This window comes from Salvia hispanica, chromosome 4, assembly GCF_023119035.1.
Source record: "Salvia hispanica cultivar TCC Black 2014 chromosome 4, UniMelb_Shisp_WGS_1.0, whole genome shotgun sequence".
Taxonomy (NCBI): Eukaryota; Viridiplantae; Streptophyta; class Magnoliopsida; order Lamiales; family Lamiaceae; genus Salvia; species Salvia hispanica.
Window position 1 is genome coordinate 2,643,298 of NC_062968.1, and position 71,550 is coordinate 2,714,847.

The 71,550-nt window shown below is 35.2% G+C and overlaps 6 protein-coding genes and 1 long non-coding RNA gene across 16 annotated transcripts in view; 2 read left to right on the forward strand and 5 right to left on the reverse strand.

Moving 5' to 3' along the window:
• Positions 1-2,899, reverse strand: part of LOC125223765 (WEB family protein At5g55860) — a 4,421-nt gene extending 1,522 nt beyond the window's left edge. Inside the window, exons 1-5 of one of the 3 annotated variants that reach the window (XM_048127056.1) lie at positions 2,707-2,899; positions 2,506-2,622; positions 2,313-2,375; positions 911-1,105; positions 1-472 (exon numbers count right to left, since the gene is read on the reverse strand). The exon at positions 1-472 is cut by the window's left edge and continues 1,522 nt beyond it. In XM_048127056.1, the coding sequence (XP_047983013.1) occupies positions 1-472; positions 911-1,081 (643 nt within the window). In that variant the 5' untranslated portion in view covers positions 1,082-1,105; positions 2,313-2,375; positions 2,506-2,622; positions 2,707-2,899. Of the gene's footprint in view, positions 473-910; positions 1,106-1,463; positions 1,600-2,312; positions 2,376-2,505 lie in introns of all 3 variants that reach the window. The other 2 variants (XM_048127058.1, XM_048127055.1) reach the window with 2 other exon arrangements.
• Positions 2,900-14,805: 11,906 nt separating this feature from the next.
• Positions 14,806-17,979, forward strand: LOC125222142 (transmembrane emp24 domain-containing protein p24beta2-like). Its single transcript, XM_048124617.1, has 5 exons — positions 14,806-14,959; positions 16,122-16,319; positions 17,110-17,296; positions 17,408-17,515; positions 17,704-17,979. The coding sequence occupies exons 2-5, from the start codon at positions 16,122-16,124 to the stop codon at positions 17,835-17,837; spliced, it is 627 nt and encodes a 208-aa protein (XP_047980574.1). The 5' UTR covers positions 14,806-14,959; the 3' UTR covers positions 17,838-17,979.
• Positions 17,980-18,764: 785 nt separating this feature from the next.
• LOC125222143 (protein NOI4) lies at positions 18,765-21,358 on the reverse strand. The gene is made up of 3 exons (XM_048124618.1): positions 21,245-21,358; positions 19,295-19,480; positions 18,765-19,034 (listed from the first exon to the last, which is right to left on the reverse strand). Exons 1-3 carry the CDS (start codon positions 21,248-21,250, stop codon positions 18,990-18,992), a joined length of 237 nt encoding a protein of 78 aa, XP_047980575.1. The 5' UTR covers positions 21,251-21,358; the 3' UTR covers positions 18,765-18,989.
• Positions 21,359-26,402: 5,044 nt separating this feature from the next.
• Positions 26,403-42,539, reverse strand: LOC125217839 (E3 ubiquitin-protein ligase UPL1). Of its 4 annotated transcripts, none has more exons than XM_048119394.1 (18): positions 42,160-42,536; positions 41,280-41,375; positions 41,002-41,208; positions 32,667-39,351; positions 32,290-32,531; positions 31,441-32,199; positions 31,050-31,364; positions 30,606-30,807; positions 30,227-30,516; positions 29,855-30,138; positions 28,497-29,658; positions 28,254-28,400; positions 28,086-28,166; positions 27,758-27,983; positions 27,530-27,669; positions 26,984-27,090; positions 26,743-26,888; positions 26,403-26,657 (listed from the first exon to the last, which is right to left on the reverse strand). In XM_048119394.1, exons 1-17 carry the CDS (start codon positions 42,190-42,192, stop codon positions 26,786-26,788), a joined length of 11,079 nt encoding a protein of 3,692 aa, XP_047975351.1. In that variant the 5' UTR covers positions 42,193-42,536; the 3' UTR covers positions 26,403-26,657; positions 26,743-26,785. The 4 variants fall into 4 exon arrangements, with proteins under 4 accessions (XP_047975351.1, XP_047975350.1, XP_047975349.1 ...); XM_048119393.1 differs by having other exon boundaries at positions 32,290-32,552; XM_048119392.1 differs by having other exon boundaries at positions 27,863-27,983; positions 32,290-39,351; positions 42,160-42,539.
• Positions 42,540-43,041: 502 nt separating this feature from the next.
• On the reverse strand, positions 43,042-45,319 carry LOC125217840. Of its 4 annotated transcripts, none has more exons than XM_048119398.1 (4): positions 45,131-45,319; positions 44,292-44,359; positions 43,642-44,161; positions 43,042-43,556 (listed from the first exon to the last, which is right to left on the reverse strand). In XM_048119398.1, exons 1-4 carry the CDS (start codon positions 45,225-45,227, stop codon positions 43,510-43,512), a joined length of 732 nt encoding a protein of 243 aa, XP_047975355.1. In that variant the 5' UTR covers positions 45,228-45,319; the 3' UTR covers positions 43,042-43,509. The 4 variants fall into 4 exon arrangements, with proteins under 4 accessions (XP_047975355.1, XP_047975353.1, XP_047975354.1 ...); XM_048119396.1 differs by adding an exon at positions 44,719-44,781 and having other exon boundaries at positions 43,042-44,166; positions 45,131-45,310; XM_048119397.1 differs by adding an exon at positions 44,719-44,781 and having other exon boundaries at positions 43,042-44,161; positions 45,131-45,307.
• Positions 45,320-50,115: 4,796 nt separating this feature from the next.
• LOC125223511 lies at positions 50,116-50,752 on the forward strand. 2 transcript variants are annotated; one of them, XR_007176726.1, is made up of 2 exons: positions 50,116-50,292; positions 50,426-50,752. It is a non-coding gene; the product is annotated as an uncharacterized LOC125223511 (long non-coding RNA). The 2 variants fall into 2 exon arrangements; XR_007176725.1 differs by having other exon boundaries at positions 50,116-50,287.
• Positions 50,753-50,914: 162 nt separating this feature from the next.
• LOC125223510 lies at positions 50,915-60,767 on the reverse strand. Its single transcript, XM_048126686.1, has 10 exons — positions 60,444-60,767; positions 57,480-59,950; positions 56,135-56,734; positions 54,178-55,612; positions 53,322-53,665; positions 53,063-53,236; positions 52,756-52,913; positions 51,745-51,836; positions 51,547-51,668; positions 50,915-51,154 (listed from the first exon to the last, which is right to left on the reverse strand). The coding sequence occupies exons 1-9, from the start codon at positions 60,631-60,633 to the stop codon at positions 51,625-51,627; spliced, it is 5,508 nt and encodes a 1,835-aa protein (XP_047982643.1). The 5' UTR covers positions 60,634-60,767; the 3' UTR covers positions 50,915-51,154; positions 51,547-51,624.
• Positions 60,768-71,550: the final 10,783 nt, after the last annotated feature.

Here is a 71,550-nt window from a genome sequence, read left to right on the forward strand (position 1 = left end):
CGATTTCCGCAGACAGTTCACCAACTCTCTCCATGTTTGCTTTGGCAGCAGTATCAGCTACAGCAGCTTGCTTTGCCGCTCTCTCCTTTTCTTCTAAAGACGCATCATATTCCTGACGAATTTTCCTTAATTCCTGTTTAGCAGCATTAAGTTCAGCAACAGCATTCAAATACTGCGCTTTGTCAGTTTCAACATCACCGTTTGAATGTCCATTTACTCCTTCCAAAACATTGTTGTTGGCTTCAGCAAGTTGGTTTGCCTGACGCTTAGCCGCTTCTGTAGATTTAATTGCTGAATCTTTGGATTCATTAATGACTCTTAGCCTCTGGCTCAAATCCTCAACAGTCTGTTTGGCCTTTTCAAGCTCTGAAAGAGCATCAACTTTAGTAGCCTCGGCATTTTTCAACTGTTCCTTCAACTTATTTAACTCCTTTTGGGCCAGGTGGAGCTGCGTCTCTTTTACAAAAACTCGCTGCAAGAAGAAACACCAGCAAAGGAAGAGGCAGCATCAGTAGTATGCCACATAAAATGGCGAGTGCACACGTCAATACTTCTGCTAATTAAATAACCTAGCCTCCCAACCAAATATATTATCATGACTTCAAGGAAGTTGCCTTTCGTAATTATTTGTGACGTATTGAAACGGTCCCTGTGACAATATGATCTCACATTGCATATATAACAAAGAAATTTCTGAAGTCCTTTGGCACATATGAACAAGAACGAAGACTATTATATCTCCAGATACTGCTAAGAATGCCAAAACAAGAAACCATTTAATAACAATTAAAATCATATTCATCTTGAACTAAACTAGTAATAGCAAAACCAAGCACACAAAGAAGAAACACCAACACAAAGTAACGATTGAGAGTAACAAAGAAGAGATCAGAAATTAGGATAAACATACTTCTGCAGATTGTGCCTTTGGCTTCCTGATGGCAGGCCTTTCGCCTGAAAAAGCACCTTCACCGAATAAGTTGACAGCATCTTTGACGGATTGAAATGGTGCACTGGTGTCTATTTCTCCGACCTCAGCTTTATTTGATCCTTTGCTCTTCTGATAATCTTTCGCCACCATAATGCCTCAATTTTATTTTTAAGTCTGAAGGGCAAAAGAAAGAAAATAATGAGAATCAAAATGACAATGGAACACAATAATGCAGAAATAGAATATATTTTTTCCAAGTAAAAGAGTATGTCAAGAGAAGGTTGCTTCCAGCAAAATACATCAGTGCTTAATGCCAGATTCTTAACATGAGTTAGTCCTATTGCGAATCAAGAAATAGACCTACATGAGGAAGGATCATAATAGGGTTTCAATCCTATTTGAACCAGCTAAAAAGATGAATATATTACATAAGAGAGATGTAAGAGATTCACTACAAGATGTAAAAAAAGAGCTAGATACCAAAAATATCATCTGAAAGTAGTAGTGCAATAAGCACCAAGTTCTAAGTCACCTGTTTTGTAGACAGAAACCATGGGTCCAAGTCGATAATATAGAGACTGCAATACAGAAACCATGGGTCCAAAAGGCTCTACGGTTTCTTAATGGACGCCTTTTTTCCTTAATCAAATCCAAAGCTAGACCACAATCTATTCCATCAAGAGTCATATAATCATGAATCCTCAAGATGGAACCGGTATAAGAAGCAAGCAATTCTATGAAAGATATGTTCTTTTTACAGAAAGGCTATAGGTACAGATAGATTAGGAGAATGCAATTGACTACATATCATAAGGGGTATTCTTGACATTATCAGGAGAATTTCAGCTAAGAGGAAATGAACACATCAGTGTGAGCGAGAGAAATATCATACTATACATACAATCTGTTTAACATGAGACGACATACATTATGTTTTACGAGAGTTCATCAATAACAGAGCACAACAATTTGTAAACAAAAAATTGTCATTAAATCCATAAACTACAAAATTAACAACATAAAATTATTACTACTTGTTCCAGATCTTAACTAGAATTACTTCAAAACTCCAGATGTGCAAGACAACTGACCCCTTTACGACTTCACTAAATTTTAATCGAAGACGAGTTCTATACAACAGGTCAATTCAACAGATTGACGTCCAGAAATTTTCATATGCATAAAAAAACCAAAATAAAAATTCAGATGAAAATCTTCGCATACTACTCGTTAAGATTTTCCGATTATAACAGCCGGGTTGATTTAATTTATAAAACTAGCTTTTGCCATCGAAGAGGGGTTAAGTCTTATGAAAGTCTAGATGATAAAACATTTTCAAGAACGTCAAAATCAAACGAGCAAGAGTCCATTTCAATATTACCTGAATTTAATTGCTTCTGTAACCGAATCCAATCCTCTCAATTTTTCAGAGACTTGCTTCAACCTGCCATAAAATCACCCTTTTCACACTCAAAAACACTATACATGATAAGGTAAAAGGCAGAACACAATAAACAGGAAACAGAGCAAAAAAAAAGGGGTAAAAAAGTACAAAAAGGTCAATGATAACTCACCAAAAACCCTAATCATATGAGAGAAGGAACAAGCTGACAAAAATCCCCAGAAATCATCAAACCACTCAAAATCCCAAAAAGGGCAGTGGAAAATCTTGATGAAACTAAATAGCAATTCTGAAAAAGTCAAACCCTTTTTTCAGAATCTGCAAACCGGAAACAAAGCACCACCAAGAAAATTAAAAAAAAAAAAAAAAAAACCCAAGAAGTGCAACGCAAGAAAATCAGGCCGCCGAATTTTTCGGTGACAAAGAAGACCAAGACTCTGTTTTTCGTTGAAAGGTAAAAGTGACTGTTTATAAAACAAGGAAGCTGGGGACTTTAAAGAATGGATTTTTGTGAGAGAGAGATTTTGAAAAATTCTTGGGTTGTTTTTGTGGGGATTTTGAAAATGAGTGAGTGGGGTTAGCAAATGAGGGGAGTACCAGGTCAGCAAAGCGGAAAAAGGTGAAAACAACAAAATGGATGGAGATGGATTCTTGTTTTGCGTTCTTCCTTTTTCTCTATTTATTTGAATCTCTTCTCCTTTACGATAGGGGTTTATAACGTGATGTGTTTAGCAATTTGCATTGATTTCGTCATAATAAAAGAAAATTAATTAAGGTAGGAGTGATATAAAATAAAACTAGAGATTTATATTACAATTGACGTTAAAAATAGCTTTAACGTCGAAAAAATCACAGTATAGAGAAAACGATAGTAGCTATGTCATCACTCTTCATTGATCACCAAATTATATCATACTAACAATAAATATTAATAACTATATTTTTGATGATTTGAAATCTCATAATATTTGATAATTTGAAAATGTGCAATTATTTAATATTCAAAAAATTGAAAACATTATTTATTTATTAGTAAAATACTAGTAAAGAATTGCAAAGTGAACCAAATTTGCTAAAGTGGTGTCGGTGAGATAGGGTAGGATGGATTAGAAGTTTAGAACTGTGCAAAGTGAGGTAGGAAAAAATTCTGAGTGGAAAATGATTAAATGAGAGAAAAGGCATGATAGTAAATATATGAAGAAGAATTGAAACACTGTATATTTTTGAAATAGACAATATAATTTCAAATTTTCAAAATCCAATTTTACATTGTGCAAATATTTGTTTTATAAAAAATAGGAAACCCATTTATTTATCAAAATAAACAAAATTTTTAAACGAACAATTTTCACAAAAGTGGAGAATTTGCACTCAAGAACCTTTTAAATAGGTTAGCCATAGGCTAGCCTATATTTCTTCTCCTATCATATCATCTTCCTCCTGCCATATTATCGGGACAAACAACTGGACAATCAATAGGCTAGCCACACCATCAGCACTATTAAAAAAACAACTAAATTTACAGAATTAAACACAAAATACATAATTAAATTTACGACACATATACGGAAAAATTCATTAATTTCATTTTTAAAAAAGTACATTAATTAAAAAAAAGTTACATAATTAAAAAAAAAAACGGGCTTCCACACACGAGCCCCCGCCTTACTCTACTCCTCACTAATTTATTAAAAAATACATTAAAAAATGCAATAAAAATGCAATAATTTTATATAAATTAAAAAAAGGTGCATCCTAAAAAAATTACATAATTAAAAAAAATCATAAAAAATACATTAAAAATGCAATAAATAAAAAAAATTCATAAAATAATACATTAAAAAAATACATTAAAAAAAATGCAACTGGCTAGCCGAAATTGAGCCTACTATGGCGGCTAGCGCATCGGCCGACGGATCGGCTAGCGCCCGCGAATCGGCTAGAGCTTGCCGATCGGCTAGCCTAAATTGCCGCAGTGGATGCTAGCGGACCAGCGATCGGCTAGCGTCCGCGATCGGCTAGCCTATCCGCTAGCCTCCATTGTGGATGCTCTAATGCCAAAATCAATGAAATGACCAACTATGCGAGATCCTGATTACATGGTAAATAAACCCACTACTAATGAGTTACTAACAATGCAAAACATAAAAATTCTGACAGCCCTCACCAGTCCAGAAAATACAATGCATTTATTGAATCATATTTTCCCCCAAACAACTAGCATTATTTAATTAAATTAAGTTATTTCTAGTGAAACATAACTACCGAACACGCCATTAGTATTGCGCGTCTAATACTTTTTGGAACGGGTTAAGTATGTAATTGGCCACTTTTAAAAATGACTCGAGAATTACAAATTGGATCACAATCAGTGAATATTTGGCAGTTCAAAAGGTCTCCGGATACATTATTCTGTTCATATTCAAATTTAATCAGGTCACCTAAATTGGGTATTTTATTTATAAATTCTTTTATCTAATCACTTTGACAAAGGTAATAAAATAAAAAGATCATCCTAAGCTGTTAAATTTGGTGAATAAATAGACGTTTATCCAATTACTACTATTTCGTTTGAACATGAATTTATTGCAACCAATCAATCTTTGTCGGAGACTTGCTGCCTTGGTAATTTTAAGTCAATCCCAAACTTTTAAAATTGTTTGAATAAGGTTAAATAATTTTCCTCCACCGTATAAATCGTTTGAAGTTAATTAGCATTAATTTGTAGGAAAAGGGTGATAGAGAATATAGGCAAATAATTTATAGCTGATTCAAATGAAAATTGCTGACCAATTATTAATAGTAGGTCTTAATGGTTGGACCCCACACAATAAATAGCATGTTTAGCTAACCATATTATCAACAATTTAAACCCAATTCATGTATTTATTGGGAGAGATCTTTTGAATTGTGCAAGCAATGATAGTCTTTGATTAAATTATTTTCAACAGAAAAATAATCGTAAATCGTGTTTATAATCATTTTACATTATAGACATACCATATAATTAGTGCTTGAATAGATTATTTTTTGGCGAATTAATATGGCCAATTATAAATTTATAATTCATGGTACAGTGCAAGTTATATTAATCTCCTTGTCTATTAGTACTAAATTCTGTTGCAGCAACATAATTATCCTTTTACATATTTTTTTATTTGGTAATTTCATAAAAAAATCAGTATAGGATTGAAGAATTTGAAAAAAAAAATAAGAAAAACTAAATTATGTAAAACACGACCTAGGAAATGATGGAGGATTGATGTGCCCACAATTACTGTTATTCCTATACAAATAGAGAACTTTTGAATTGTGCGCATTAATAGTCTTTGTATAATTGATTTTCAACAGAAAAATAATCGTAAATTGTGTTTATAATCATTTTACATTTTTTCTATGGTCATATCATAGGCGTTGCATATATAATAAAATGCAATCATCACATAATAAAATAATGTATTTTTCTTTTATTTTTCTTTTTTCTTTTTCTTTTTAAATTGTTGTGTGTGCATAAATAGCAAAGCCCCTCTGCACATCAGGGGATTCTTGCCCGTACAAATGATTCTTTAATGAATTAATATGGCCAATTAAATTCATGGAAGAACGCAAGTTATAATCTCCTTGTAAAATTAATTTTCTAATGGAACAACAGAATTATCTTTTTATATAATTTTTTATTTGATAATTTCATAAAAAATCAATATAAGATGGAAGAAGATTTTGAAAAATAAAAACAAGAATGAGCAAAAATATGTAAACTTGAGAAATGATGGAGGAATGATGTGCCACAATTACTGTTATTCCTATACAAAATAGGATTTCCATATGAAAAATATAATTATTTATTTGGCTAACAAATTAATTGGAAAAAAGTTTACTGTTCAAGACAACTGCATATTTATGTTTGGTTTTATTGTCAAATAAGAGGATATAAATATGCATTTCTATAAAATATCTACTTCCATAAAAAATCGATGATTAATTTATAATATCTAGTTGGAACTTTTTATCAGTATAATTGGATTGGTTATACGATGCAATGTTATGGCATTAGTATATTTGTAAAAAACACTGAATTTTGGGATTGGTTTACCGGAATGCATTTGATAGATTAGCATATTAGGAAAACTGGATTAGGTTCAATTCAGTTGCAACTAATATTAATAAAATTTATTCTTGATTAAAATAAATTTAAGACGAATAAGATTGATGATGTCATATCAATGTAGTCGTGATCAATGATATAGTAGCACATAATTTCTGATATTGCACTTCCGTACCAAAAAAAAAGTTGGTACATTTTTTTTGAGTTATCTCTTAAAATTAGTAATTTAATTTTATTTTTGGTAATAATTTTTTTTCTAATAAGATGAACCTAGAGATGTTGATTAACATGATACTCGTGGATTGGCTTGCATTGCACGACAATTTATAAGATTAGGGTTAAAATTTATTAACACATAACAAAAATTACAATCCAAATAACAACTTGATAAGGTAGGCTCGAAATCAACCCGTGCAAGCAAGCACTATAGATACGATTGACCTAATTTGAGCGAGAGAACTCTCATTATTTAATTTTTATTTTTTATTACTTTTTCAAAATTTTAAAAGTTAGTTATAAGTGTATTTTTTTCAAATGCACATGCAGATATATTTTAATTAATTATTTTAAAAATTATAAGTACTTATTATTTTATTTTTATCTTGCTTTTACACTAGTCATACAAATAATTATCAATAGAACCATAATAGTTAAAAAGATAAAAAAATTTGAGTCTGATTGTCCCGATAGGTTAGCTTGAAACCTAAAAGTTGGGTTAGGATATGTTAAAACTCTCTATATTTTATCCCACATCGACTTGGTAACGATCCTAGCTCACCTATATAAGTGTGGATAACCCTCCCCCTTATGATGCCTTTTAAGGGGTGAGTGGCTCATTTCTAATATGGTATCAGAGCGGGCCCAAGTCGATGATGGATTTATTTCTTTATCTCTTCTCTTGCCTACCCACGTGATGGAAGTCCGATGTGTCATTCTGGTCCACACGTGAGGGGGCGTGTTAAAACTCTCTATATCTTGTCCCACATCGACTTGGTAACGATTCTGTTACCCCAATTTTTCGAACAGGTTGGCCCAATTGACACATGCCTAGATGAGCCTTATTAACCATTAAAAATTATTCAATCTTTTTTAATTTTAATTTCTTTTATTTACTAATGCGACAAAGTCTATGATGTTTCTAATTTTTCTATTTTTGTAAGACTGATGAAGAAGTAAGTAGTATACTGTATTACTTGTGGGCCAAATGAACATTTTGAACTCAATCGCGATCACAATAATACTCAAAAGTTTAAGTAAAACTCAAGAATATGGAGAACCACACTCTATAACACGTTGATTAAAGCCTGATAAATAAAGATTAGAAATAACAAAAAACTGGTAATGAAAGACAGAGTAATGACATTATTTATGGTAAGTAGTAGAGATTTGGCCGTAATCAAATTAACCTTTTAATTTTTTGAGAAAGGGTGTTTAAAATGATTTGGCCGTAATTTGATATTTCTCTCCTAACTTGAAATTTGGCCGCAATATCTTAAACTTATGTAATTAGTAAATTTCACGTGACGTGAAATTCCGGCGAAAATTGAAATAACATTTTAAACTCAATCAACATATACAAAACAATGTGATTTACACCCATTATAAGAGACATTATATCTTATATTGATTAGTTTGCCCACTTACATACCCAACATATCACGTTAAATTTAATTTAAGAAAAATTGAACTCGAGGAGAATCTATTATAAAGCCTAAGTTCATAATATTAGCAATCAAATATAAATTCATGAAAAATACCAAATTTTGACTAAATTTTATAATTTGAAAAACTTTTACCCATTAATAAAATTTAACACTTTTGGTATTAACTTGAGAATTGTATTTTGATGTCATCTTTGTCATTTTATTGATATTAAGGTATCATCTTTTTTCACGAAAGTTACAGACTAAGTCTAGAAAATAAAAGATAGCGAGTTAAAATATTACACTTGTTATTTTATTGATATTAAGACATCATCTTTGTCACTAAAATTGCAGACAAGTCTAGAAAATAAAAGATAATAAGTTAAAATATTACACTTGTCATTTTATTGACTATAGATTTGAAATAAATTATCTGTCTGGAAGCTTTCTTCTTTCCAACACTTCTTGAATGTTCTTCTTTATTATTACTTAACTGGTCATGTTGTGGAATCATCAACAATGCAAAAATAGTTATTTATCAGTATGAAGATTATGAAGATTTTTAGTGTAGTTTACTGAAACTGACCTCTGTTGTAGTATCATGTTCTCCTTTACATCTCCTGCCTCTTTTTGAATCTATTGAACCTGCATTATATTAGACATATTAATTATTTAACTATATGACTAATTGAGATATATGTAAATGTTACTAAAATCTTCATAATTGTTGGTGTCTAACATTGTTGTTGAAGTATGGCTCCCTATGTTACATTGGTGCAAAATCTTCCTAGTGCCATCACAAACTCTGTCATAAAAGTCCATTGTGTTCGTGTCTTTGGAGGTCTTCCTGATGACAATGAAGATATCAATTCAGAAGGTGTTCTTCATGATTCAAAGATATAAATGACTATTATAATATAAATCTTTAGTTATCTTTAATTAAATTACTTTCTATATCTCTATGTTTCTATTAATTAAAGAGTAACACATAGAATCTTCTATATATCATATCACACATACCTGATTCCTTATTTCCTTCATATTCAGGGTACATACATTCAAGCAACATTTCCAAAAAAAAGTGCTATCTGGAACATAAACTTTATGAAGGAGGCATTTATTTTATGAAAAACTTCTTTGTTAGAGATAACAGTCTCAGAAATAAAGCTACTAATCATCTTTACAGACTCATTATGAATTTCAGAACAGAGGTGTATGAGGTCAGAGATCCCAGTTTTTCAGCAAATTTCTTTTCATTTAAACCATTTGGTGAGATAGCAAGCAATGAGAATGAAGAGCAGGGTTCATTTTTTGGTATAACATCTATTATATCTTTTGTTTAATACACTTTAGTTTACAATCTTTTAGTTCATTAATGAAGTGTATAACTTGGCGGATATCATTGGCGTTATCACTGCAGCTGGAATAGTTGTGAAACAAAGTAGATATAGGTTGATTGAAGTGGAAATAACTAATGAATGTTATTTGTATTCCTCTCTTATGCCTTTTTTTAATGAATTCTTCTTTTGGTTTACTTTTTGTGTTCATAATTTGATGTTTTTGTTGGATTTTGCCATGTATCAGATTTATTTAATAAGGAATTTAAATCTTAGAATAGATAACACATAGGGAGTTATAGCTTTGACTAGGGGTGGATAGGTAAGGTATACCTTACCGAAACCACCATACCGTATACCTTACCGTAAATACGGTATGCGAAAAAGTCATACTTTTACCTTACCAAAGTTTTCGGTATACCTTATTTTCAGTATGACGAATTTCCATACCGATACCATACCTCATTTTCGGTATACCGTATCGAAGTTCGGTATACCTTACTTTTGCGAAATACCTGACTTTCAACATCAATTAAAATAGAAAATTATAGTATTTAGAATATTATTTATATTTTATAATTTTTAAAATAAATTAAATATAATTTATTCATAATTATATTTATATTTCACAATAGATTTTATAATTTAAAAATATATAAAATATATTTTATATATAATTGTGTTTATATTTTTGTGGTATATACCTTAGTTTACGGTATATCCCTTAATTTACCGAATTTCGGTATACAGCGGTATACCGCAGTATTTGAAAATTCATACTGTTACCTTACCGGAATCTTTCGGTAAGGTATCATACCGTAACGAAAGTCACGGTATCATGAAAATTCGGTATTTTCGGTATTTTTTCGGTACGATAAGGTCGGTATTTCGGTATTTCAGTATTTTTCCCCAGCTTTGACATTAATTGATGCTATGTGTCTAAGTTCTACAGCTTAAGAATATATACTTGGTTTTTTTTCAACACATAAATTTAGCTTTATGTCTAATTTTTCCTAAGTCTTAAAAGCTATATTTGTAGAATAGTAAAGATACATGCATAGTATATGGTCTAGACAATTTCTGCATTAGACATTTTGAACATATACCTTTTTTTATTACACTTTAAGTATAAAATGGTGTAAAATCTTCTATAAAATAACAGATAGGCATTTAGCCTTATTTTTAATCTTAATTTAAGCTAAGTCTTCAAATATAGTCAGTTTAGTGACTAGATTTAATAGATTGCACGGATTAAAATATCATAGCAGGGAAGACTTGAAATTAGGAAGTTATTTGAAGCTATTCTTGATAAAATTAGACTTATCTCTTCAGGCAAGCAATTCTAGGTTTTGGTCTGTTTCTACAATTTTTTTGGATTGAATGTTTGAATCCTCCGAATTTTTCTATGTTTCTCCGATTCTGAGAATATGTGTTAATAAAAAATGTCAGATTCGTTCCAAATCTTATACCTTATTTTAAAAAAATTGAAATATCTGTAATATACATGTAATTGAAAGCTAAATCCTTCAATTTTTGTACCATCTTCTCGGATTCGTTGAGGTTAGCCGTTTCAATCATTCTGTCGTCGATGAGGTTGTACAAATTTGGTGTTTGTCCACCGAAATTGTCGTCGAATGGGAGAAATCGCGTCGAGAATTGTTGGTGCGTTTCTAGGGTTTCGAATGAAATCGGCGGTAGATTAGCTCCAAATTTTAGGATCATCGTCGGGAAGTGTAAATAGCGTGTCTATTGGCCTGGCAGTGGCGGCGATTTGGTGGTCGTCGCCGGTTTTCCGGCGGGATGGAGTGTAGATATTGGTGCTAGGGTTTTCGTCTCCCAAACGGCGCGTCGGTGGGTTATGATTGAAAAGGCTTTTATATGCCTGTATAATGTATGGTTTATTTCCTAAGACCATGTTTGGTAGAGGTGATAACTCATCTAGGGTTTGTTCATGAATTTTCATCCCTAGATGAGTTATCACCTCTACCAAACATGCCATAAGTGTAGTAATTAATTAGTTAAAGTGTAACTAATTGAATTAATTTGGTACTAATTTAATATCATATGTTTGGGCTGGTTTTTTGGGCCTTTTAATGCTGAATGGGCCAATTGTATAAATTCGTTTGGGCTAGTGATTTTCTATGTTTGGGCATGTTAAATTTTGTTGGCCCTTAGTCTATTGGTCTTTATAATGTCTATGCAATTATGTAATTATTATGTGGTTATAATTAAATTATTTGCATTAATCCTTAATATTTTAGATATATTATATAATTTGGAATGTACGTATTTAGTATTTTTAGTTTTAAATAAGTAAATTTTATATTTTGAAGAAAGTTTTGTTATACCATGTTGGTCCAATTTAATAAATCCGACTGGGCCACTTTTATTCTTTGTTTGGGTATTTGTTTTAATTTATATTGGAGTATTTTTTTTAGTGTATTGATATTTATAATTGTTGTGTAATTTTAATTAAGATTTTTTTGTTTAAGCTATAACATTAATCACATATTAATAGTTCCTCCATGTTAACAAACTTTAGGTAAAATTATGCGCTATTAAGATTATCTAGATATTAAACATTCAACCCAAACCAAACCAAAATCCCCAAATCTGTACAAATATGAACCCAATCTAATTCAATTCCACCATCTCGACTATTTCCAAGGCTTAAACTCTGAATTTGAAGCCGTTTTCGGAAAAGAGCATTTCCTTTCTCCGCTGGCTCTCCTCCCTCTTGTCCTTTTATTACACTATATTTCATGATTGAAGGATCGTCAATAGTAGCAGTATTTTCTTTAAGTAACAGTTTATGATTTATAATTATATAAATCATATTCTAAATATAAAATGGTTCATTTGTTATCTTGATCATTTGTTTTGTAAATCTTTATAATCTTTTGAATACAAAATATAAATAGTTTCTATTCTTGATTTTTAGTAATTTTTACATATTTTCTATATATTCCTTATTTCTAATTTGTTTTAAATATATTTTTTTATTTTTTGAAAATAACTTGGCCCGTGCATAGCACGGGTGGTAAAACTAGTAAGTTAAAATATTACACTTGTCATTTTATTGACTATAGATATGAAATAAATTAACTAACACATGTACATGATCAACACCATTTTACATCAACACTTCTTTTTCACTGCATGATCCACACATCAAGAGTTGGAAGTCTATAAATTTAGAAGTCTATTTTTAATTTTTAGAAATCAAAGGTCTCCTTTAAATGTTAGAAGTTTATAAATTTGAATTTAATTAAACTCAAATGCATATCAAAGTGAGAGAAAAGAGATGGCTTGATCGTGCACGAGTAAATTAATGATATCATGAACCGCTATCTGAATTTAGTCAATCAAAAATTCAGTCTTGACTGCGTTAATGCAAACATTGATTATTGAACCAATTTGTAAAATGTTTAGATGCGGCTCCCAAACTGATCATAACAGACCAATATTTGAGAATGAAAATTGCTACTGAGAATGTCCTTCTACGAGACACCGATGGTGCATGTGGCACAATATAATTAATGTTTAATTCACTTTTTACTTATTTTTAATTCACTATAAGTGAGTTTATTTCGTTATAGACTTGTTTTTGTGTAGCACAAGTGCGAATTTGTTCCTTGCTAGTTCACTGCTTACAAGTGTTTAGTTCACTTCCTAAATGTTTTAGTTTACCTTAAATGAGTTTTGTTTCGTACATAACAAATACTCTCTCCGTCCGCAAGTTGGAGTCCTGTTAATCATTTTAGTCTATCCGCGAATAGGAGTGTCGGTTCACTTTTACCATAAATGGTAATAGAGTCTCACATTCCACTAACTCATTCAACTCACATTTCATTGAAAACTAACATATACAAGTGAGACTTATATTCCGCTAACTTTTTTCCACCCAATTTTCTTAACATTTCTTAAAACCCGTGCGCCAAGAAATGAGACTGCTAATGAACGATGGAAGGAGTATTTTATTACGAAAAAAAGTAGCTAGTAAAAATCATACTCCTTCCGTTCCACAAAACTTATTCCATTTTACCATTTTCTTCTGTCCCACAAAGGTTGTTCCAATTAAAATATTTCCAAAAATAGACATTAAATACACTCCTCAATCACCTCAATGTGAGACCATTACTCCTCTACACACCTCCATCTCCATTTAATACAAAGTCAAACAATTTTTTAGAACCCACGGCGGGTCAAATTGGGACAAACTTTATAGGACGGAGGGAGAATAAAACTTCATATGAACTAAATAGATAAATTTTTTTAACATAATATTAATGTTAGTCATGAATTGACTATTGAATGTAAATGAATCGCGTATGGTTTACAGTGAACTAAATGACACATACTATGAGGTATATCAGTAGTGGTATCATCTTCGCCCTCACATCATCATCTTAGCCTCTGCTTCCACCTCTAGATCTTTCTCTTTGTCTTTCTTTAAGTATATCAGCAGCTTTCGAAAGATTAACAAGTTGTCCTATCATTCAAAGAAATTAAAAAAGGATTCATAATAGAATTATATAAAGCAAAAATAATTCACTGTAAACACAATATAGTTAATTGTAAGCACAATATAATTCACTCAAGTGACAAAACAGTATACTAACATGTCAATACTAGTTCACTATTAAAAAAATATACTCTATCTCCAGCTCCATTTTCCCACGGTCGTCGGATGGAGCAGCTAAGCGATGCAATCATCGTCTTGTTCTCCTTCGTCGCTCTCAACTTCCCAGTTTGAAGCCATTGGTCGGAGGAAATGGTGGTTGGAACGAAGAAAACACGTTACACGACGAGGAATGGAGGACACGATGTCGGAATTTGGTGGAGGAAAGCACGACGATAAACCCTACATGTGCGGCGACGAGGAATAGGGGAAAATGACAGTTGAAATGGAGTACTTGACTTTGAAGGGAGGTGGTCGCGGTGGTGGAACCCTATGTATTAGACGTAGAGAGCAGAGGATTTAGAGAAGAGACTAACAAAAGTGAAATGTTTAAAGAGAAGACCCACCTCATTCTAATTCAGCAAAATGACAAGTATCTATTTCAATTTTCATTAAATATACTCTTGCGGCCCAAAAAATAAGGATGTTTGGGATGACACGATTATTAATGCATAATTGGTAAAGTAAGAGCGATGAGAAGAATGGTCGTTAAAATAGTGTTAGTAATAGTGAAATTCATATTATTATTAGTGTTAATAGGGTCGTACTGATACGAAGTAAGTTGTAAATAAATTGACGTACATGAGTAATAAATTTGAGATAACTTTTTATAATTAGAAAGTTTAAGTCACTCTACAATGGAATTGGAACTTGTATATAGTAATAAAAAGTATTAGTACAGGTGTCGGCTTCTTAGTGGTCATAGTTGGCAAAACCATGTCATAGGCAATCACACGCACCCCTCTTACGCACGATACATACATTATACATACAAGTATAGATTCAGTCTTTCACGGTCCGTCGCCCCAGAGTCTTTGCTCGAAAACCTCGCGTAGATTTCCGATCAAACGATTTTCAAGGTGTGTTTTTCATTCTCGGAAAGTCAATTTCGATCACGTGGAATTTCGTAGTCCTTTCTATTTTCTTATAAATCCACCCGCACCATCAATTTCGATCGCCGTTTATGATGGAAATTGTGGCCAATTATTCATGGTTTTCAAATTTACTCGAACGATATGCCCTGAATGTTTATCGCCACGAGATTTTTGTTGAGTTTGGCTGGAATGGTAATTTGGGAAAGGAGCGATTTTTGGATTGCTCTCTAATTATCCGCTATAACTTTGGGGTTTCTTCGCGGATTGATTTTTGGGAGTCTTGAATTTTGTTTGGATTTAGGGATTTGACACTAAACGACGTAGGTGCATTGTTTTTAGATGTTTATGTTGCTGTAGATGTTGTGAATTGATCGTTAAAGATTTAAATTTTAAGTTAGATATTTGGGAATATAAATTCCAATAAGGAATTACTGCTTTCTGGAGATGATCAATTTGGATGTTATCATGCATAAGCATAATATCTGGAGATGGTTACTCCACTGGTCTAGCTGACCTTGGTTCAAAATGGAACCTTGCACTGCTTGATTATTTTTCGGATAGCTTATTAAAGTAGTTACCTTCTGACCTTTTAGGTTTGTATTTCCTTAGTTACAAATATCTATATCAAACTGTACTTCAGCTTATAATAAATCTCAGCTGTACAGAAAGATGAAGGTGGGGTTTATAAACAAACCGGTCGAGTATTATGATGCATATATTTTCATTTTCACATGATGTGGGTCTAACATCACATTTCAGTAGTTAGCTTAGCTCTAGTCCTCTTGTTTGCAATGACAGCTGACAACGGTAATTGAAAAAACAGGTTTTCCATTACCATGATCAAATACAAACCCTTATGTTTTAAAAGTTACAGGATAAATGTTTTGACTCCCAACATGTAAAAGATAGGAAGAAATTTGAAACATGTAATTATGCATAGCCTGCAAATTTTTCATGCTGCTAAATATGTATCGCTCATATCAAATGAATGTGCTCTCTCCATATGTCAATGTGTCCTTATGTGTGTGACTGTGTGTGTATTTATATTCGTACTGTAAATAAAGTTAACATGCCAAATGTTCATTGTGCCCCATAGAGCTCTATCTCCTTTTATCAAAACTGATAAATTTATGGAATTGGGATACAGATGAGGCTTCCAGTTGCAGCAGTGATTCTGATGGTAATATTAGGAAGTTTTGGTGGGGCTTTTGGTATTAGATTTGTGATAGATAGAGAAGAGTGCTTCTCTCACAAGGTGGAGTACGGGAATACTGTTCATTTCTCATTTGTGGTGATTAAATCCGAGGGGTCATGGCATTACAGTGAAGATGGTGTAGACCTTGTGGTAAACCTCTTGTTTTAACCCTTGGTTCTATTAATTCATTGAAAATCTGGTGTTAGAACAAATTAATTTTAAGTTATTTCTTCCTCTTTAGTTGAAATGAACATTCATGATGTGATCAAGTATGCTTCTGAGGGTATCCATTATTTAATATGTTTCCATTTCTTTATTTTTCATGCCACTTGAAGAGTGTAACTTGGTGTGTGACTGAGAGGGGATGCTAATCAAGATCTCACTTGAGCAAAGTTTTGTACTTTTTTCAGAAGAATTTTCTAACTGTGAATTGATGTATGTAAAACATTTTTTCGATAACATCTTTGGTAATCTGTCCTTCCTTTTCCAACCTACTTTTTTATTTTCCTAATAAAAACGAGGGATAGGTCACACTCGTAATACATTTTCCCGCCAACATACAATATTTTCCTGTAGATCTTAAAACTCAATTGTGCCTATACAGAAATTGGATTTTTACCAATACTTTCATATTATGTGAAAGTGGATCTATACTTGATAAGATTCTATCCCAAAATTGGCTGCAAAGATCTGTCATCAGGTGTATGCTTATAAAAATGTAAATATGCCTCCAACACTACACAGTGTTAATGATTAATAAGATGAACAATTATCCTGTTTAAGAGTAGCAGTAGAATTTGCAGCCAGTTAGGCAAATATTTTGGAACTATACACTCAGTGTTGCTTGAAACTGGGTGCTTCTAAATTTTCTCTTTTCCTATTATTTGATTATGTGCTTCACATTATGAGATTGACCTGACGGATATTGCAAAATCATCAGGTTAAGGGACCAAATGCCGAACAGGTCCATGACATCCGAGACAAGACAAGTGAGAAGCACGAGTTTGTGGCTTTCCAGCAAGGAGTTTACCGGTTCTGTTTCACTAATAAGTCCCCGTATCATGAAACCATAGACTTTGATGTACATGCTGGCCATTTCTTGTACCATGACGAGCATGCTAAAGACGGTGATTATATTTCTCTCTCTCTCTCAATGTCTCTCTCCGTTTCTGTTTTATTGGCATGGACTGTTTAAAATATTTAATAATTCTGGTGCATAAATTTGTTGACATGTGCAGAGCATTTCAAACCTCTTTTTGAGCATATTGGGAAGCTAGAGGAAGCTTTGTACAATATTCAGTTCGAGCAGCATTGGCTAGAGGCTCAAACTGATCGTCAGGCTATAGGTAATTTAGTCACATTGAGGCTATTTTTGGGGAAACGTTTACTATTTATACTGTTTTTCTTGTTCATATGGAATGCCTCTGTTGTTGAGGGATGCAGACGGCTGTTTATATCTACTTCATTTATTCGTTCATATTGGCCATGTATGCAGAGGAAGCCTGTATGACTCTATTGATTTGTTTGGTTTCAGTGAATGAGAAGATGAGCAAAGGAGCGATTCACAAAGCCTTACTCGAATCAGCTGCTCTGGTTTTAGCCAGCGGTTTGCAAGTCTTCATTTTGCAGCGTTTATTTGAGAGAAAGCTTGGAGTATCAAGAGTCTGATCTTGTACTTTTAGTCTTTTACTAGTGTGCAAAATTGTGGAATTTTAAAGCTCATTAACTTATTCTCACAGTATCACATATACTTAGCTACACCCTTTTTCGGAATTAATTATTCTAATGTATTCTAATTTTTGGTGGAACAGTAAAGGCAAGCATTCTCTATGTCTATGAATTTAAATATCTAAATAAATGAAAATTGCTAGTACTCCATAGTAAATATTGATTAGAAATATGCCGATCTTAAATGGCTGCACTTGGGCAATGAAAGTAGGTCCTTCATTAGTTTAATACATCTAAGGTGGCTTCAAATAATCTAATATACTTCTTACACTATTTTATCAATTTTTTTTATTTCATCCACCAAATTAAAATTTCATAAAGGCCTAAGCATCAATTGACTAGAAATACATATTATAAGCGAATAAAAGCAAAATATGGGCAATTAGGTATAGGTATCGGATGCTTTGTTCCTGCTGGTGATTTAATATGTAAGATAGTGGTGACTAGAAGACAAAATAATATTATTCTTAATCATAGTTTTATACCAATAAAATATGTGAGAAATATAAAAAAAGAGAAAATAAATAAAACCTACTAATAGAGTTTGTCTCCCTATAGCTTTGGATTTATGCATTTCTATATATATCTTTTGTTATTATCATATTTTCTAGCTCTATGTATCACAAGTTTGACTTAAAAAATTTGCGGAATTCTAACTCTCTGCATATGAAAAAAAGCCATTTTCATCAGTCACAAACACTACGTCTCGATATCATTGTAAATTAGAGTTATGAGTTCACAATTATGCATCAAATAATTAAAGTTAAAACAGTTGAGAGAGAAAGAGAAGGCTGGCTAGTGGCAAATGAATAAGCGTGTAAATGGTATAGTAATTACCAGAGACTCGCAAATAATTTACACGTCATAAATAGAAAAAACAATAATCATATGATGAAGATGATCCACAACAAACATATAGCAGCAGTATAGGGTTTAAGAAAGTTTCGAAAATGATCGGGCACAACACGAACACGGACACAGTTTTACAACACACAAAATGGAATGTGAGTGCCTAACGTCACCTGCACCTCCCATTCTCTGCGTTCTTTATAGAATATGCACTCTACATGTTTCGTCTACACATAGACATGGTCAAGATGTTGCACTCGGGCTCTGCATGCAGCAAAACCATTTTTTCTGCAAATAAACATGTTTTAGTATCAGTTTTAGATGAACGATATTCATGAATCTTGTTCAATCGCATGTAAACAACCCTCATGATTATAAGGAAATTTCAGAGATACAGCTAAAGCCTGAATAAATTGAGTCGAAATAAAACCCTGACTGCTACAGCCACGTATGTCAAGTGGTTCTTGAAAATCATGCTAGCTTTTAGTTACATGGAGTATCAAACCAATGCGGATATGAGCAAAATGTTAAATTGAAGAACAACTTACACCCTGAGGTTTTATAGGCTCTGCTCCTCCATAATTTGTACTTGTGTCCACCTTTGAAGGAGAGTCTGGTTTCCCACCTGTCTTTTTCTCATCACGGGCCTTGTTAAATATTACAGTAAATCCCTCAGCTGAAGTAGGATCATTAACATCCCACTCACCGAACTTTGGCAATGGACGACCCTTCTCCTGCAACAAAAATAAGTAAAAGAAATCACAAACAATTAGAAGATATGCAAACATGTAATTGCTAGCTAAGATCTCAAGAACAGTTAGTAACTAGATAACTAACTTGAAGCAGAACACTGTTTTCATTTCAGAAGTAAACGACAAAGTTGAAGAATTGAAATTAAGACCAGTATGATGATGGCTGCAATTTGGCTAAGGTGACAGTGACAAGGATATGGTGATATTGAAGCACAAGATCACTTAGATGAGGGAGACATATTGTGGACGATGTGCAAGCACGTTAGAGTAAAATGGTAAGCATTCATTCAAAGAACTGAAAAATCAGCCAGTTTATATACAACAGTACAAAATCAAAAACATTTCAACTTGACACGGTGTGCTGGAATGATAATTAAATGTTGTATTTACCAAATATTTAAGCTTCCTTTGTTATAATCCTGCCATTCAGATACTAACTTTGGAAAACAAAAGTTGCTCTGGGACAAAAAGAGCTAAGCATAAAATTTGAGCGTATATTGCAAACTGAATGGAGAATCCCATTAGATAATTGTAAGCCAATCATTCACCCACAAACACTTCCATTACCAAAAAGTGGGGCACTCCCCACCCCCACCCACCCACATACACACACACACCACATAACGGGGTGGGGGTACCATAGTATGAAATCCATACTCATTCTCCACTCCAATCTAACACCCATACACATGCCCCTTTTCATTCCATTGTAATTTTTAAGCACCCCCAAAAATCTAATTATCACCTGAAATAACTAGTCACCACAAAATGATCACCCCACCATCAGCAACATCATCCTAATCAAACTACATCAAAACACTTATGACAAGTAAGAACATAAATACTGGCATATATGTATATAACAAAGGTTATAATGTGCTTAACAATGAAAACAATTAAAAAAAGAATAACCAATTACACTCCTACAAAAAAAAGGACACACATAGAAACCGCAATGATATGCAATTTGTAGCAATATCGAAATAGAGAATCTGGATAGCTAACACAAACAACAAGAGAAAGCAAAATGCATAGTTCATCCATTTTGAATTGGATGCACTGCACCACTTGTCACGCATTCACTAGTGACTATTATTATAAGTATACGCAACTCATTACGCAGGTAGATTGGCTGATCAGAAATACATAGACAACAACTGATTTCCTGCAAATGAGATTATTCATATGATATCTGATAATTAGAGAAAGTTCAGTTCTTTAAGTGAAAATGTCACAGGATTACCAAAATCTAATAACAAACAGTTCATTGATCAAAGTGAAACTATTTCAGTTCTCAATTAAAAAAACGAGATAAACATAGCAATATTTTTAACAAATAAGCCAAGTGATATTAAAAAAATTTAATCCTCAAAATTCAATTTTAATTATGTTTCCTTTTGAGATAGGGCATAAGCATAAAAGGTTCGTCGATTAACAGAGACGGAGTCCTTTGGTTTACTCGAAGATCTCCACAAGGAAAGTAATTAATAGGCACATAAAACTTCAATAATCGAAAAACTAGCAACCAATCGCGACAGTTAAAAACCAACAATCGAAGAAATAAACAGTCGATTACGCCCAATCCTCTGAAACATACCCCAAAGCCAGGCGATCGATCAAACGAATCAAAATACAACAAAAATGAAGAGTTTTTCCGGTGCAAATAACGGGGGAAAGGACCACAATCGAACTGAAATAAATCAAGAGAGAATCGAATGATGAAAAAATCGAATTTGGATTGCATACCGACATGACTCCTGAGCGAGAGATATTCCAAAGCAGAAAGATGAGTTGAGGAGCGAATTGTAGAGAGAGAAAGGTAGAAAAGGATAGATGGGTTTAGTCGTCACTATAGACTCATATTTATACATACATATTTATACAATACGTATTCAAATAGCATTTGTGATTAATTTAAATATATATTAGTACTACATAAGTAGGAATAGTAGTAGTCTTAATTATAACTAGAAAAAAAAATATCTTTGCTATTAGGATGACACATTTAGTATTCAAATAGCATTCGTGATTAATTTAAATATATATTAGTAGTACATAAATAGGAATAGTAGTATTAATAATTATAACTAGAAAAAAAATATCTTTGCTATTAGGATGACACATTTAGTAACCTGTCTAGTGTTGAAGAAAAGTTTAATAGTAGAAGAAAATAGTATGAACTAAGAGATGGAGATGAAACACAAATGTATGGTATTTTCGTATATTTATTTTCGAGTTGATTGTGATAGGAATATAATGTAGACCTACTCCGTCCACGATTAAGAGTCTCATTTCTAAATGGCGTGGGTTTTAAGAAATGTTAAGAAAAGTGGGTGGAAGAAAGTTAGTGTAATAGGAGTCTCACTTGTATATATTAGTTTTAAATGATATGTGAGTGGAATGAGTTAGTTAAATGTGTAGTTTCTTTACTATTTATGGTAATTATGAACCGGAACTCTTATTTATGAACAGACGAAAATGGAAAAATGGGACTCTTATTCGTAGACGGAGGGAGTATGTTGGTATGAGCGGTGACAAACTGACAATCATATTTTGTGAGCCTAAGAAAGAAAGTTAACAAAAAATGTATACACACTATATTAATCTAATTATATAAGAGCATCTCCAATGGTCGGCTAGCGACCGGCTAGCCGATTCGTCGCGCTGGCCGATCGGCTAGCCGAACCATTGGAGTCGGCCAGCGCTAAATCGGCCAAAATATCGGCGTCCGCTGGCCGATGCGCTGGCCGCCATTGTGGCGTGCCGATCGGCCAGCGCCGATTTTCAATTTTGTTTTTTTTTTTAAAAAAAAAACATATATAAACGCGATTTTTTCTCTCTTTAAATTTCTGTACAAGAACAACATCTAACGATGGACAACAACAACTAGGCCCAATACAAAATTAAGAACTAAAACAAAAACATGTCATACCGTTCGGGTAGCGGCAAACTATAACAGATTCAAGGCATACTAACATTTTTTAATGTATTTTTTTAATAAATTAGTGAGGAGTAGAGTGGGGCGGTGGCTCGTGTGTGGAAGCCCGGATTTTTTTTTATTATGTAATTTTTTTGATTTTTAGTTAATGTACTTTTTTTTATTTAAATAAAATTAACGAATTTTTCCCGTATATATGTCGTAAATTTAATTCCGTATTGTGATTTTAATTCCGTAAATGTAGTATTTTTTGAATTATTTTTATTGCGGTTGGCCTTATGGCTGGCCTAAATCTGATGTGGCAGGTGGATTTTTAGTGCTGCTGACGTGGCAGGGGGAGAAACTGCTGGCCGATTTCTGGCCGAAGTACCATTGGAGATGCTCTAAAGGTTTCGAAGGAAATTCTTTTGTGATAACTTATATTTTACATAATAAGTAAAATATTTAATTACAAGAATGAATAATAAATAAAATATTTACTTGTGAATGGAATAACAATAACGAATTAATATAGAGATATATAATTTATTTTAATCATAGTTAATCTAGAATATATAATGGGAAATAGTTTATGTGACATTGATGAAACACCTCAAGATTCTTGTTAGCGATATAATAGTGAATTCAATTCCGCAAACACACATTCTAGTATACTACTAATAAATTTCATATTTTGTGATGGTACAATGGTCTTATTTTTATGGTGGTGTAAGTGTAATACATTAAATGACAATTTAGTTAAAATAAATAAATAAAATATGATAAGAATGCATATTTTGAGTAAGTTTTATCTATTATCAACTTGCAAATTCATACAATTCGTTATCTTTTAAGATCAATATTCAGTAGTACTTTACTTGATTATACAATGAATTATATGAAAACTTTGGGACTTTGGGTGCGATTTGTTAGTATTACAAGCTTATCTTATAAAAACATTAAAATAAACTATTGTTATTTAAATTTTAGTGAAGTTCACAGGTTGTAATAATAAGAAAGGAAGAAAATAGATATTTTTGTTTAATAAATATACTCCGTGGTGGAAAAAATAGATAGTATTTATGTTCAATGTACAATGGCTTTCACATTTCTATTTTTTTCCCTTAAAAAAGCATCTCTATAATTAACTAAAAACATTATTTAGGGGAAGGTTGTTTAACGTCATAACATCAATGAAGAGATAGACGGACCAACTACCTCTATCATTCATTTTGCTACACAAAGTTGAACTTGTTAATTTTCATACACAAAATTGATTTGAATATTAAGAATAAAAATGAGCATAAAAGATTAAAGAACACAATTTTTGGACTAGAAAAGAGAGAGAGACGGAAATAGCAAAGGTTCCAATTAAATAGTGACGATCAAGCAAAAGATTTTAAGGCTAATAATTACTCTTCCTTTCAACATAAATTATCTCATTTAGTTTTGGCACAAATTTCAAAAATCATAAATATAGGTGGGTTGATGTGTAATTTAGAAGTCATGTTTCAAATGTAATCGATCAATGAGCAAAAATAGTGTCATAGTATTTCAGGGTAGAACCAGAAGAAGGAAAAAGTTGCTTAGTTCAACTAAAACAAAGATTATAAATTATTTTTGAATCATGTGATGATAATTAGAAAGCAAAACAATAGCTAGTACAATCAAATGAAGAATGTTGCTCCTAACAATTTCTTAGAAGATTGTGATATTTCATTGTCTTTTAAATCTGTATCCATAAAGTAGGGACGAAGCATGGATATTTACCACTAGTACTAGGAAACATTGAACATATTTTTTATTTTATTAATTTTTTCATTAAAATTCGTTACATTTTATGAATAAAGGTAGCATGCCTTAGGTGCGATTAACAAGCCATTGTATCAAAACAATACTAAAAAAGTTTATACAATGTGCATGTGTATTTCATATAATAGTTATGTATTTTTTGTCTCTAATATATAAAATGGAGTTAGAAAATAGACTTTTTACACGTGAAGGAGTTTTGTAATAAAAATGTTACTCCCTCCGTCCCAGATAATTTATCCCAGTTTTCCATTTCGATCCGTCCCACATAATTTGTTTCACTTCACTTTTACCATTTTTGGTAGTGGACCCCATATTCCACTAACGCATTATTACTCATATTTTATTATAAAACTAATATATAAAGGTAGGACTCACATTGCACTAACTTTTTCAACCCACTTTTTTATTACAATTCTTAAAATCCGTGCCCGGTCAAAGTGACCCGAATTATCTGGGACGGAGGGAGTAAAAGAGAATATATGGAGCGATGCTGCGATGGCCATAATCTTCATTAGTAACATTAATGATTGAGTTTCAATTAATTTAATATTTATATAACTCCTTTATATGTGAATATAAGTAGTACTAATAATTTTGATTTTCAAATGTAATTACCATGGTACTAAATGGGGGCCCACTCGATGAGAAAAAGGTATGTGAAGTGTGAACGGACAAAAGATTCGAGGATGGCTACAGTTGTATTGGCACGCCATCGTCATTCCATTATTTTCCATTCAAATTCCAATTTTAATTCCACCATTAAATTCATCTTTAAGTTGATTTGAAATACGCACGAATATAGAATAAATGGTCTTTATCTGATCTCATTATTAAAAAAAAAAGTAGTACTAATTATATATTAAAGAAAAATAACAATTGCCCACCGTGAAAAATATTCTCCATGAAAAATTTTCCTAAAGAATTTTCAACCGTTTAAAATGCTAATAACATTTTATATTTCATGCACATAAATTTTATGTTTATTTTATTCCATATCCAGACAGTTCACACCTAATCTTAATTTGCATACCAGCCATCACCTAAATATTGCATTTGACCATTTTTTCCATCTAGGATAGAACAACATTTCTCTAGTAAAGAAACAAAAGCTCTCATAGTAGTCACTCTTTTCCATAAGAGTATGCAGTTTTGATAAAAATAGAAAGAAAAATAATTAAAATATTATTAGTAAATAATAAGTCTCACTTCATTAAAAATAAATGAGCTACCAAAATTTTAAAAAAATGCATACTTTTGTGAGATGAACTAAAAAGGAAAGAGTACATATGTAATGAAAGGAGTATCATAGGGATTATTTCTTTTGTTTTACAAATAATCCATCCATCGTCCCACTAAAAATATTAGTGCTACGTATTTTTCTTTTTCAAATACTATGCATTTCTGTAAAACACACTGCTCATTCCGTTATTTGTTTCACTTTATCTTCTTTAACAAACTAAACATAAATAGGTGTAGTTTCAAACAAAACCATATCATTTTTAATAAAATATAATTTTTTCGATTACTATATTTATCTTCTTTAACACACTAAACAAAAACATGTGAAATTTCGTATCATTTTCAATGAGACGAATTAATATTTATTAAAGTTGGTTATGAATCTTGTGATATAGACCTCCATAGGGTAATCAGTAATGAACCCAGCCTGTTGCTACCCCTCCATTGTTGTTTCATGTTTGTTTAATTACAATTCTTCCAAAAAAAGAACATTGCTTTTTATTTTAATATTTGCTGAAGAGCACATTTGGTTGTTTTGTTTAATTTATTGTTAACCTACATAAACAATTTGTAAAAAAATATTCGGAGGAATGAAAAATAGTAAGAAATCAGAAACGATACCATCTCTTCCAACAGAAGATACTTATACTTTTCTATTTTATTTTCATTCATTTTCTATTTATGATAAATTTTTCTTTCTAGCATTATAATTCATGTCGTCCACTACTATTTTTATAAAAAAATAAGAGTAGGTCATTAGTGACACCATCAAAATGATGAAAAAAGAATAGCAGGTGAATTAATGATTATTTGTGAAGGAGAATCTTGATCCAGCTACAAATTATGAGATCATTTATATACAGATATATACACACACAAACATATACGAAAATGCTTAGATCATAAACACCAAAACCTGTACAAAACAGGACAAAATCTAGCAATTGTTTGTAAATAAATGGCAAAAGTGGTTATTGTAGTAAGCTAGAGTAGAGCCAGCCAATAGGCAGATGAAGAATATATAAGTATCTAAGAATGATTCAATCCCACATAGAGAGCAAAAAAAGGTGTTTCTGTTCCCTCCTCCCCCCATCTATATCTCTTTCATCAGCTCCGCCACTACGGAAAGTGAAGCGCCATTCATCACCGCCTACATACTAGTCTCGACGCGACTGCCTCAGCACTTCATAACTGCAACAAAATATGATAATAAGACAGCTTGTCGAATAAGTACTGTTTCATCTCTACCAGCTGAAGCAGCTAATAACCAACGTACTTGTACATTGCAGTGGAGAATCCGATAGCTAGAACTGCATCAATTAACCAAACCCAAATCCTTCGCTAGCCTCATGGATTGCCAGCAATAAACGCTCTTGAAGCTGTTCCTTTGAGGAGTACTCCGGAAGGTCCAGTTGGTTGAAGCTGGGAATAGTGCAAATATATCAAATCAATACACACAGCACAGTTGCAATATGCACGTAGTTAAGAGAGCAATATCTGCAACCACGAATATTTACCAGGTATGAGCAGATGGAAGTCTCTCAGGAGCTCCATATGCTTTGTGAATCTGAAACTTCTGCGGACCTGATATGCCTTGCAGTGCCTTGAACCCTTCCAAAGGAACCTAATACACCAACAATCCATATCAGTCTTACATAATAATGATCAAACGCAATGAATAAATCCTAGGCAGGAGGAAAATGAAAGGCACAGACATTTACATGCCAAGAAACATGACAGAAATCTCAATCATTACATTGCAACATTTTGTAGAGAGTGCATAAAAAACAAATTGGGTGGATTCAATTAGAGCCTAGACACTAGTAAATCAACAAATATTAAGCAACATTGCACGTGTGATTATTGTTTTAAAACATCACTTTGGTGTAGAAGCTTCCTGCTTCTCCCAACCAATGATTACCCTTCTTTTCTCAGAAACCAAAGAACTAAATTCAAGCATATAAACTCTGTTCAAATTTCACATTTTATGTCAGTAATAAATGCCATTAAGGTTGACTGTGGCAATAAATAAACAGAAATAACTTCAGCTTCAGGTAAATCACCTTCGAAGTGCCTGTTACAAATTGGAGTAATCTCGCCATATCTTCCTTGTTGAATGCCTCAACAACCTCCCAGAACCACTGAACAACATTAGATGCTGATGTGTAACCAGTATACTCCGTATTCGCTTTCAGATCAGCCACTGCAAGGACATTGGAATCATATTCAAGTTTCATGATTAAAACAAACCAGTGAGTATTTGCCAGATTAGACAAGGCTTGCCAACTTACAATCAATCTCTGGCAGACCACTAATTAATAATTCAAGCTCCTTATCATTGAAAATTGATATAAGCTCTCGTGGTACTAATTCATTGAAACCATCAAGGAACGAACTTATTTGAGGGCGGATGGCATTGGTCAAGATATGATCAGCAACGAGGTCTACATATTCATGCTTCGTCTCCTCTGTCACTCTGATATTCCTTCCTCCCGGTTTGAGCTCATAATCGGTAACCTTCCAATCACGATCATGTCAAGAGTTTTAATTTCTTTTGGGTGACCTCAAATATCAAGAAAATTCACAAATGAGCAACAGCTAAAAGACTAATATCTCTACCTCTGTTTTCTCATAAAGGATGTGCTTTTCTTCATCTGCGTCCATGCTAAAGGTCAGATCAGGTATGTCACTCACATCATTCTGCAGAAAAAGAGGACCCAAGGTAATTTAGGAACTAAGTGATGAGTTTATTCTATATTAAGTAATTCACTTCATACTCCTACTCACCTCCAGCATCCATTTCAAATTTTTATAATAATCAGGATCAACAGCCTCAATATCATGATATGTCACCTTCACGCCGAGGATATGCTTGTAGAAGGACCGAGTAAAATATACATCAAGCAATTGTCCATCAAAGAGTGCCTTAGCTACCTATAAGAAACATAGAGTATAACAATGTTAATTAGTGAAAAGACCAATAGATGAAAGCAATAAACCTAACATAAGAGAGGTCCTTCAGACAATTACCACGCGGCCGATAAATCTGAAATAAGAGAGATGTTCAGTTTGATATACAGAATTAGGATTTGGCTGAAAAGTCGAATTATTTCCAACTGTAGTAAACAGTAGAGCTCCTTTGTCAAAGATGACCCTTGATAATAACTGATACCATTCCCTAGTCAAGCCACCGGCATCAATACCCTCTTCACCTTGAAAATGAACATTCAACCTTCCCTTAAGATCTTGATTTGGTCGCATTCGAAGTTGATTATACGAATCCTCTAAAATGTATGCCCGTCTAACACTAATACGCAGAGGTCCTGAGAGGTGTTGGTCATGCTGCTGCCGGATCCTGGATCGAAAATAAGCTCTTTTGTTGTCAAAATCAATTAACCTGGGAGCTTTGAGCAGCATTGAGAGTGATTTTTCCAATAAACCAGGATTCTGCCTCACAAAAGCATTAAGAAGGCGTCGGTGCTTCTCAGCAAACCTCACAAATGTGACAGATCCATCAAATATCCTGTAAGCATCCACACTTTTAATAGATAACGGAACTGAACTCCCACCAGACTCTTTCACTTCTCTTGCAGTCACATTGGATTGATCTTGCTGCAATATTGAACTGTTTGCCTGCAATTTTTCACATAGAACAAAAAACCCCTCAATGAAAGGTAGGAGTCTCTGAGTTCCAGGCGGAAGAGGAGGAGACGCTGAAGAAGAACCCTGTATATGGTCACCCATGCTAATGTTTGAGGCAACTGAAGACTGGGAGGTCTGATTTAACTCCGATTCCATTGAACTAATGCACTCACTTAGTTCTTCCCATAGTGGCTCCAAAGCCACATTTAACTTCCACATTGTAGCATGTTCTTCCTGTTCTTCATCATTCACCCTTTCCTTATCACTGGCATTCCTCTCTTTGGCCTTGTCACTGTCATTGTCATCACCAACAGAAGTGAGCGAGCTGAGAATCTGAAGAACCCGAAGAACAGCAGCCCCAGCCATGGACCCAGCACTCAAACCCAGCATGTGCGTATCTCTAAGTGTAATAAGTTCATTTGCAGCCGAGCTGCTCAATCTATGAGCTAACTCCGAGAGCTCCACAACAAAAAATTTGCGATGAGCAGCAGCTACAGAGGCCAATTTCCTCAGCACATCACCAGCGAGTGTGTAAACTTTGTCTGAAAGCCTGATTCACAAAAAAATACTGACTAAAGCTCTGACATAATTTTCACTTGCAGTATTAATTGCTAAACAACAACAAAATTAACAAAAGAATTCAACCAATTCTGAAAAACAAAGTAGGCACATATAACTGGAGGTCAGCCATTTTGCATGAAACTCAGTAGAAGAAATAAAGAGAGATCAGATCTCAAAAATAGTACCCTTCATGCCCAAGAAGAGCACAGAGATTTTGCAGATCTGAATGAGGCAACAGTAGGAAAATATCATAAGTCCTAATACTTCTCTGGCCATCTGATTTGGAAGCACTGGCGCTTTGGTCAAGTTGACTAGATTCCACTAGTGATACATGAGAGTCTGTGCGAGTTTCAGTGGTGGTTTCATTTCCAGGAGGGTTTTCAGCTGGAGGTGCAGTTTCTTCAGTATTAATTTGAATATCTACTTTGGATGCAGCAGCATACACCACCACTTGGAGTAGACCCATGACCTTTCAGTGAACAAGAACAGATGTATCACTTACACAGAACTGATTCCAACAGAAGCTTTTAAAATGAATCAGAAATGATAACACGGACCTGCTCAAGGTGCGCAATACTGCGTAAGAACAGTGGTTCACTTAAGAGTCTCAGAAGTAATATCAAAGGGACATCCTTGTTCTCTGAGCTTTCAGAAACGTAGACATGATGCTCTCCAGCAGTGATTTTTTCCTTGCCTTTTGCATTCTTCCCCTCTGACTGGTTCGTATGTGCAAAATCAGGAATAGTTGAGCTCTCAAAGTGGAAAAGAAGACTGGCCACACCAGAATGATTTGTAGCCAGATATGTTAGAATCTCAAGTACCCTTCGCAACACAAGTGGAGGAACACCTGAATAAAGTACAATCACCCTTATAAGATCCAAGAGATAAAGAGAATTTCCTATTACCATTAGGAAAAGAGTGGAAAATGTAAAATACCATCACATAATTGAGATCGACCATAAACAACATCAGACTGACAACCATAGAGCCTCTGTGTATTCATTGAAGTCACTGCACCCATGATGCTCACTGTCTCAGGCTTTATCATGTCAAGAAGAAGTCGAACAAGTATTGCTCTTGTGTCATTGTGTGAGCACAAGTTCAATAAAAGTCTCTGCAGTAGACCCTTCCCAAGAGGCTATAAAAGGCAAACGGTACGAAATATTTTAGCTACGCTATTACAACTGAGATTCAGCTATTAGCTTAATGGAAAAATCTACTTCATCCCATGTAGCAAAATTGATTAAAAAAAGTGATTCTGAACAATAAAGAGATGCAATCAATACTTTCCAGGTTACAGGTCATTGTGCTAGCTTTAAGAAGCTGGAAGAGAATTCACCTATATAGTATTTGTTGTAAAGCAAACCTTAGAATAATTACCTGTGCCAGCCGTAATAGACGAATTAATGCTTTCAAGCCATTAGCATCCAAAAGTGGTTCTCCCTCAAGTTCATTCAACTTCAAGTTCTCAGATACTGAAGATGCCCTCCTTCCAATATTTACTCCGACACCCCTGTCCATAACTGTTTGCCTATCAAAACCAAACCTGTTTCCCCTAGTGTTCAATCTCTGGCTACTTCCAAACAAGCTGCGAGCATGGTAGTGGCTCATTGCTCTGTCTCTAAGCATTTGTGCTTCAGCAAGTAATGGAGATGGCAATGCAGATAATAAAGCCTCTGAAGATGTCAAAAGAACCTAGCAGACACAAACAGAGAAAATAAATAAACAAACACATAAATTAAGCCTAGCATTTAGAGTTTAAGAAGCAGACCTCTTCACGCAGATCAGCTGGAAAAGTGGCAATAATTGAAGCATTGTCCATGTCAACTGGTTGTCCTTCTGATTGCTGTGCAATCCTTTGTGCCCGTTGTTGTGCAAGAACTTCAGCTTGAATATCCGGAGGAAGCGCAGCTAAAAACTCTGGATCAATGTCTTCAACTCTTGGAGGTGCGTATGTAGGTGCTGGAGCAGACTGAGCTTGCTGAGAAGCAAGAACCTCTGCACGAAGATCTTCTGGAAGTGCTTCCAAGAATGTCGGATCTATGGCATTAGCATTAGAAGCCTCACCGTTCAAACTAGCTTCATCTGTCTGGCCTGCATCTTGAGCCACCAGCTGAGTTGATGGTTCGTCTAGACTGGCCCCAGATGGAGGTAATCCTGAATCCACCTGATCTCTTTCCACATCAGTAGCATTCATATCGACATCTGCACTTTCTGGAACAGAGGAAGCATGACTGCCTGGACCAGCCATATCGGGCTCACCGACCAATATTGCATGACAACTAGACTGGCTATCTGGTCCTGGGGATCTATCAAAATCCTCAGCCTGAGATGGCACAACACCACTTGAAATCCTATCAAAGGGCACAGCATCCTGAGCCACAGAACCAGAAGGTGTCTCCAGTGGCTCTGTTCCAATAGCATTTCCATCCCCAGTTTCCATGATATCCATACCAATGTCACTTGGCTGAACTTCAATCGCTTGATGACGATAACCAGCTGGTTCAGCAACAATATCTGGGTTTACTTCCTGTAACAGTTGAAGTGCAGTTAGTTGATTATCTTGGTCATCATAATTAATATGTTGATCAATATTCAATTGTGTCACAATTTCACTGACCTCTATTGCCAGTTGATTATCAGTGGCCACAACTGGATCATCTTCCTGCCTTTCTGGTAATACTTGGTTCTGTGAAAGCCGTTCAGAAGCACTTTCAGCAGGACCAGTGTTGCTTAATTGCGAAATGAACTGCTCTTCAACTGCTTGAGCAATTGCTGCAGCTTGACCACCACCTTGGGGTTGGCCATCATCAGTCCAGCGGCCATCACCTGGCCCTCTTCGGCCCGATCCGCGCAAGGACTCTAAACCAACAGAAAAGTCAGCTAGTTGAGGTGGTGCAGAACCACCCAGCCGATCACCAAATAGATTAGTTGGTGCATTGTCATAAGGAAGAACAGGAGCATCAAACATATAAAAATGGGCTAGATCAAGGTTACCAGCAGAAAGGCCTTCAGCATCCCGGGATGAATTCCCAGCAGATGACCACATTGAAAACAAATCACCGGAATTTGATGGCCTTGAAAGCAGAGGATGTTGAAGACCATTGCCTTCTGTAACTGACCGCTCATAGGATGTTCTATTTGCCTGACGACGGCGCTCAAATCCAAAAGACCTACGGATTCCAAAGAAGTCATCAACATTAACGCCTTCAAAAGCTTCAGCTGACACATCAATTAGGCCTCCCCCTGCTCCAGGTTGTCCAAGGACCTGCAAATGATCTAACCCATCAAGGGCTTCCCTCCACCTAACCTCAATTACACGGTTTTCATGGAAATCATCATCCTCATCATCAACCATATCATTATAGTCATCACCCAAGCCAGTATCATCATGGTCCTCCACATCTGTATCAGCCAAGGACATCAATCCAGTGCCATCTTCTGCTATATCTTCATCCTCATCCTCTCCGTCATCATCATCCTCACCATCATCACCCATGTCATCTTCTTCTTCATTCATATCATCATCTCCTCTATTTTCTACATGAAAAGACATCTCAATTTGCTCTCCATTGGGTAATGCACCACTTTCCTCCATATCCTCACGCATATAATCATCCCCAAGATCCAAAGGTGTGTCAGTAGTTGGATCCTCAATCCTCATCTCTTGTTCCTCCGACTGGTTTGGGTTTGCATTTTGATCACCATTATCCCGAGAATTATCTGGGAGCACAGCTTCAGAACTAGCATTCCCACTAAGCCCTTGTTCAGAACTTCTATTTTCAGCAGAAGATTGTAATTGTTGAGAAGCTGTAGCTCCAACACCCTGTGAATCGGACCTTCCATTTGGACCATTTACCTTTTTCCTACTCAGTGTATCAGCCCTAGAGATTTGTTCACTAGCATTTGCAGCCCTTGTCAAGCTTTCCAGAGACTTGAGTATGAGATTCACAACTTTCGGTGCATCAGGGTGGTCCAAGTCATTTACCTGAAGAATGCCCGAGAGGCAATGCACAATCCCACCATCTATCATGCTTTTGGCAATGTCAGGAGAACACCCAGAACCAGGAAGGCTGGCAGCCGAAGAATTCTTTGACAGAATGGAGTAGACCAAATCAACAAAAGCAAACACTTTCTTATCAGGTAACAAGCTGCTACTAGAAGAATTGCTCTCAACATTTGTGAATAAAGACAAAGCTTTTACAAGTTCATTCACTACCCTTCTCCTTCCCTCACTAGAGCGGCCAGCCAATACAACCAAAAACCATGAAGCTTTTTCAGAGAGCTTGTCTCTCCATTCATCAGGGCCAGCAGACTTATCTATCGCCAAGGGAAGAAGACGATGTAAAACATGATGAACTATGCCCCCCTGTCCAGGACATTCGATATGACTAGCCCCACGTTGTTGGCACATTTCCAGATCTCGTTTCAAGATTACTCCGACAACGTGAACATACATAAGCATAATATCGCTCAATAGCTTCAGAACAAAAGTCACTTTAGCAAGAGCAGCTGATTTCTCTGACTGACTGTCTGTTCCAATCTTTACTGTTTCATTAACCTTCAATTTACCCTTCACTTTGTTAGCTGGTTCATCTATATCCATAGCACTAGCATGCCCACCCCAGTCATCATCACCATGGTATGGAGGATAAGTTGACACAATCTCAAGTAGGTGATCAATGACTTGAGTAAGATTTGCTGATACCTTTTTGTGGGCTTTGGAAGACTTAATAGACCCATCAACCTTATTTTCAGTTAGTCTAATGCATTCATTAGTAGATACTCCAGTGTCAAAACTGGAAGCTTTTTTCTCTTTATCTTTGTCTTTATCTTTAGATAGCACTATAATGCACCTCCCTCCTGATGTTTCCAACTGACAGACAGCAGCCACTGCTCTCATAAAAATCTCTGGATCTCTGGATATAACAGGTGCCATAGATGTCAAAAATGTTCTAGCCAATATACGCCCTCCATGTCTGCTTCCACTAAGTGTTTGGCGTATCTCCAATTCCATAGCTGTTTGCAGTGTCTGAGGATCCTCTAGAAGATGTCTAACAATAGCAGATGCTAAGGTGTCATACCCAGGAAAAAAACAACTTCTTGGAAGGCTAAAGAGGGCAATCATACCACCACTTTCAAGAAATTGTACAGCCAGAGCATGTGATTTTGTCAGGCGAGCACATAACTGAAGTACGGCCTGCATAATAATTGGGGGTACATGTCTTTTTATCAGGTCACAAGCAATTCCAAGTACTTTATGACTCTCCTCCATTGTCAAGTAACCCGTTGGCTTTCCAAGAAGTTTTTCAAAGGCAGGGCTATCCTTAGCAGATTCATCTTTACATTCATCAGCAGGTAATGAATTCTCTTTTATTGCTTCAGATGGTGCTTGATTTCCTGACAAGCCAGATAAAGCTCCAGGAACTGTTGCCTCATCAGTATCCCCAGATATCTTAGGCCTAGACTGCACCAAATCATCCAAGATAAGAAGTAATGCACTGATGCATTTGGGGACAAGAAGCTCTTGGGGCACCTCTGTCCTCTCCATAAAATTAATCAAGATATCTACAGCGATTGAGACAATCCCATTTTGTGCTGCAATTTCCCGGGTACTTCCATCTTCTGAAAGAAGTAATGCCAAAGTATGTGAAATCATACCCAATGCACAGCTATCCTTGGAGAAGTCAAGTGGGCAAAGCTTTAGCTGCTGAACAATATAAGAAATGACTTTTGAGCGATCTTCCCCCTTGCTCCTACTACAAAGAGTCCCCAGTAAATCTGTCAAGGGGAATGCCATTGAATCACAACCTTGAAATAATTTCATTGCCACAGAAAGGATATAATCCACTGGAGGGGGTTTTGCCTGTCCCTCTTCAGCCGAAGCATCAGAGGACTTATCAGCCCCGTCAACTTTATGCGTTTCTGCAGAATTTCCTAGGGATAAGGCCAGGGCACGAGCTAGCTCATCATCCTCTTGCACAGGATCTTCAGCATGACTAAACAACCATTCCATTGCCATCTCAACACTATTTGTTTCCACTCGTCTAAGTGCCTCCTCAGCCCTTGCTCTGGAAAACCCCATTTCAACAATAGTAGCAATTGTAGCCTCATCTGGTGGAGGCGGCATGAACCGTTGGCTCGCTGTTCCAGGTAATCCATTGCGATTTTGTTTTGCATCACTAACACCATTGTATACATGAGTGATTAGAGAAATGATGGAGGTGATGAAACCAGGACTACAATTGGGAAACATTGGGTGGTTCCAGACAGGAAGTATCACATCCAGAACTTGTGACTGCAACATGCGAACAAAGGCTTCTGGGTCCCTGGGAACAGGGAACAGCCCAATGGATAGACCAACCGCAACAGGCTGAACAAGAAGCTGCGCCTGGGATGCTGATGTTGAAGACAATAGAAGCCCAGAATTTACAAAATACTCAAGCTCTCGACAATAACTCTGCAACGTATCAAGGAGCCACGAACTCTGAGAAAGTTTGCTCCCATCACCACTCTTCTCATGCTCCGCAGCTGATGTGGAAATTGCATAAGGAACATTCCACAACAGCTGACTGGTTGCATCAAATGTTGTAAGAAGCTCCTTGAAGGTACCATGGACATAAAATTTGTTAATCATTGCAGTGTAACAAGTTCGCCGCCTGCTATCAAATGTGAGAGCAACCATGTCATCAACAACCTTTCCAAGATAGCGACACTTGACAGACAATGAGATATCAACCCCTGAGTTGGGATCTGGAAAACCCAGTGCCTCAAGAAAAACTTTCGCTAGGGCTGTTCCAATACTCTTTGAAGCAGAACTTAAGGATCCAGTTTCAGTCCTCCGACGATTTGGTAAAGTAAAAGCTTTCACAAGTGCTGTGAAGAAAGATCGCATTGTTGAAGCAAGCTTATTAAGGTTATCTGAGACCAGTACTTCTGGACTTCTCTTCTTAGTTCCATGGGGCTGAGCCTCGGTACTACTCGCTCCAGCTTCAGGATCAATTTGTAAGGCTTCCAACTGCCTACCGGTCCTACCACCACGAAGACGGGCAATACCATGTCGAGTGCGGCGACTGAAAACCTCACTTGAGCGGACCACAGATATGAAGTCACGTTCGACTCCCCACTGTGGGTGAGAACTATTTCTGATTGACACAGGATTCATGTATCTAATAGATGGAATATTAGCATCATCATCACTCTCCCTTCCAGCGACATTAGATGGGCCAGTATCTGCATTTTCAGGCTCCACTTCGACATTTCGTTTCTCCTCCACCTTCAACTCACAGCATAGAGATACTTGCCACAGAACTTCCCTATAAGCTTTCCCAAGGTCTTTCAATACATCTGCATCTGCAGAACCTAGTTCAGAAACAATGGTGGTTGCTCCTTTTAACAAAGAATTGGAAAGAGATAAGATTCCTTCCAAAGTAGAGAGGCTCTTCAAGATCTTTACTCTCTGAGAAACTTCCACCTGAGCAAGGTGGGATCCCTTAATTGAACTCAAAAGTTCATCTGTTGACTTCAAATGTTCCCTTAGGAAAGAACATACTGCACGAGCAAGTGAAGCAGAATGTTGAGCAGAGAAATTTTTAAAAGCAACAGCTACACTTTGACCGAGAGATACTGAAGGAGGCAACAGAGGTAAAGAAAACAATTCCAGGACACATTCAATTCCCTTCTTCTCAACGAATATACGGCAAGTATCAGAATTCTGAAGAATTGTTTCTAGAAGACGAGCAGCATTGCTTATACAATCAGGCAAAAATGATTCAATATTTGATAATGATGAATCAGGGGCCGAGTCTGAAAATGGCTCAGAACTTCCAGGCTTGGATGGATCTCTGTCATCAGAAGAAACCACATCTTTGTTATCAGGTTCTGTTTCCATTGGAACAGGTTGAGAGCTGCTTGGGCATTCCGAAGATGGAGATGCCGAGTCAAGTCCAGATCCTATTTTAGCAATTTTTGTCAATACCTCAATCAGCATGTCTACACCCGGTCCCCGCAAAGAGGAAGCATGTCGCATGAGTTCATCCAGGCCACTTGATAAGGAACCAGATGTATCAGCAGCGAGAGCTCGCAGGTACTGTTTGGAAGTGAAGACTCTTACGAAGCACCTCAGAGCATTGCGGTCTTTCACAGCCTGAAGACCGTTGTTGTTCAAACACAATGCATCAAGACACTGTGGTATGCAAGTAATAGCCTCAGCCGAGCAAAGAACACCATCCATTATGGCATCCATAAAGGCAGAAGGAAGACCTGCTGCTTCTAGGATAGAAAAACAGGTAGGATCTTTGTGAATTACATCACTCATTACAGTAGCTGCAAGTGAAAATACACCCCCACCAAAATCTTTAGCCCGTTTGAATATTATACACAAGCAATGTGGCAACAAGCTCTCTTCGGTACCATACATACGAGCTGTTGTTCCAGGAGCATAAGTTCCAAGTGATATAGCACGCAATAAGGCTTTCATCAACAGCCGGCGGTGATAGGAAACCAGTGCCTCGGAGTAAAGAGGCTGCAGACTATCAAGCTCAGCAGAAGCACTTGTACCTATCTCAGAACCACCATACTCCGAACTTTCAAGATCTCCAGAAGTACTTTGTTGCTTTATACCATTTTCAACATGAGATACTTCTACCATTAGGCGTGAAATGGTATCATCAAGGCCTCCCAAGTCCCGAAAAAGAGCAGCAGCTGGATTGCTGTAATCCATGAAGGCTTCCAAAACATGTACAGCTGTGCTAACCAAATGCAAGTGCTGAGGGTCAGTATCTTTTAATAGAGGTAGAAGAGTGGGGATAAATCCAGCTTCACGCATGGCTGAGCAACCTGATGATGATGATACCAAAACTGTAACTAGAGACAACAGAGCCTCAGCAAAAACAACAGACCACTTCGATGAATTATTTACAACTGAGCCAATTGCCTTTTGCATAAGGCTGGAGAGAATGCCACGATGTCCACCAGATGTAACAGCTGTCAGTACAGTGGGCTGACGTGACCTATCTTGACAAAGAGCAACCAGGGAAAGAAGACTTAAAATTCGAATCTTTTCTGGAACTGCATCTTCATAGCTTAACATAGTAACCAATTCATTGATGAACTCTGGCTCAGCATTGAAGAAAGAAACAAGGTCATCAGTATCACTGCATGCTTGAACAAGAACCACAAAGGCATAGAGGCGGATACAAGTATATTGCTGCCTTGCTTCCAGGGAGCTGAAAGCCCTAGCAAACCTCAACCTTGTCAAAAGAGAAAATCTCAAGTTATGGGGAACTTTATAATCTACAACTAATTTATTCAGAAGTTCAAGATTAGACTCTTTGCTTGCATTCACATCAGGCATGTGTATAACTTGTAAACCCCTTGTTTTCTGTTCTGTAGAAGTAGGTTCAACTGACGCATCTTCATTCACAGAATAAAATTCAAAATGCAGAGTGCTACCCAACTCAAGAGCAATAGGGTCAGATATATCCTGTAAAGCACATGGAATCAATCCAAGACCTTCTTCTTTACCCCCCCATCCCTGAGCAAAGGAAAATAATCTTGAATTTAGTGAAACATCCCTTATTATATACTTTCCAATGGATTTTTTTAGAAATGCAGCCAAAGTCTGCAGACAAGCCTCCACGACATCTGCATCGGTGGAAGCAAGAAGAGATGACAAGTGATGCTGCACCAACAAAAATAATGGGATAAGTAAAAACAGCAAATGGAACATAAACATCCAACATTATGAAATAGCACTGGATAACCACTGAAGCTGCCAGAGAGTAAACAGAATAAGTGAACGGTACTCCTTGTCACAGTTTTTTACAACTTCTAGAGCTCGTTAAGCAAAGCATATCCCCTCGGAGTGCAAACATATAGAGGGACATAATAGAGTAAAACACAGACTTTTAGAGTAGCTCAGCAAAAAAGCCACTGCTTTGATTCCTAAGCCCAGGCAAGTGGTGAACTTCCACCCCCCAGGAAGATCAGATTCAACAATTCCTCCTCCCTCCAGTCTACAGTGAATGTGATGCCCACAAGCACAAAATTTTTAACTACTTTCTAATTATTCATAATCAGAGCGCAGTAAAAGTTAGGACAACCCAATCTAAGAGTTTAAGAGTTTAAGCAACACTATCCAACAAAGTGCCCCCTCTATAGAGTTTTACTTAATTAACAGAAGAGCACTATACAGCAAGCAGATTACACACAGAACATCAACAGATCAAAAATTATAAGTTCAAAAATTTACTCTTATGTAAGAAGTCTCTTCAGTTAATAAACAACTTTTACAAAGAGATGGGAAATTCCTGAAGGCAAAAACATTCCAAAAATACATACAACTTTAGTCTCTAAAGCATGTCCAGCACAGAAAAGGCTATAAAAATCTTTGTGAATTGAGGCCCACCAGGATAATTATAAATATAACAGTATCCATTACCCCCTCTGGGAGATCTTTTTTTATTGTCCATAAGTGCACAAGCTCCTTCATTGACAATATACATCTATTTCTCTAATCCCTTCTATTTGCATAATGGAGTATATTAATACAGCAAAAATTTCTTCAAGTGCAAACTATTTACTAGCTGCTAGCAGCTGGGGTGAAGACAAATCTGGAAGCTTTTATTTCTCTTTTTCCCTGGCTGATGAACAGGAGGTATGGATGACTTGGCCAGCTATCCACTACAGATTGTAGGAGCATCATGTAATTCTCAACCTCTCAGTATTCAAATTTGACTGTCCAATTGTGAAATTGCACTCCCTATCAAATCCCCTCTTCTATTTACTGAGCTATCTATTTTATCCTGGTTAGTTGCAGACAAACCACAATAGAATCTAACATTATCAAATACAAGCCAATGATCATTATCTCCAGAGATAATCAACCATGTACCCCAAATTATACCAATGACATCGTGATGCTATATATTGGAGTTGGCTTAGGCTCGGACCACATTTTGTCATACCGCACCAAATTTCATGTGTTAAACAACCAAATCTACTGGACACATTTCCCACCTAATTAACTTGCAAAGTACTGGGGCCTCAAAGAAAATAACGAACGTGGAGTGGGGAGAACCTAGTATGGAAGTTCACAGAACCATGTGCTACACTAAGACACTACTGACAGACGACTATCCTGGTCAGAGATCACAGCCAATCAGGTGATTTGAATTGAAAGGAAACACAATTTTGTCTTACTGCATAATAATTTAAGCTCTCTTAAAAAAATGCTAAACCAATTGCACCAGCTAGTACCAAAATTAAGACAATAAATGTAAATAGTGCCCAAACCAAATATAGTCCAAGACATGTAAGGTAAAGGATATACCTCATAAGAGCTGTAGAAATGCTTATTAGTGCAGTTTTCTAATATCACTCTTATGACACGGAGAATCTGAAGAACGGAATCCCGTGGAAAAGGTGGATCTGATTCTAAAAAGTTCTCCTCAAGTTGCAAATCCTTCCTTGGTTTAATGAATTTCTCAAAAAAGGTGTCGAAGTGATTAAACAAGTCGACCCAATGATGGAAATCCCCCTGCATTATGGAAAATCAGCATGCAAAAAACAAGTAGAGTAAAATCATTGTAGTTCGTGGGGGTAACGCACCTTGTCAAATTCCCAAGAAAAACTTTTAAGCGGTTCCTCTATTTTCTCAAGGGGTGTAGCAGTCACATTGTTGATAAAGGATTTAATCTTCAAAGGCTACAAACGAAAGAAGGAAGATACATCATTCACAAGTATCCAATATTTTAGGGTTGATGTCACAGCATGGGCAACATAATCATACAAATATAAGAATGGGAAAATTTATTAAAACAGTGAGAAAACATCACGAACGAACTACATAAACAAGAATCACGTTTATAAAAAAAATTACGAAAACTGGGGGATAATTTTCAGTTTGACCATTTCTCTCACTATAGCTACAGTAATGCAGCCCTATCCACCTTTGGGAAAACCTGAACCAATTATTTGTAAGGGGAGAGAGAGCTTCATCATGTAGCATTAATCAGTACAAAATCACTTTCATTCGTAGAAATATTTAGGGAAGGCTATATTTGATAGAGAAAAAATAAAGTATGATGCATCATTTCATTGAGTGAAATGATATCTAAGCAAGAGTTGTGGGTTACAGCAGCACGACCCAAAACAACCAGCACATGTGAGTTTTTCAGAAAATGCACGAATGAGAACACCTAAACCGAAGCTTGAGCCAATGCAATAGCAAAGTTGAGTGTACTCTACAGTTAATGTTAGCAAAAAGGTAAAACTGCATCAACTCAAGTTGATATTAATAAAATTCTAACGAATTATAACTATGATTGTAGGTTGTAAATCCGAAATTGTTTCCGAATCATTAGATATCAGTCTCAGTCCCCGATCACACATTCAAATAAAAACTAACCCTAAGAAGCATCCATTACACAGAATTTTATATAAAAATATAAAAGAAACGATCGGAGCACATTAGATAATTTCCACTAACCACTTCAAGCGCCCTTCTCCGCTTCAACTTCATGTTTTAAAGATCAACCAAATGCGATCATTGCCCGATTCGATAAGAAAGCCGCTCAATTAATTACTCCACCGATTCAACCACTCCGATAGTCGAGTGACCGATAGAGCGTACGCGAGAACTCAAGTGAAAAATGGATAACCTGAGGATCGGAGGGCTGAAATCCGATTAATTTGGGGAAATAGACCAAAAATTTGAACAGGATAGACAGAGGAAATCGTGTATCTACAGAGATTGAAGATCGAGAATTCCTAGGGTTTTCGGAGAGAGGTTTTTCTGGGCAATTGATGATCGCATGGAATTTGTAGCCAAGGAAAAAAGATGAAAAATTACGCTTGCGATGGAGTTGTGCTTTATAAAGGGGGAGTGAAATTTTGGGAATAATCATGAAAATGCTTCTAATATTTTGGAATTTGTTACTCCTTTTTTATTCTTTGCCACGAGAGAGTCGGCGAAAATGAGAAAATCAGCCGTTAATTTCTATAATAAAATAACTGTGTTTATCATGCTACATTTATTTTATTTTATTATATCATATCTCACATCATTTCATATGAATTGAAATGAAATTACATAACTTCATTAATTTGAGCTAATTTCGTTTGATTATTATTTCATTGAAATGTGAGATTGGAGATCGAATAAATCAATCCTCTATTCATCAATTATAAAAAAAATAAACACCATTTTTCAACTTTATGTTAGCAATTATTTTACAGTTAAATTATTTTTTAGGAAGAACAAGTAATAGTAGTAGTAGTAGATTATATAAACAGCACCCCTGAGCACAAAACAAAACACATATTAAAAAAAAAAAAATGAGATGCATTTCTTAGAGGGCAAGTAACAATAGCATAACAAGAAATACAAGATTCTTCATTCAGTCATTCTCAAAACTCAAAAGGTGAATGCCCACTTCATAAATGCATATTTGCCTGAAAAAAACATATATAAATGAGCACAAACACCACAAACTCACTTCATTTGTACAAAGATTCCATCTTAAGATACTAGAAGAGTTAGGCTTTACTCAACTATCTACATGCTATCACAGCTATTCAGTCTCCTAAGTTTGCTTTGTAGCTGGGAATTCTTGAAATGACAACTCTTCGTCATTGTAACGGCACAGAGAAAGTATGGAACGTTGATTACTTGGAGAAAGCCCGAGGCTACCTGATGCAAGCACAAGGCGCTTTCCAATATCTGGCCTTTTATGCTTATTTCTCAATGCTCCAGAACCGGGCATCTCCACGCGAGATACATGGGGAGGTGGGATATGAACTGTTTGGGGAGGGACATGGACTGTTGCAGGCGATTTCATCAGATTTTTATGGTATTCACATCTGTTGCTACGGTTAAGCGGCTTCCTGTGTATATATTGGTATGTGGTAAACATAGATTCTGGACCGGAGGCCACTTCATCATAATCCGAAAAATACTTCCTGATAATACCTGAAACTGATGCTGGTTCTGAAACCGTTTCACTAGTGGCCTCAGCAATCACATTCGAGTCCACCTTTTTACGCAGATTCACTTCCCCTCCGGTAGCAAATTCACGGAGAAGTTCTTTTTCAACCAGAGATTGTGGTGTGTGCCCTCGTCTATGGTGTCTCGTCTTGGGTATTTTCTTCACATTTTTCCTTTTCTTCTTCCGGCGGAAACACCAAGCTGAAGAAATCTTCAGCACTGAAGCACCGAGGTACGTAAATCTTCGTATCTTAGCTTTCTTTCTTTTGCAATTTGTTTTCTTTTCAAAGGAGACGCCTCCCAGCTCAACTGAATCAGTAATCACAGTAGCAGCAGAACTGCGCCTGTGAACTTCAGCTTCATTATGCTTCGATGAATCTACACGAGTTGGGACGTTTAACAAGATAACGTCTGTTTGAAGAAACCAAGTGGAATTTGAATCCGGAAAAGCATATTTGAGAGGCAAAGACCCCGATAGGTGATAAAGATGTAACTTCCGCGTCACCTGGTCTTGCAAGAATAACAATACGACAGATCTTAGTTAAGTAGTCCAACCCAACAAAATGCAAATAGAGCAGCCTTGCACTTGAAATGTCTAAGAACAAGAGGAAACAATACACACAACAAAAACACACCATCACTGCTTTGACACTGATAGTTCCAAATTCCGGGAAGCAACTGAGATGCGCCCTTTCGACCACTCCTACGAGTAATAAAACATATCATTAGTATAGATAGCTAATTATTTGAGTAGATAGGAAGGTTCATTGCAATCGTCACCTCATTCGCAAACAACTATATAGGGATATACTATGATAAAGAGTAAAATGAAACACCGAGTCATTGCATAAACATCCAAGCATGACACTCCCGTTAGAGGTACAAACTAAAAGTGAAGTCTACATGTTAAACTTATGGCAGCCACGAACATGACAGGAAATATAGGACATGCAATTCAATTGTCACATTGCCTTATGATTTCATACTAGAAGCTAAACATGGCATATGTTCGATAACCATAAACATTTAAGCCACCACAGCTGGGCAGAATCAGAATCTTACATTGAAATGAAATCTCTTAAAGCCTTAAAGGTACTGCAACCAGTGGTTCAAGAAGAGGATTGCCTGCAGTTTGTAACCAACAGCAGAATTCTATCGTCTTCAACACTTTAAACTAACTAAAAAGCGTGCAAACCATACAAACTTTCACCATGTGCTTAAAGCAGGACTGGATATTCATTTCTCTTTCAAACCATATCCATCTATACAAGCAGATTTTTTTAATTAAGAAAAATCTATATACCAAATTATCCTTCCTTTTTAATCCATACCTAATCAATGCAATACAACAATATAGTAAGTTCAATGATACAATAGGATTTATGAAATTATGTAGGGGAGAAAACCTAGCAAAATTGCATCTTCAACAGAAACTCAAGAGAAAAAAATGAACAGTGAAGAACAAAGAACTAACTTTTGAAGTCGTCGGCTGTGATATCCGGAGAAATCGAAACGGCGAGACGGGTGCCCAAGTTCGTCTCAGTAAACACTGCTTTCGGAAAATCTGCCATTTGAGAAAGCAACGGGAAAACCCAGTTTTTTCTGTCTTTGCCGAAGAAGTTGAACGATTTTTAAAAATGAAATAAAGTAAAAAATGAGCAACACGTTTTATGGTTTAATCAACGCGAGATTTGATTAAATACTTTCATTTACTATGCTCGATCCATTAAATTACACTTTATCGAGAGAAAAGAAAGCCTGCTATCTATCTGTATCCATATTTTGGTTATAATTTATGGTAATCATTTAATTATACCAATCTCTCTCGATAACTGTAAAGAGCCCTTGTGACATTTTTTTGCAAACTATCATCCCAAAATATATTATCGATATCAGCGTCTAATATCACGGTTTTTTTTATAAAAAATTTCACGAATTTTAAATTTAAATAGTAATTGAATTTTTCTAAATGTAACAACTCATTAAAATTAAATATATCATTTTTGTAACGGTAAATATGAGTGATGGCTGATGAAATTGATTGATAAACGAAGGATGGAAAGGGGGTTTGTTTGATTTGGCATTTATTCGTGACGGATATGAGTTGAAGTGATTGTAGGGCTGACAATCTTTGACACGACATGATAACACGACACGAACACGCACGAAATTTATGGGTATGTGTCAAAGCTTATTGGGTTCGTGCCCTTATCGTGTCGACACGATAACGACGCGACACGAAATTTTCGTGTCGTGTTCGTGTCATGTTCGTGGTACACGTTAAGTATATTATAATATTATTTCGTGTCGTGTTCGTGTTACACATTAAGTATATTATAATATTATTTTTATTTTTATTTATTTTAAAAAAAATAAAATTTAAAATTTCATATTAAAAATAATATTAGTATATTATAATATTATTATTATAGTGTCGTTATTGTGTTGTGTCATATATGTGTTGTTATCGTGTCGTGTTGACCCGAAGTGGTTCGTGTCGCTAATGGGCTCATGTCGTGTTCGTGTCTGAGGGTAACGGGTCGTGTTCGTGTTTGTTGTTATCGTGTCGTGTCGTTATCGTGTCGACACGATAACAACACAACACAGACGATTTGCCACCCCTAACTGATTGGATACATGGCCACGGGCCATTTATTTTAAATTACTGTTGTAGTAGTATCAATTAGTAAATGGGCTTATACTAAATTTTTTTAAAATGTGGCCCACTTATAAATGTTTCAATTTTCATTTTAAATTAATGTAGTAGTAGTATCAATTAGTAAATGGGCTTATACTATTTTTTTTAAATGTGGCCCACTTATTAATAATCCAATTTTTTGTGTTGCATACGTAAAAAAGACCATTGAAATCAGGTTTATATCTGAGAAGAAGATTTAGACATCCATGTTATTCTAAATATCGGTTATCCTATCTGGAATATCAAGAACAAGATCATATTCTAAGACAATGTCCAAACTTCGCATTCCCATCATAACAAATGACTGAAAATTTGAACAACATAATATATTGACAGGACTTACGAGTTACGAAGATAAGGAGGACGGAATGACTTCATATCCTACATTATCAAAATTTACTTGAGCAAGTATATAGAATCAAAGCATGGATTCTAGCATGGCGAGCGTGACTTCATGGGTATGCGTCTCTTTTTCTTTGTCAAGGAGATTTCCAATTCTCATCTTCATCATCTTACCGACTGAATTTATAATTTTTTTTGTCCCAACCAGCATCAGTAATATGAGCATTTTTTTTATTGCATAAAAAGAATTACAATTGTTTCATTTTGTTTTCGTAAATATTTCATATCTTGTCATGTGTCTATGATTTTTGAATTGAAGATGTTGTGAATATCCGTAATGGGTGGTGACAAATTAAATTTGGTAGGGAGGGGGCGGCTACAATTTTGTGGGCGTACTTGTACCTCTTCTCAATTTACTACACTATGAATTACCAATATTTGAATAAAGTGCCTTAAATTCATAAGATTGGGCGCATGGATTTATGGGTGATGAAGGCTTAATTAGACAACACTACACGGGTCGGACCGGATATAACCGGACCCCGTTACCCAAATAAGCCCAACACGTACCCGATCACGTACTACTCTCTACGCTACCCAAATATCAAATGCTTTTTAATTTCTTTTCTTTATTTATTTTAGTTGTAATAGTTCCAGCAACTTCCTCTCAATTAAAACTTTTTTTGCATTAATCAATTTAATTATATTCACTACTTCCTCCGTGCACGATTAAGAGTCTCATTTCTAAATGGCTCGGGTTGTAAAAAATGTTATGAAAAGTGAGTGGAAGAAAGTTAGTGAAATAAGGTCCCACTTGTATATATTAGTTTTAAATTATATGTGAGTGGAATGAGTTAGTTGAATGTTGGGCCTCTTTACCATTTATGGTAATTATGAACCGGGACTCTTATTCATGGACGGACAAAAATGAAAAAACGGGACTCTTATTCGTGGACGGGGGGAGTATATTTTAATTAAATATTGGTTCTTACTCCTTCCGTCCCACTTTAGTCGTTCCGGTTACTTTTGAGCACTCGTTTTATAAAAATGATAATAAATAGTTAAAGTGGAGAAATTGACTATTTATTACTCATATCATTTTTATAAACCTGAGTGCTCAAAAGTAACTGGGACTAAAGCGGAATAGGGGGAGTATATTTTACGAGAGAAAAGTGAGTTGGCTCCAGGAATATTATTAAATAAATACTCCCCCCGTCCACAAAAAATAGAGCACATTTATTTATGGAAAGTTTTCAACAAATAATAACCTTATACATCATTCACTAACACTACTTTTCCTCCTTCTCTCTTACTTTTTTCCCCTCTCTCTTACTTTTAAATTTTACATTAAAACTCATGTCGTACACAAATTGCTCTATTTTTTTTTGTTGGACAGAGGGAGTAGTATATATGTAGTGCTTGTCAATTTTTCTTGCATATAGTTGTGCACGAAGCTATAAGAGGTCTACATTGGCTGTCAATTTTTTTGTTATAATTTGTGTTGAGAATAAAGTGTTTGTTATAATTGGTGACATAATTATGAAATGAAGAAAAAGTTGAATAACTTGCTTGCCCAAATGTATAATTGCTTTATTAGCATAATCGTTTCCTAAAATATAAACATTTTGTTGTCCTACTCTCAATTAATTAAGATTCTCGAGATTTTGTCTTCTCTTTTCAATTCATTGTTTCTGTTTTAAATGAATCATCCTAGTGTTTACATGATCAATATTTTATTCATATTTAGCTTATTTCTTTTCTCTGATTTCATGTAATAGTGCATAATTTCCTAATGCAAATGTGTTTAAAATAATTCGTGTTTGAGTAATTTCCTAATTTCAAGCAAGATCTAATCTTGAGTAATTTAATCTTAGTAGCTTGGTTTGAGTCATGTAGAAGAAGAGACCTAATTAGTTCATCACACAATATATGTAGTGAAGGCATTTGAGAAGTTGGAGTGGTATCATAGCGATTCTATTTGACATGTTATATCCCGTGTTTCACTATACTGCATCGATGATAATAATACACGAAATTTAGCAAAAAAAAATATGATAGATAATTTTACGTACGCGGATTATGCTGCATCAGCGATAATAATACACGAAATTTAGCAAAAAAAATATGATAGATAATTTTACGCACGCGGACTTAAAGAGTAAAGACGTAAACACGAAAAAGACACTAGGTTTGGTTAGAAAACCCTTTCACATGCAATGAAAACAAGTCACGAGGGGGCTTTGAAGAGCCTTCATTCTCTTTATTTGTCTAAACATATGCACTTATCCTCAGTCTCCCATTGCCCCAATTATCTTTTATCTATTCAGCCTTTTCCAACCACTACCCACTAATTACTGTATTTCTCATTCATTACCTTTCTACAAGCTAAAAATTTATGTATGATCAGATGTATCCATTTAGGTAAAGTTAATTGGTATTTGTCCAAAATATTTTAATCTTAACTAATTTATTATTCACAATTAGGATTTATAATTTCGTTATAGATTTGGTTTAGTTGAATGTTTTTTTTCTAATGATGCTATTCGTTGCATGTTGAATCTTGAATGCATGAGATCAGAGGGGAACTTTAATCATTTTTCTTGAAAGAAATATGTTTTATAGCTTTGGCAATTCTTCATCAATATATGATTTAATAAATTAATATATATTGTTTCCTGGATCTCTCTTTGGATTTTGTATCCTAATCTTAATGAAAATCTCTAGCTTCATGACATCAATCTCGAACATAGTCTAATAGATATAGCTAGATACTCAATTATCGTGCTCTTTTATGGTCTTGATTTACTTTTGTGTAGGCATTATTTCCCAACATTGTAATGGGATTAATATTTGTTGAGTTAAATTTACTTATTTAAAAAAATTTAATTTATAACTAACCAATTTAATAAATATGGGTAACTAATCCTAATTTCGTCCCTAGTTGTGCTAGGTAGGGTTATGCAGTGGCACATAATTAATGCTATGTCCTATAGGTATTTGAAATTAATTTTGGAGAGAAGTGAAGTATGATGAAAAAGTAGTAGTATTATATGATAATAAGAATGGAAATCTCCTCGATGGATAACTCTTCCCTCTATAAATATAGCTCTTACCATTGCAACAACCACATCTCTCTCTCTCTCTCACACACACATGCAGACATCAGACATGTAAATATTCTTATTGTTTTGAGGCAAGTTTTTTTTTCTCCAAACTACATATCTTTACATTGTTTTGTGATTTTCTTGTGGAATTATGAGGCCCCTTTAAGTGCATAGAATTCCATCAACTCATGAAGGAAAGGAATGATGGGATCATATGCTAATTCATAATTGATCTCCTTTCTCCATTAGAATATGCAACTTGCAGTTGGCTATAGATATGCATTTATTGATTTGGTTGCTGTGAAAAACATGTAGGATGAAAGTGTTGGTGATGACAAATAATAGGGGAAGTTGCTGACAGAAGAGAGAGAGCACATGCCGCCATTGGCAAACAAGCTTCTTTGCCTTTGTGGAAATGTGCTCTCTTTATTCTGTCAACCATCCCACCGCTGCCTCTGCCGCCGCCGTCGTCATCTACCACCGTTGTGTAACGTTTGTTTATATTCTCTATATATGTATCTAGCTTGGTTTAACACACACACAGCACATCATCTCTTCACAGTACATTTCTTCCATTCCATATTTCATATTAAAATCTCAACAAGGTTGTTGTATTGAAGGACAGCATTCAATGATTCTACGTTTGAAGTAGGCACTTTTCCATCCATAGAGGGAAGCACTTTCATATTCAGAAGGCTCAATTTAACTGCTGGACAAAAGCTCTCTCTCTCAATTTCTGGTGTGGACCTTTAGATGATTGCATGTTTATGTTAATTTACTTGCTTTACATTATTAGAGCAAAGATGGTTCTTGGATTAGCAAATGAAGGTGGCAGAAGTGAATCAAAGAGCTCCACAAATTACACATGAATCATGAGTCATGACTCGTGACAATTGAGAACTATCAGTTTTGTTTCATTTTTATAACAAACTTTGAGTTTCTAATTCTTCGATTGTTTGTGTTCCATCATGTAATGGAATTTGCACTATTTGTAGCATGTGTTCCACAAGAAATATACTGTTGGGGTTAATGAAAGACGACTAACTAATTCACTCTTCTTATACTATAATTATGTTCCCAGCAGTGTGAAACATGGAATTTGGACAGTTACATCAAATGAAAGAACAAATTGTGAACTAAAAATCATGGATTCGTCGTAACAGAAGTAAGAACATTAATAGATATACAAGTTAGTTTTGTCCTATTTATTCCAAGCATCCCTTCTCATGTACACAATATATTAGTGATATGCCAAGCATCCATACCGGGCATCTAACATCAAATGATTGAGAGAGTTCATCCAGCAAACATCAAAAGCCTCGAATTCCAAATATCATCTCATGTAGACACAGGACTGCATCAAAAACAAAAGGGGGGGGGGGAGATTAAGCTTTCTTAACACTCCAATCTGCATCCTAGGTTGATACATGCAATGGACTAGGAAGACACCATTATTAGAAATCAAAAGATACTGCCCTGACATGAAATACTACTTATTACAAACATTTCAGATAAGGAGTGTCAAAACTAGATTCAGCTTTTGCTGATTCCTGATGTCATGAAACAACCTAATTACAAAGTCATAAGAGAAATTTTTGGGAATAGAAGACACTTTTTTTATTAAAATTTTAAAAGTACTTTACAAGTGATTCATCCTTTAGCTCTCTACTCTTGCATTTTGATAGAATTATCAAATTAACCCTTAATTTAATAAGTTGATATGACACAGAAAGTGAAAGGAAAAACCTTTTGAGCGTAATAAGCCTCTGTCAGAAACAATCAGCAAAAATTTGAGAGATGACAATCAACAGCCAATAATTTGATTCAAGCAGCCACCTTCTTTTGCCGTAGCTTGCGGGGTAGCAAAACTGGATAGTACAAATAAGTTATAATTATGAACTGAAGTTTTCATGCAAAATAAGTTCATATATATTCAAAACTTACTTTCACCGATACTGCAAAAACTTTCAAGGGGGAAAATCACATCAGGGTCCAATTGGTGCTGCATTGGTAAAAACAGAGCGATGGAGCTTTTACTGCACAAAAATATAGCAAACAACCTTAGCTTATGTTTAATAAAGAACTTAAGGCTGAAAAAGCTTGAAAGAGGCTGAGAATGAGAACTCCATGGGCATGAATGATTCATATGCTGACTTATTACTAAGCTAAGACTTTAGCCTATCTAAATCAACTGTGTCATCTAATTTTATGATTATAATCTAAATAAATAAATTATTTGACACTTCAAAACAAGTTCCAAATTTATGCTTGACATACTTTAACTTGACAGGGCATTGATAAAAATCTAAAACTCCATTTATTTGGATATTAGGCAGCATAGAATATGTGGAAGGACAAGTTCAAATAAGAAACCAAAAGCTAAACTATGTTTCTATTTCATTTAGGACGTCTAAAGTACTACTATAATTTAATGCCTTTCTAGAAGAGAGTTGAGCAAAATCAAAAGAGATGTCAAATAAAAATGAATTTGTAAGATACATTTGCATGACTGCGTATGGAAAGCACACTGTCTAATATTGAAGTGTTTTAACAAATATGCCACTTTTACCGTCTTTGTCAAAAAGATCAGGGAAATCAGATAGCATAAATGTATGTTCAGAAGTACAAGGCAAGCATCTAAGACAGCAATAAGATTAGTAGGCAGGACATATACAATTAGAATTATGGTTCCAATTCTCTATATGTAAAGGGTGTACTACAACAAAAGGTTTTATGTGGAGAAATAATTGAAGTTGATAATATTGCTTATATATAATAAAATTCAAACTACTTCCCCATTTTATTTAATATGAAAATGGGCAATTATCTCTTGTTTTCATGATATCTCGTATTGAATTCCTAACTTTCATTCTAGTCCTTAGAAATCAAGCATTACTATTTCATGCCTTCCAAAGCTATGCAAAACATCTCCATAAGAATTTATTAAATAAGCACCTGGACCATGATGGAATACGTTTCTTGTTGCGCAACTCATCATCCTCTTCATCTTCATCATCTGTGCACTGGTATGGAGAGATCTCATATGATTTTCCATTACTGTTCGGAACTATCAAGTCCTCATTTCTGGGTGATTTATCCACTGCATGCATCCCCTGGAAGAATTTGATGCAACAAATGTTGATGCCAAATTGAAGGAAGTAAGCATACAATTAATGTACAAAACATGGGTTACAGGTAAAGCACTACTTAAAAGTATTGCAGAAGACAATTCATCTAAAGCTACCATGAAAGAATCCCCTACCTCTCCATCACATATAGCAGAAGTACCAGATTCTTCATAATTCGCCACAAATTCATTTAGTGTTAAATTATTGCCTGCATCCTGCATGGCCACGCTTTCTCCTACAGTGATTTCCCTGTTCTGCTGCTTTTTAGATTCATTGTTGAATTCCTTCTTTCTCTTCATTTGGTCATCCTATGATAAAAACAGAATTTAGTTAGACAGCTTTACCCAGACAAATTAGTAGCCACAAAGCTTTTGACACATCTAAAAGTGTAACCTTGGTCCGTTGATTTTCCTTTTCAGGCCTCGCTACTCGCTTTTTTTCTTCTTGATCCCTTTGCCGCTGCCTTGATTCAAGTCGCATTCTTTTCTTCTCCTTCTCCTTCTTCTCTTCTTCCTCTCTCAGCCTTTTCTTTGCAATAACCTCAGCATCCTTTTTCTTGCGATCTTCTTCTTTCTTTTTCTTCTCCAATTCGATGTTTTTCAAATTCTTTTCTTCCAACTTTGCTCGTTCAAGTTTTAATGCTTCCTTCCTCTTCTTACGTTCATTTTCTTTTTGCTCCTCTACACGTTTTGCAGCCTCAGCAGCCTCCAGGGCCTTCACCTTGACATCTCTTTTTCCTACAAGATAGCGATTTCTATATATAAATATAAAGAATAGTTGAACGAAGGAATGATAAATTATTTCTTCTGCCACCTCGTCAACAACTACCAACATTCTGGACAAATTTCTAAAATTTAGAGGATTGACAACTTTACCGGGGATGACAGCTAGAGAACAGTTCAACTCTCTATAGTTCTTAAATCTTTATATGTATGACTAACCCAAACAAATACAAATGTATGAGGCATCCCTGTCTTTCAGTTTATCGTTATACTTACAAGTAAAAGTTTCTTCCCCCAAAATCCAAGAGCTACAAGTGATGACTTATATTCTTACTATGAATAGTAAATACTTAGACAACCAACAAGAAGATAGCAAGGGCCTAGCTTTTCAAACATTTTTTGAGATGGAATAGGTCCTTAGCTGGTTTGTGAGACATGCAACCCTTTCAATATGGCAGTGTTAATATAATGATATAATCTAACAATCAAGTCAACATTAAAAATAAAATAGACAGGCAAAAAGCTACCTTGACATGCTGTAGCTGCTTGTTTTTGTTGTATCAGTGGTATAAAGGAACTAATATTCGAGACAATGTTATTACTTCTAGATCCTCTCGAAGAAAACTTTTGATCCCGCCCTTTCAACCTGGTTTTTGTTGAAACAACTGACTTGCTGATGTTGTTGTACACTGATTCATTGGCCCTCTTGGTTGCATTTGAACCAATAGATGAAAGTTGGTGTTTCCTACCATCAGCAGCACGAGTACATGATGTCTGCTTTTCGCTGGCCTCGCTATTTTTTCTGAACTGATACTTTTGACCCAATAGTGTCTTCTCTTGTGTCCCAGTGACACTAAATTTTGATCTGAGAAAATCCACAGAACCTGCTCTCAATGTCTCCTCTTCTGTAGAAACTGAAATGGGAGGATTCGTACACATATTTGTTAAATCTGTAAGTGGATTCCTTTTATCACAGTTGTTAGCCAATGATGAATCAGTTTCATCTTGTGTATCACCTGCATTCTCTTCCATAGTTTTATTCTCTTCACTACTACTGGGATCTTCCTCTATTGGGAAGCAAGTAAGTTCAGGATTTGAAGTGGAACATTTTCCTGAACTCCGAGAATGTGATGAGAATTGATGCCAAAGCTTCCCAACTGGAGATGGCGGTTGGTTTCTCGAATCCCAACCATATCTTTCACCAGAATAAGCAAGAGAAACAGAATAAGGCATCCCATCAAGGGCATCCTTGTAATCATCTGAAGAACTGCTATGAGACTGAAAATGAATCCCAACCTCAGCATTTAAAGGATTAGCATCTCCAAATTGTGTGTGCTCGAGATGACCATCATCAGATATAGACTTGCACAAATTTCCGGTGTCCTGAAATTTGAAAGCAGATGAGAAGTGGGATGAGGATCCATCCAAGCTAGCAGATCTGCAAATTTCAGCTAGAACGCTAGCACGTTCCAGTGCTGTCCTAGAAAGTTCCAGTTCACCAAGGTCAAATCCAACTGCTGGAAGATTCATTTCCTCGGTGTCTGTTTCTGCATTTACAATGAACCCCTCAAATACAGGCATAGATTGATCAAAATCAATAAGTTGCATATCTTCATGGCTTGAGGAAAGAACAGAATGCTGCATGTGTAAACCATCCTCCCACTTGGGAGGTTGCTGTATTTCCTCAGTCAGTGTACTGCTGAGTTTCATAATATCAGAACTTTGATTGTCAGTATTATTTTCGAGATTACAAAAGTTCTGTCTACATTGTTTATACCCAGACAGGCTTGCATCAAGGTCATCGCAAGTCAAAGGTGAAGTTCTGGTTCCCTCAATATAGCATCCTTGTGAGTTTCGGGATTCTTTCTTGGCCAAGCTTGAGATGGTCGCAGCTAACAGCTCGCTATTTATATCAGGCGATGTATGTTCATTTTCACTCTTTTCAACGTTGCAAGATTCAACCTGCAAATTTAAAGAAGAAGAAAAATCGGAATCACCATACTCGGCCTACTGTGCATCTTTAAGGTCAAGCAACATTCTCGATTACAGGTCTGATCTACTTTCAATTATTTGACCTCACTATCATTACATTGAAGTGTAGCAAATAGAATATCAGTACATTTTCATTATTTCTGAATCGGTGACTTTTTCTTTTAAGGATCTTAGACTGCCAGCTGTCCAAGATCCTTTTGTTAAAAATCATGAAAATCTCCCTCATCCAACCCCAATCCCTTAAAACTACTAATAAACACCTACATGAAACAAACCAAATTTGACAGCGCCATTCAAAAGTCAGTAAATAATGAATATTCAGCATATATGGATCATGATCATGGATTCATGAGTAGAACATTTTAAGAAAATAAATAAAACTAGACATAATTTAACATGAAGAAGAAACCATCAGGTAGGACATTCACAAGAAGTCATATTTCATAATATCTACCTAAATGCTTTGAAATGAAGGCATGAAGAAGATTATACCTCTCCATGATGGGACAACATTGCAGGTTGAATTTCTTCCATTGAATTAGCCTTCGCCTCTAAGCATAATCCATCATCTGTACTCTTTTCTCCATTTACCACGAGACCAGAGTCTATCTCAATTTCCATTGTTTTCTGATAAGCAATGTCAGGATCCCATTGAAAGGTGTGAGGCTTTGTCACCCGAAAGCTTTTGGAAGTTGCACAGCCACGATCTTGCTGGTGTTCAATTTTCCGTCTTTTGATCTGTGGCCATGATTCAGTTCGCACGTGTCTGAGTCTTCTCTCGAATGACAAATTTTTATCATCCAACCTGATCATACTAGGTCTTCCCAATGAAGTAATCCCCAGTGATGAATCTCCATGTTTGCTACTTACACCACTCTCAGGCCATGATAATATTTGAGATTGATGAGCAGGATATTGCTTCATATCATCAATTGCAATAGGATTTGTCCCTGCTTTCTTAATTAAGCAAGCATTGGACTTTGCTGCTTGGTCTTTTTCTGACTCTTGGACCTGTGAAAGCCTTGAGTTTTTGCTTTCTGGAACACTGAAGACCAATTGACTCTTATCACATGCTTCATCATCGAAATTCCCCTGTGACGAAGAAAAATTAACCTCAAAAAAAAAGAAAAATAACATCTAGAATCCTAGATTAACAGACAACGTTGAAAGGTACTGAAGGCTATGCATCTCTGTAGGCATGATAAAATGCATATTTAAGATAATGGAGTCGTGTGTGCTGATGAATTGCAGTTGACTAGATTAGTGATGGTTCGATGAAGTTTTGCAAACAGTTGTTGGACAAAGAATGAGGATGATATAATTTTCTACTACGGTATGGTCATTCACATCCTAAAATAAAAATTGGCAAAGCCATTGCGGACTTCAGAGAGGAAAAGATTGGTCATAGAATTTATTTATAATTTCAAAAAGGTGATCCAACGTTCAAGACACTTCATCCTTCTCCCTATTCATTACTCTCAGAAACAGTCCAAAAAATAGTAATAAGTCGGGAGAAAATAAATGGAATTTGCAAATGTGGTCTTGCTGCAATAATAAATGTTATAAAAATCATCAATGATGTCACTTTATACGAGGAGCTATGAATTTTCAGAAGAAAAGAAGGCTTTAGGAATGTCAGATTTTTTGTGCCAGCATTACTCTTCAATGAGGAGCTGTATGATTGCAGTAGTAAATGTAGAAGGAGCATCTTCAATGGTTTTTTTATCTAACTTAATACTAGTTCAGTGTGAATGAAAATGTGCACAGTATTATAAAAAGAGATTATAAAAACACTAGAAACTGCACCAGATGAGGAAGCATATTCATATGAAAATACCTGTTCCATGCTGTGCACAGGGGAGGACTCAGGCCCATATTTTATATGTAAATTCTCTGGAAGAATTTGAATGTCAGTTATGTCGACCAGTTTAGATGGAAGATCATGCATCTCGCCATGAACTTCAGAACTTCTAAAATTTAGCTCAACTTCTGAACTAACTTCGGAAGCATTTACTATTACACTGTCTATAACTGGTCCAAATTTTCCAATGTGAGTGTCTGGGCTCTCCTGGACATCAGGTTGAAAGGAATCCCTACAGACTTTCCCTCCTTGAGTTGAGATATCTAGCATCCTTGGTAACTGCTTACTTGAAGATGGCTGGTTATTTCCACCAGGAATTCCTTTATCTAGTGATACATCAGGATCATGCAAGGAACAACTCAACTTCTTTCCAGATCTCGAAGTGAAGGCTTTCAGGTCGCACTCTTCAGTCTGTTTCACCTCTAACTGTTTTGGTTCCACAGATGCGAAAGAATCTGATGGAGTCAGTGCAAGTTCAGACTCCAAGCCTCTTCCCTGCTTAGAATAATCAGAACTGGAAAGTCTAGACTTGTTAACGTGATCAGGCAAACACAGCTCACTGGCCATAACAAGCTTGCCATTTTCATCATCATGAGGCAGCTTATGGGTGCTAAGATAGGGAGGAATAGATTGAACACTTGATATCTGAAGTTCTTTAGCAGACTTTCCTTCACAGTCTGAGATGGATTCAGTGCCCTCATTATACGTTACAGGAAGATACATTTGTTTGCCATACGAATGAGTTTGTGAGCTTGTCACCCTACGAAATCCATCAGACGTTTTAACCAACCCCAATAGCTCTTGAGAATCATTAACCTGTCTGGCTGATCCTGCTCTTGATGGCGGATTATTTTCACCACAAATTCCTTTGTCTAGTGGTACATCAGGATCATTCAAGGGACAATTCAACTTCTTTCCAGATGTAGAAGTGAAGGCTTTCAGGTCGTACTCTTCAGCCTGTTTCGACTCTAACTGCTTTGGTTCCGCAGATGCAGAAGAATCTGAAGGAGTCAGTGCAACTTCAGACTCCAATCCTCTCCCCTGCTTAGAATAATTAGCACTGGAAAGGCTAGACTTATCAACATGATCAGGCAAACAAAGCTCACTGGCCATAACAAGCTTGCCATTTTCATCATCATGAAGCATCTTATGGGTACTAAGATAGGAAGGAATATATTGAACACTTGAGCTCTGAAGTTCTTCAGCAGAATTTCCTTCACAGTATGCGATGGATTCTTTACCCTCATTATACGTTACAGGTCGATGCGTTTCTTTTCCATAAGAATGAGTTTTTGACCTTTTCACGCTACGAAATTCATCAGATGGTTTATCCAACCCCAACTGCTCTTGAGAATCATTAACTTGTCTTGCTAATCCAGCACTATGAACGTTACTGGAATGAATCTTCATTAAGGATCCATCAAAACGATCTGGGGGTAGATAATCCCCAGCATCCTTCATAGTAATATCGATTCCCTGATGATCATCAAAAGAACTACCAGCTTTGGTTGAGTCACAACCACAAGTTTGCCTTCTGCTGGAAACATCTGACCTAATAATTTCACCCGTATGAACATTTGTTCCTTCATCCTCGCAGAGAAAATCTGCATCTTCATCTGCCCTGCCTCTAATGCTTTCACGACAAACAGCAGATGGTCCAGCTGATTTTGGCAGGTTAACGTGATTATCAGGATGCTCAGTGTCAGAAATAGGATTGGATTCTTTTCTCTTTACACGAGCATCTTGACATGAGGCCTTTTCTTTGTAGTAATTAGATGAACAACCGAATGGAGAAGAACCTACAACAGATATTGGAACTTCTGCATGAGATTCAGACCTACACTCAGAGCGTGCAGCCACTTCCTCTTCTCTATTTAAGCTATGAGTTTCAACCACATTCCTATTCACACTACTGTGATTATCAATTATACAGGGTTCTTCCAATTGGGACATATCACCATTTTGGCATGGCTGCTTTGTAATAGAGAGAGAAAACCTAATCTGGCTAGAAACAACATCGCCATTGCTCTCATGTCTTAAACCACTCTTCCCTGATGCTTTTGCACTGCTGCGGAGCTTAAGAGCTTTTTGTCTGGACTTGGACCTCTGGATTCCAGCTAGCGACTGATCTGGTATAGTGTAATTATTTGAGATATTTTCATCTATCTGATCCTTAGACGATGCAGCACTATGATCTAGCTTGGGAACTAAGCTGAGGGCACATTCACCATTATTGTCACAGCTAAATCCAGGTGCTACTGGTTCATTTTCTTGATAATGATCTTCATTAGCAGCTGGAATTTCCACAATGTCTCCATCCCTAAATTTATCGTGATCACCAATAACGATTAAGTTGCTATGCCCTGGGGAGCTTGCAATAGAGCAACGGGCTGACCCCTCCTGATACTGACTTAGAAGTCTAGAGATGAGGTCTTCTTCATTTAGCTCTGCAATGACAACATAATTAAAACAAACAATGTATGTCAGTCCTCAAGTGACGAACACCTTATTTCACATAGTATTATATTGTACTAAGTATTATCAAAATGCAAAAACTCAATTTTCCTTGGCTATTTAACCTAGAGAAACGTCTAATTAGACATAGTCAACAGTTGCAACAATGGCAGATACAAAGACTTTCCAGCAATAGTTTATGCCCAAAGCTTCATCTATACTATTTAGCCCAAAATTGTTTGACAAAAAAAAAAAAAAAAAGATTGGTCCTATCTATCAATGTAAAAAAAAATCGCTCTGTCCAGATTTGCTAGTGCTGCTGACCTAAAAACAAACAATAAATTTGAAAAAAAAAAAAAAATCAACAGATAAAACAATAAACAATCTGTTTTTTCAAGGCTCAAACCATGGGAGCACTCAATTGCACACTCAATTCGGGGTTTGAAGCCCTTGACCAAAAATTGGCGAAACTCTTTACGAAAATACCTTTCTCGGCCGAGGTGCTAGGGTCCCGAAGCCACGAGGGAGGGCTGATTCCTTGAATGAGGAGTTTGGAAGCGAGGTGCTGACTGTACGCCTCCGTTTGTTGCTTCACGTGTTCGATTATCGATCTCTTCCGCTCGGAGAGCCGCGACAGCAGCTTCTCCACCGCCTTCAACTTCTCCGCCGTCGCCATCTTCTTCCGCCACCAAGCTGTGTGGTTATAGATGATTCATCTATGGAATAAAAATCGACCTGAAGCTGCGACTTGAAATCGTTTCAGATTCGAAAATTACGAACAGAGAGAGTGTGTGTAAATGTGATGGTTGAATGAACGGTGAGGATCACATCCAGTCGAGCGCGGAAGGGAAATTCAAAATATTGGGTGATTAAGCTAACCGTTCAAAGATAGAAACGTAGGCTGGTTATAATATGCGGGTCGGATCCAGTCCAATCTCAGTACTGTCAATTTTAGTAATAGGCTGATATAATAATATTAGGGCTTGATTGGTAGCTTGAAAAATATTTTATTAAAATTCTGCATAAAGTTTTTATTAAATGTTGATAAAACAAATGCTGGCTATTATGCAGTTTGGTTCATACTGTTTGTCTGCTTAATACTGCGAGACAGTACTCCAACAAATTCCAGCTATGCAAAGGATACATGACTGTGATGACTACAATGCCCCTACTGTACGTTAAACAATTCCCATACAACTCTGCTTCTTCATCGTCCTAGCCAAAAAATAGAGCGTATTTCCCGGCGCTTCGCGCCATCTGAATCAGCTACCCTCTATAAAGGACGAGGTTAATTCCTTCTTTTTCACACCAAGTCTAACCTCCAACTCACACTACCATACTCCAACTGTCTTCCATGCTGCAGATTCAAGGATGCAGGGTGCGTTTCTCTCGCACTTGTAGCGAAGAAATTGCACTTTAATTCCGTGATCGTGCTTGAGGAAGAGGATGAGCTCGACGTCGTGATCGATGCCGGCCGGAAATTGGGCTTCCGCCCCGTGCTTGGCCAGCGCGCAAAGCTGCGGACGAAGCACGCCGGTCATTTCGGCTCCACCTCCGGCGAGAAAGGTAAATTCGGCCTCACGACTGCACAAATTCTCCGAGTTGTGAAGAAATTAGGGGAATTCGAGATGCTCGATTGGCCTCCAATTGCTGCAGATTTGCAAGGAGGATAGAGCGACGAATGTGGGGCTTCCTTACTCCTTCTTCCGCGGTATCAACAGATGAGTCGCCGAGCCGTTGGAGGGCAAAATCGGTAACAAGAGGAAACTGGTTTTGGCGGAGATCCAGCAAAAAATAATACCACACAATTGCGAAGAAAAGTAATTGCCGAAAACGCCTAAAGCAGTATGATTTTGTGGAAGATCCGAAGTTTTTCTTCCGGGTTTGCCGACTAGATCTAGATCTACCAAACAGGAGAGAAGGTTGTAAAACGGAAGCAAGCTCGGGCCTTTTCGAGGTTTTATGGCTTATTAACACCTACCAATCAAGCCCTTAATGTAAATTGTTGCCGAATTTTTCTCACCAATAATAAATTTGTGATATTATATGACAAGTTTAAAGTTTGTGGAAAAAAAAAATTAAATCAGATAAATTATTATGCTATTATTAGTTGTATTGTTTTATAGTAAAAAAAATTTAACGATATAAGTAATAAATTTTCACATGATTATTCAAAATAATTATATAATACTACTATTCAATAAGAATTAATTTTTTCTATAATTTATAGATATTTAATGATACGGAGTATCTAAAGTCATACAACAACACATTTTATTAATTTTTATAGTCACATTCCAACTTTAAAATTTTAAATGGTTATGGAAAAAAACCTAACCTCAATTCATAAATTGTAAATAAGAATCACATTTGAGTTCACGTACAAAAGATACATTAAGTGATGCAATTATCTAGAATTATGTTTCAAAATTTTCGAGGTTCTTAAGAGTATATAATTTCTATGTGATGATAAACAAAAAATTTAAGTTTTTCATATACTAGATAGTTTTATGTCATTCTAGATTAGTAGGAACTATAAATATCACTCTTTGTAAATCAGTTTAACAAGTCATAATCCATCATGGAGTACTATTTACTTTATATTCTAACTCCATTATATTCTACGCTTTCAAGTTTATCTTTTTCTTTTTTCTCAAGTGTGTAACGAATATAGTCATAATATTGAATTTCAAAGCAATAACAGTAATTTTGATTGCATAAACAAAACATCTACTAATAAACTCCATTATCATAAAAAAAATATGACTATTTACAATATCTCAACAGGAAAAAAAAAAAGGATGCAATAGCATCGACTTGATTTGCTAAAAAATACTATAAAGGAAAAAAAGGATGCAACAGCGTCGACTTGATTTGCTCAAAAATACTAAAAATAAAGAAATAGTACTAGGTAGATAGTCTCGCTCTCCAATCACATATAATGAGCACTCTAAAGTTTTGTAAAACCATTGACAATAATACACTTTTTATTTATTAAAAAAAAATATTATAAAAGAAATAAATAAAATTACTAATGCATCAATAACACGTGTTTAAATTTGACCGCTTCCACAAATGTATACATATTTAAAAGACGAGTTTTGGCCATTTTTTAAAATATTTATAAATGTTGGGCAAGATTTTAAATATTCATTAGTTATGAATTTTTTCAATATTTATAGATAATTGTATAGGGATGTGTTAAAATGACAACCTCTCTTAAAATAACACCATATCACCATTTCTAGTCAATAATTTGTACATGTGGGCGAATAATCAGTTGCCATCAGTGGCGGATCCAGGATTTCTGATCTGGAGGTGCGATAAATAGTTATAACGATTTAGAGTTTCAAAATTCAACCAATGTTGTATTATTTTATATCTTTTCTTGATAATAAACTTCATTATGAGTATATAAAAATGAGAATATTTATAGTATTATATGAATGAGTTATTTAAAGTAGCAACAACATGTATTATCTTTATGAAGAAATCATATTTTTAATTATCTAAGTAAAATTTAGTCATTTTCCAAAATATAAAAAATAAAAGTTTTATCTTTATGAAGAAATCATATTTTTAATTATCTAAGTAAAATTTAGTCATTTTCCAAAATAGAAAAAATAAAAGTTTAAAAATATTAGAAAGAGTATAATATTTAAAAATGCATAAAAATAGATTAAATTGTTTTGCAAAGGATCAAGAAATAATAAAGATAAAATAAATGCATGATAAGAGATTCAAATAATGTTAATAAGATAAAATTAAATTGATTAAATAGAAGTTTTTGAATGTACCATAACAAAAAGATAAACAAAATTAAATGCTTTCAAAATATTAATACCTTTTACAAGACATAAAATAGCATGTTATAACACAGAAAGGGAAAAATAAAATAGTTTGGTAGAAATATAAATAAAACAGAGAAAAACAACACTGAAAAATATAAGATATGAATGTGTCATCCACTAGATTTGAACCCAAGTCTATTGGATGACAAGATGACATGTTTGCCACTGCATCACTTCTAGCGGTTTGTTTTGGGGTACACTCATACCCCTTTGTCCTCACTTAGATCCGTCAGTGGCTGCCATGTGGCAATCATAAAAAATTCGCAAGGGTAAATTTACGCGGACTGCAACATTCAATACTCAGACTGCAAGGTGACGCGGCCTGCAATGTCCAATACGTTAGGCTGCTATCTATAGATTGTTGTAGATTGTTGTCTAGCGTTTATACTATTGCAGTCCAGTGTGGTATCACAGTGTCATTTTAAGAGTGTTGTCATTTCTAACGCACCCCTAATTGTATATAATATCAGTTATAAGTAGTAACTGTCATTGAATTAAACATTTTTTAGGCCATTAATTATTTTAAATAGTACTCCTACAACATACTTTAAATATATTCACCGAGTTGACAGTTATATAATTAATGATATTATAAATTAGTGGGAATCATAATTGGGTTAATTATGCCTAATTTCAAATGAAGTTGTTTTCTATTTGATAAATATAAATATAAATATAAATATAAATTTATAGACCATTATTGTCATGGTATACTAAAACCGAAAAGAGGAAATTAATGGCAATTATAATGTAATATAGGTGTGGGGTAATAATTTGGTTGGGTTATAAACTTTATAAAAAAAATTCAGTTACATAATTTCTTTTTAAATCTGTAACAGATCAATAAATACAATTTTTAATTATATTTCTAATTGAAGTTAAATGCTACTCCTAATCAAGCTCTATAAATACCCCGTCTTCTCTCCTTGCTCTTCCAACCACAAGGCGAGCCATTTAACCGGAGGAGATGTTGAGTATAGAAGTTTGATTGGCTTTCAGTTGCTATAAGCATGTCTAATTGTTTTCATGTAGTATTATTTTTCGTTTTCAGCAATTTCTTTGAATGGAAATTATGGAGTTGTTGATTATATACACGTTATTGAAGCCGATTGATTTTGAGAAGCCAGATTGCATTAATCTTTATAAATCAAAATGAACCGTAAATTTGCTCCCAATTTTTACTAACAAGTGTATAATGAATTTATTGAAATAAATAAGTTAAGACTGCAATATTTTTTCACTCTCTCCCCAATAATTAAGTATTAATAATTAATTCAATTTTTATGTCTAAAAAGTTGATTTATAATAATTTTTTTCTCCTGAAGTCCGGGGCATATCCAGGATTTTATTGTAAGAGGGGCAAAATGATAGTACATGAAAAAAATTTATATTTGAGCTGCAGGGGCAATAATTGCAATTTTTTACATATATTTAAAAATTTATAACAAATTTATTAAGGCAAACAAGAATTGAGGAGGGACATTAGCCCCACCACGACATCTAATAGGCTAGATTTGCCCATGCCTGAAATGTTAACATGGTCTGTTCAAAGTACACATATTTTAGTTTAGGTTTAGGTTTATTACTACAAACAATGCATTATGTATTGGATTATTTGCCAATTTTTAACCAAATTTGTTACTACGTATCCTGTCGTATAGTATTATATTGTTGTTATATATTAATTTTATTTTGTATAATGAGGATATTGCATAATTTTTGTAAATTTAAATTAATTAAAAAATTTGGGGTTACTCTTCTGTGTTATAGTATACTAATTTATGTACATTTTTACTAATAATTGAACTTAAATTAATAAAAACAAATTGCGTTATAAACTTGTGTTCGAATTTTTTTTTGCTACTTGGAAAAGTTTGAGATATTGACGATGCTTCATGTATATGTTCATCGTTTGCTTTTCGCTTGCATGGTCAAAACTATCGCTTGAATGGCAGTTTCTTACCATAAGATGGTTGTTCACTAAAGATTATAGCAAATTAATGATCCGTGCATAGTACTGGTGTTACACTAGTTTAGAATAAAAGACAAAACACACGGTTGCTTGCAATCACAGACCGCCCACCACAATGGTTGATAAATATATATTTTTTTAATTTATAATATGTCTAATATATCAAAATTCATAATTTTTCATCCTCTATAAATAGAGACCACATTTACTATAGTTTTGCATACATAAAAATTCCATCTTTTCTCCTTATATAATTATTTTTATTTGGTATAATTTCTTATTTTGTCGTCTCATTTGTTGTTCACTGATAAGAATAATATATACTCCGATGTTTGTATTATAATCTTTGGTGTGTCTTTTTTATAAATTTTACTGTGCAATAATAACTATTCTATGTTATAATATTGTAATTATTGAAAAATAATATAAAAATATATATATATATATATATATATATATATATATATATATATATATATATATATAAAATAGTGTGGTTGGTTATCATTATAAATCATCAAAAAATATGAAAGAGATAAAAGTTAATAAAATATTGGAAAAGTGCATAGTTAAATTGAATTGGGATCGCTAATAAACATGGTCTAACTTCTAAGAGACCCCAAGTGGTCTTCAAAAAATATTGATGGTAATATCACAATTTTCATTTTCACAATGTAAAATATTACTAGCTTTTCTATTACGTAAGTTGTATCTAAATATTGATTTTGTTAGTCCACTTAAAAATTCCTAAGTTAATTTTATGTTTAAAATGATTTCATACACAAAATTAAGTACTACTACTATTCGTCTATTCCGTATAAGTTATAAAGATTGTTACATAAAATAGATAGGAGAGAAGGTAGTATTATTACTATTAGTCTCTGTAAAGCCCTATTAAATCATTGGGTTTTGCAGCCCAAACCAATAATGTTGGCAAGGCAAAAAGATTAATGATAGTTGATGTTGAAAGGGAGCAAACCATATCCCATATTGGAGAATGAACAAGACTTGCAAGTGTATAAATGGGCTATCTCTACTCCATTAGTATGAGGCCTTTTGGGGAGTACCCTAAGAGCAAAATCGTGAGGGCTTTGCCCAAAGCGGACAATATCATACTAATATGGAGTTCGGGTGTGCGCCACCGAGACCCTACAGTGGTATCAGAGCCCTGGTTCAGGGCTGGGCCTGTGTGGCTCGGGGTTCGGCGGTTGCGCTTGCAAGTTCTCCGATGTGACGGTCTCGACCAAGACCTGTGGTGACCTGTAACATGTGGTATGTGGTCTGGTGGTCTTGGTTTGAGAGGAGGATTGAAAGAGAGCAAACCATATCCCACATCGGAGAATGAACAAGACTTGCAAGTGTATAAATGGGCTACCCCTACTTCATTAGTATGAGGCCTTTTGGGGAGTACCCCAAGAGCAAAACCGTGAGGGCTTGCCCAAAGCGGACAATATCATACTAATGTGGAGTTCGGGTATGCGCCACCGAGACCCTACAGATGTTGTGATAGAAATAGGGATATGTTAGTAGTATAAAGTTTGTTTAAATATACAAGTTGTTAAAATATACTCCTAAGTTCTAATAACACATCTAAATAGTGCTCAAGGATAATGTTTTTGTTACTCCTACAATAATTATGAAAATATACAATTTATCAATAACAAACATATTATAAATAAAGAGAAATAACAAACACTCAACCTACGTAGAAGGCGACGATCATCTAAACAAGTTATGAGTAGATAATTATTCTGAGTTTCCGCATCATTTGCTAATTTATTTGAGAAAATAATTAAGAAAACAATCAAAAGGTAAATTCATGCTTGCAAATAAGTCATCAATGGAGGTTTTCTTCTAATCCCGACGCAAAAAATCAATATTATGTTTATACTTTTTGCTTTTCTTCAATTTTGTGCTAGTTTTTGGACTGAGAAATTTCTCTTGCTGATGAGCACGAGATTTTTTGCTTACAATAAATAAATGTTATGTGAATATTCATAAATTTATAAAGACTAGGATTATGTGGTTCAACTCTATTTTGCATTCCGGAAAGAACCAACAAAGAAAACCCGTAACAGAGCTTATAAGTACACTCGACACTTTACACTAATTAAATGACAATAATAATAGAAAAGAAGTTAAAGAACTAACGACCAACGAAATCCCAAAAGTGATCCAGATGAGCTGGGCCTGCTGCCCGGTTCTATATGCTCTCCGTAGGCAGGTCAGGCTGGCATACCTTCTTGATGGTCTCGCGAGGCCGTGTCACAATCGCTTATACAATACTAGGACATATCCAATACCAAGCATCAACAGAACTATATTACATAATATCATGTCTCATTTAATGATCCACATAACATACTGAAGCACACAAGGATCATAAAATCAATGCAATCAAACACTATCATAGTACCATGAAGTGAAACTCTCCCATCTCCATGTCCTAAGGAAACTGACCTGCACTTCATTGCCAAAGCTTTCCTGTTCTTCTTTAATAAGCACTGCAGATTCAACGATTGACGAGTTCCTGATATCAACTTCAATCACCTGAAGCGTTGCTATTTCTCCAATTTCACACGGGATATCCTTCAAGTTATCGCATTCAAACAAAGTTAGCCGCTCAAGCTTGGGGAAATGAGAACTACTCTCTGTTGTCCATTGATCGAGATCGGTGCTGTCAATCACTAGTACTTTCAGTTGGCAGAATTCCCCTTCACTTGTTTCCTATTCGGTTCCATCACAAGCGTGCCGTTTCAGTTTGAGCACTTGAAGATTAGGCAACAATCCAATCATTCTCATGTCCTCCCAAGGAAATCTGCACCCACTTAAGCTCAACTTTTTCAATGCCAATGGGAAGACAATGTTCTGAGACAGACCATAACCCTTCATGGTCGGATAGGGCTTTGCGTATATGTAACTTTTCCAGCTTATACAAACGAACTAGATTCACCAAGCAATACTTTGACCATCCTATTTCATACGTGTCCTCGTATGAGTATATAACTCCCAACTTCTTCAAGTTTGGTAACATTTCCATAAATCTTTCTGAGCACTTAAAACCCTTCATGGGACAAAGTGTTTGCAGGTTTTCCATAGAAGAAATCTGCTGGAAACTCTCTGCAGAGGGATCGGGCAAGAGGCAGTCTAACAAGATGAGGTGCCTCAAGTTTGGCATTCTCCAAACATCAAATTTCATATACACCTCTGGAAGTACCATCATTATCCTCGGACGTGGTATAGCAAGAACCCCATCTCGGGTGAACTGTCCGATTCTGAAGATTAAGGTCTGATTCTGAAGGTGGTACAAGGAGTTAGATACGAGTGTGATCGTCCCACTAATAGGATCACATGTCAAAGCAAGGTATCTCAAGTGAATTAGCTAGCCAATATACATAACATAGTTGTTTGTTGGGCCTATACTTACACTTAATCCATCAAATATCCTTAGTAGTTTAAAACTTATCCAAGAATCAAAGGCACAATGCTTGAAAAGAAGGACGGTACGCATATGTGAAGTCTCCGTGTTTGGAATGCTCAACTGGCAGCGGAAGCGTTGCTTGGAATTTCATAATTTAATCGAACAAATAAATCACATAATAATCAGATCTATTTAGCAGATTATTTAGACAAAATCTATTCGCGTAATTCCCACATGTATCATGCTCATAACTTGAATTAATCATGCTTTAAGTATATTGAAACTTAAAACATGCTTTTCAACAGAGCAGAAATAATACCTAATTAATTCTCCAAATAATTGATAATGACTAGCGACTTCTCCACGTGAAGCTAATTTGTGTAAAGAAAAATACATTACTCACACAATTTATAGCATAACTTGATACGTATGGTCAAAGACTAAATATATTTTTAATATAGATTTTTTTTTTCTTATTTCCCGCCATATATATACTCTAAAAGGTAAATTATCACTTAAAATTTATAATATTCTTTATATCTTTATATTATAAGAAGTCATGCAAACTTTATACGTTAGATTTAATTTTTAATATTTATAATTTAATCTAATTTAGTATTAAATTTAATTTTAAGTATTTATAATTTTATCTAATTCCATAATTTTTTCTATAAACTTAGTAGTATTGTTTAATTAATTGGAGACATTACATTTGGTTTCGATTTTCATCATCATTATTATTTCTATACATGATACTATATATACATATTCCGATATTTTGTGAGTAAAAAAAATATGAGTGAAAGTTTTAAACAACAATATAATATTATCTAATAGAATAAATCAAAATCAATTCAATTCTAATTACTATATAAATTTAATTAATTAATAAAAAAGAATTTAATTTTAAAAATATATATTAACAAAACTTAATAATTAAGAAGTTCAAATTAAAACCTAGGTTTAGAGATAATAATAGAACCCTACAATCAAATTAAAACTCTATTTAAATAGAAAAATAACAATTACAAAAGTTTATACTCTATTATCTAAATCTAATTTCTCCATTAAATCCAATCCACTGCACCATTTAATACTTAAACTAAAGCCCATATGTACATAAATTAGTATTCCTATAAACCCTACAAAGTAGCGCCTCCAGTCACAATTCGGATCACCTACTACTTTTCCTACACTATCCCCTACTCCACTCATTACAAACATAAAATATGATGGTGGTTCCATTACTTATGTTTGTGAGGAATGGAGTAGGGGATGGTGTAGGAAAAGTAGCAGGTGATCCGGACGGATCCATCTCACCCCTGCGGATCCATCTCTTTTTCTCCCTCACTCTTCATCCCTCTCTCTCTCATCTCTCCGCCTTGCTGTCTCAACTGCGCAGCCTCGCCGCCATCGTCGTGGTGCACGCTGGTCTTGCCGGCGCTCCTTCCGCACAGCATCGCCACCCGTGCCTCCTGCCTCGCAGCTCCACCGCCATGCTTCAACAGCGCAGATGACGGCACCGGCGACGAGGAGGACGAAGACGGCAGTTTCAATCGTGATGACCACTAAATACTCCCGCATTGCTGAATCTAATTCTATTTCATTTTTTTCTCTTCTTTTCCTGTTCTTCTAATTTTTTTATTTTTTTTTATGGTAAGCACCATTTTCCTCACTTATGGATCTGCACAGTCGAATTGCATATGTTGCAGGTTGTTTGTCTATTTAAGAGTGTCTTGAACTTCTTGAAGAAGTCATTTTTGTTAAATTTCATTAGACCAATATTTATTCAATAATTTCTGCCTTTAAATTTTCCTAATAAATGGTTTTCCCATCCAAATATGTGCCACATGGCAATCCAAAAAAACTGTCCCTTTATATATAGATAGATAGATTGTGCGTCACATAAATGTCTTTTAGGCCTGAGTTAATCCGCTCAGAAGGACTTTAGCTATTTTATTCACATATGAAGTTCAAAAATAGTCTACTATCATGAAAGTTAGTTATTCTGTTTTAAATGAAGATGTGATTAATGGCCTGAAGTATTTATATTAAGTAATGATTGAATTTATTAAGATCGTGGAGTTGAACAAAGTAAAAAATAAATTATACTCCTTCTATTGTTTGTTATTTTATTTAAGATTGACACACTTTTCTTTTTTATTTTCCCATGGTGACACAATTCTACTTTTGATAACTTTCTTTTTTCAATTATTACACTCAACCATTTTTTTCTTAATTCAATTAAATATTCAATTCCCTTTCTCTCTCAATTTAATTATTACACCCACACTATTTATCTCTCTAATTAAACATATTAATGGACAATTCCAAAAATCTCATGTCTGT

Excerpts from the sequence above, each read along its gene's own strand:
- LOC125217840 (XM_048119395.1), bottom strand. The coding sequence starts at position 45,227 with ATGGCAGATTTTCCGAAAGCAGTGTTTACTGAGACGAACTTGGGCACC. Across the intron at positions 44,360-45,130 it reads CACAGCCGACGACTTCAAAA|GAGTGGTCGAAAGGGCGCAT; the intron begins GTTAGTTCTTTG and ends TATTACTCGTAG. Across the intron at positions 44,162-44,291 it reads TCAGTGTCAAAGCAGTGATG|GTGACGCGGAAGTTACATCT; the intron begins GTGTGTTTTTGT and ends TTGCAAGACCAG.
- LOC125222142 (XM_048124617.1), top strand. The coding sequence starts at position 16,122 with ATGAGGCTTCCAGTTGCAGCAGTGATTCTGATGGTAATATTAGGAAGT. Across the intron at positions 16,320-17,109 it reads AAGATGGTGTAGACCTTGTG|GTTAAGGGACCAAATGCCGA; the intron begins GTAAACCTCTTG and ends CAAAATCATCAG. Across the intron at positions 17,297-17,407 it reads TGACGAGCATGCTAAAGACG|AGCATTTCAAACCTCTTTTT; the intron begins GTGATTATATTT and ends TGACATGTGCAG.
- LOC125222143 (XM_048124618.1), bottom strand. Across the intron at positions 19,035-19,294 it reads AGCCTATAAAACCTCAGGGT|AAAAAATGGTTTTGCTGCAT; the intron begins GTAAGTTGTTCT and ends GTTTATTTGCAG.
- LOC125217839 (XM_048119391.1), bottom strand. The coding sequence starts at position 42,192 with ATGAAGTTGAAGCGGAGAAGGGCGCTTGAAGTG. Across the intron at positions 41,376-42,159 it reads GGAGAAGGGCGCTTGAAGTG|CCTTTGAAGATTAAATCCTT; the intron begins GTTAGTGGAAAT and ends TTTCGTTTGTAG. Across the intron at positions 27,091-27,529 it reads TTGTAACAGGCACTTCGAAG|GTTCCTTTGGAAGGGTTCAA; the intron begins GTGATTTACCTG and ends TTGGTGTATTAG.
- LOC125223510 (XM_048126686.1), bottom strand. The coding sequence starts at position 60,633 with ATGGCGACGGCGGAGAAGTTGAAGGCGGTGGAGAAGCTGCTGTCGCGG. Across the intron at positions 53,237-53,321 it reads AGGAAAATCAACGGACCAAG|GATGACCAAATGAAGAGAAA; the intron begins GTTACACTTTTA and ends TTTTTATCATAG. Across the intron at positions 51,669-51,744 it reads TTTTTGCAGTATCGGTGAAA|TTTTGCTACCCCGCAAGCTA; the intron begins GTAAGTTTTGAA and ends TGTACTATCCAG.